Source organism: Enhydra lutris, unplaced genomic scaffold, assembly GCF_002288905.1.
Source record: "Enhydra lutris kenyoni isolate GAN:26980312 unplaced genomic scaffold, ASM228890v2 scaffoldscaffold35, whole genome shotgun sequence".
Taxonomy (NCBI): domain Eukaryota; kingdom Metazoa; phylum Chordata; class Mammalia; order Carnivora; family Mustelidae; genus Enhydra; species Enhydra lutris.
The window spans coordinates 250326-318244 of record NW_019154119.1 but is presented as its reverse complement, the minus strand read 5'-3'; the positions used below and the strand labels follow the sequence as shown (position 1 = coordinate 318244).

Below are 67919 nucleotides of genomic sequence, written 5' to 3'. Positions count from 1 at the left end.
AGAGAGAGAGGAAGGGAAGCAGGCTCCCTGCAGAGCAGAGAGCCCGATGCGGGACTCGATCCCAGGACCCTGGGATCATGACCTGAGCCGAAGGCAGTGGCTTAACCCACTGAGCCACCCAGGCGCCCTACATTTAAAAAATTTTTAAAAAGATTTTGTCAGAGAGCCAGGCAAGTACCCATTTTTAAATTTTTTAAAGATTTTATTTTATTTTATTTATATTTTAAGATTTTATTTGAGAGAGAGAGCACAGGTGCAGGAGTGAGGCAGAAGGAGAGGGAAAGGGAGAAGCAGACTCCCCAGTGAGCACAGAGCTCCACGTGGGGCTTGACCGCAGGACCCTAGTATCATGACCTGAGCCAAAATCAAGAGTCTGACACTTAACCAACTGAGTCATGCAGGTGCCTCTTAAGATTTTATTTTTAATGGTTGTTATTATTGCAACTACTATGCATATTTCTGTACGAGTGTTTGTGTAGACATAGGTTTTCATTAGATAAATATTTAGGATTGGAATTGATAGGACGCATGGTAAATATATGTTTAACTTTCTAAAAAAACTGCCAAATAGTTGTCTTTATGTGTTAGAATTCCAGTTGATCTACGTCCTCTCCAAAATTTAGTATTATCAGTCCTCTTAAACGTAGTTATTCTAATGAGTCTTCAGTGTGGTTATAAATTTATATTTCCATTCTGACTAATGATGTTGGGCACCTTAATGTGCTTATTGGCCAAACAAATATCTTCTTTCAGAAAATGTATCTTTGAATCCTTTGTCCATGTTTTAATGACAATGAGTTATAAAAATTTTCTAAGTACTTTAGAGACAAATCATTTGTCAGATATATGGATTGTGAAGATTTTCTTTCAGTCTGTGGTTTTTCTTTTCATTGACTTAATTTCTTCAAGTTTCGAAATGTTGTGAAGCTCAATTCAGCATTTATTTCTTTTATGAGTTATGCCTTTTGTATCATAGTTAAGACCTTTCTTAATCCAAGACAGCAAAGAGTCCATCTGCAATTTTAATCCTCCTTTGCCCTGTAATATAATATAGCCAGAGGTTCTGGGTATTAGGAGTGGATATCTTTGGGGAGTCATTATTCTGCCTACCATGTATGTCCATTATCAGAATGAAGAACTGCTCTTCTGTTCCTACTTTGCTGAGTGTTTTTTTCTTGTTTTTTAAAAAATTTATTTTTTATTTTATTTTAATTTTTATTTATTTTGTGAAAAATTTTCTTATTTGATTATAGTTGACACACAATATTACATTATTTTCAGGCATACAACATAGTGATTCAAGATCTCTATGTTATGCCATGCTCACCAAAGTGTAGCTACCATCTATTGCCCTATAACTCTATTACAATACATTGACTATATTCTCTATGCTGTGCCTTTCATTCCAGTGATTTATTTATTCCATAACTGGGAGACTATATCTTCCTCAACCCTTCACCCATTTTCTGAGTGTATTTTATCAAGACACATACTATTTACTGTTTGCTTCCCACACTGTGAAGTGTTTTACACTTACTATGTCATTTAACTCTTACCTATGACATGATTATCATCCTCAATTTACAGAGGAGGAACTGAGGCTTGGAAAAATGAAATAACCTCCCCAGAGTAATATAACTAATACTTAGGATTAGAATTGATGGGCCATATGGTACAGCAGAAGTAAAATTTGAACAGAAATACATTAAAACTAAAAGCCAGTGTTTTAGTAATTACCAAAATAAATTTGAGTTTGAATGTTCTTCATTTTCTGCACAAGGTCATCCACTTATCTCTTTATTCTTATTTTAAAATTTTATTTATTTGACACAGAAAGAGAGCGAGAGCACAAGCAAGGGGAGTGGGAGAGGGAGAAGCAGGCTCCCTGCTGAGCTGAGCGCCCAATGCGAGACTCCATCCCGGGACTCTGGGATCATGACCTGAGCAGAAAGCATATGCTTAACTGACTGAGCCACCCAGGCACCCCATCCACTTATCTTTTTAAACAGTTTTATTGAGACATAATTCACATACCTTACAATTCACTAATTTAAGGTGTTATAATTCAATAACTTTTAGTATATTCTCAGAATTTTATATCCAACATTACAATTCTAGAACATTTTCATTATCCCCAAAGAGAATCTGTACTCCTTAACTATTACCCCTAACCCCAATCCCCCCCACCCCTACGCAACCACTAATCTACTGTCTCTACAGACTTGCCTATTCTGAATATTTCATATAAATGGAATTACAATATGTGGTTGTCTATAAATGACTTCTTTTACTTAGCATAAGATTTTCAAGATTTATCCCTGTTGTAGCATGTATCTGCCCTTCATTACTTTTTATTGCCAAATAATATTTCAGTATATGGATATACCAAATTTTACTTGTTCTTGTGGATTAGAACTTCTTCATTTTTGGCTATTATGAATGATGCTGCCATGACCATTAGTGTAGAAGCTTTTGTGTGGACATATATTTCATTTCCCTTTGGCATGTACGTAGGAGTAAAATTGATAGATCATACAGATCATTTGAGTAAATGACATACTGTTTTCCTAAGCAGTGGCACTACTTTACATTAATGAGGATAGTGTGTGATGGTCCCAATTTCTCCACATCGTTTAAAAAAAGGATTTTTAAAATTTATTTGAGAGAGACAGAGAGTTCAGAAGCTGGTGCAGGGGAAAGCCAGAAGAAGAAGCAGGCTCCCCACTGAGCAGGGACCCCCTGATGCAGGGCTCCATCCCAGGACCCTGGGATCACGACCTCAGCTAAAGGCAGACGGTTAACTGATTGAGCCATCCAGGCATCCCATCTCCACATCCTTGTCAACACTTGTTATTATCTGTCTTTCCTACTACAACCATCTTTATTGTGTGTAAAGTGGTATCTCATTTTGTTTGCATTCATTTGTTCTTTCACTTACTCATTTATTTTTTATGTAAAAAATAAATAAGTGCTACCCTACAGCCCAGCAATTGCACTACTAGGTATTCACCCCAAAGATACAGATGTAGTGAAAAGAAGGACCATATTCACCCCAATGTTCATTCCAGCAATGTCTACAATAGCCAAACTGTGGAAAGAGCAGAGATGCCCTTCAACAGATGAATGGCTAAAGAAGATGTGGTGCATATATACAATGTAATATTACTCAGCCATCAGAAAGGATGAATACCCACCATTTGCCTTGATGTGGATGGAACTGGAGGGAATTATGCTGAGTGAAATAAGTCAAGCAGAGAAAGATAATTATCATATGGTTTCACTCATGTGGAACATAAGGAATGGCGCAGAGGACCATAGAGGAATGGAATGGGAATGGGAATGGAATGGGAAAACTGAATGGGAAGAAATCAGAGGGAGATAAATCATGAGAGACTCTGGACTCCAGGAAACAAATAGGGTTATAGAGGGGAAGGGGGTTGGAGAATGGGGTAACCAGGTGATGGTTATTAAGGAGGGCACATGTGGTGATGAGTACTGGGTGTTATACACAACTGATGAGTCGTTGAAAAGTACATCAAAAACTAATGATGTACTAGATGCTGGCTAATTGAACATGTTGAAAAAATAAATAAGTTAGTAGATAAATAGAACAATGACATATTTGTGATAAGTGCTAGGAAAGAAATAATCAGGGTACTATAATAGAGATTGACATGGTAGCCAAGGAATCTAGAAAGTTTACATTTAAGCTGGGGTCTTAAGGGTGAATTTAACCATCCCTAAAAGTACCAGGAAAGAACCTTCCGAGCAGAAGGAAACAAGCACAGAGCCTTAGAGGTAAGAAAGATCTTGGCTAATTTTTAAAAAATGAAAAAAAAAAAAAAAGCCAGAATAACAGATTGCAAGCAGGAGAGTGACATGAAAGGAGCCTGGAGAGGTAAGCAAGAGATAGTAAGGAATTTGGATTTTACCCTAAATACAGTGGGAAGCCATGGAAGATTCTACATTAAACATGGGTGACACGGTGTTTGTGTTTTAAAAGGTTGCTTTAGCCGCTCCATTGTAAAACCAGTGGAAAAGTGACTGCAGTTGTTCACGTGAGAGATAATAGGAACTTGAATATGAGTGGTGGTATCAAAGATGGAGAGAAGTGCTTTCCAGCTCTGTGTGAGAGGAAGAACAAGCAAGACTGGATGGGACTCTGGTAAGTGACAGACAAGAGTCAGTAATGGCACTGAAGTTTCTGGCTTTAATGATGAAGTGAATGAGGGTGCCATTTACCAAAATAGAACACCAACAAGTGAAAAATGAATGAGCAATGGTATGGCATACTGGTCCTTATGTAATGACCCTACAATGTGCTTAAATACATTCTGAGAGCTTTCAATTCCGTTTTTCCAGATTTACCATCCATTCCTTTAAGTGTACACAACATCTGCTTCCTTGGCTATAAATTTAATGACAGTTGCCTGGGGTCAGGGATTTATTTACCTTTACATTACAGTTTTTGTATTATATTCTTCTCTCACTAGCATTAACTAAAAATTGAAAACACTTCCTTTCATTCCCATTCAGATGTCTCTCCTACCCACTACTTAGATCCTGTCCACTTTTCAAGTACTTTGAGTATCATAAGGTAATTGAAATCAATGAAATGAAAATTGAGACAACAAAATATGCATCACTCATCACATTAGCGTGTTTGAGAAAATGACTATAGCTAGCGTTGATAATGGAAATGGAGTAGGGAAAAAAGTACTCTTACACTCAGCCAATAGAGGTACAACTTCTTGTTACCTCTATAACAGGACAAGTTAGCAATAAGTATTTAAACACTATAGAGATTTGTACCCTCTTTGACCTCAGTTATTTCTCTTTGAAAATCTTATCCTAGAGAAACATTCATGAATATGTACAAAGCTGAAAGTTTGTTTATCATGGTACTGTTTATAATTATGAAAATTTGGAAGGAAATCCAATGTCCAAAGATAGGGAATTTTTTTTAATAACTATAACATCTTCACTAAATGAAATAAAAGCCAGCATTACAAACATAGAAAAATATATGGTGACATTGAAAATATTAATGTTATAAAACAGTGTGTATGAGATAATATATTTTATATACAAAATCCTTAAAAAGGATTGTAAAAATTTACATGAAGATGTTAATGGTATTTACCTCTATAGGTAATATAATAGGGCAATTTTTCCTTTCTATTTTCTCTAATATGTATGCATTAATTTTAAGATGAAAAAAGTTATAAAGACAACCAAAAAACAAGCCATGGGTTTCCCACTGGAGTTTGAGGTAATCTCAGTGACTATCACAGTTAAAGTTTCTTAGTCTGAGTAAACTAGCCCTCTTAAACAATAGTTAAAACATGAAAGTCAAATTAGCAAATGAAACATAGCATTTGAAGGTCAACAAAACCATTATTTAAAGAACCAAAAGAGGTCATGAATTCCTGAAACAAGATTCCAGAGACAAGAATCACAGTCTGAAAATCTCCTGACCTCAGCTGCCCAAAGTCTGGATTGGAGGAATGGATGTCTACAATTTACTAAGATTATATGACAACCCAGTGACTGAGAATACAAGCAGCCCTTGCACAGCAACATCAAAACTACTCTTTTAAGTTCTGTTGTGGCCACTGCAAGTTGAATGCAAGGTGTCACATTCAGTAAACAACCAGAGCTGTGTGAAGTGACCCACTAACTTGAATAGAGCCAAAACCCAAACAAAACAAAACACCACCACCACAAAACTTAAACATCAAAGGGGGAATAATGAACTCTCAGGAGTAGCAAAACACAAAGCGGTTTCAAAGCATTGAGGTCAGAGCCCTAGAGTCAGATTACCAGGGTCCACATCCTGATTTTGCCAATTAGTATTTCTGTGATCTTTAGCAAGTGATTAATTTTTATATGCCTCATATTCCTTATTTGTAATATGGGGAAAGAATACCTATTTCATGAGTTTGTAATGAGGATTAAATGATTTAATGTAAAGCATTTACAGTAGTGGGGTGGGGGAGGCACAGTTGGTTGGGTATCTGACTCTTAGGTTTGGCTCAGGTCATGGTTTTGGGGTTGTGGGAGTGAGCCCTGTGTTGGGCTCCATGCTCAGTGTAGAGTCTGCTTGAGATTCTCTCTTCCTTTCCTGCTGCCCCTCCCCCTCCTTTTTCTGGAATAAATAAGAAAATCTTTTTTAAAAGCACTTAGAGTACTACTTGGCACATAGTAAGTGCCGTAAAACTGTTAGCTAAAAGTATCCTCGAAGGGTTGCTGTTACTGTTATATATCTAATTGGAGTTTCAGAAAGAGAGGAGAGAGAGAAGAGTAGTGGCACTATTGGAAGAGATAATAACTAAAATTTTCAGGAACTGAAGAAAGACAACAACCTTGAGGTTCAGGTTACCCAATAAATTCCAAGCAGTATACCCAAAAAGAAATCCATACCACTTACTCATTTCCATTTCCATTCTCTGCATACAGAAAGGCAAACACAAATTAAAAGCAACCAAGGAAAATAGAGAAATCATCTTCAGTCAAATGAAGCTCATTTTCCAACAGCAACTAGAAAACGAAAGAGAGTGGAATGTCTTCAATGTATTGAAAATATTTTTAAAGGTTTTTTTTATTTATTTGAGAGAGAGAATCTTGCTTCCAAAGAAAGGAAAAAAGAATGAAGAAAGGTGATCAGAGCATAAGGGGCTTGTGAGACACCATCATGTGGACCAAATACATATTATGGAAATACCACAACGGGAGAGAGAGAGAAAGGGATAGAGAAATTATTTGAAGATAAAATGACTGGGAATGTGCAGGTTTTAGAAGAGAGAGTTGAAGAACCAGAGGAGTCACCAACTGATTTGAGAAGCTAAGCACATCCAACTCCTGAAGTGAGTGTGACAGTTCATCCGGGTAACTATCACCTCTGTGGGGTCACAGCTAATTGTCTAGTGGCCTCTGTTGGTTGATAGGGTTTGCAAATAGCAAGAACACTTGAATGTAAACCATAGGACCATCAGGAGTAGCTGGAACTCCCTGCATTTGTTCATCACCACATCTAAGAAGAGGCTTGCAATGCAATGGCTACTGCTTCACTTCTACCTTACAAATCTTGTACAAACTATTCTTTTGAGAAACTCTAACCTGAAGGCATATACAAATATGAATTCTACAAATCATAGTTCCAACTTAACTGAGTGTATCCAGTACAAATGATCACATCCTTCAAATGTTTGCTCAACTGTCACTTTCCCAATTTTGCCTATTCTGACCATCCTATTTTATTTTATTTTGTAAAATATGGAACACTTCATGAATTTGCATGTCATCCTTGTGCAGGGGCCATGATACTCTTCTCTGTATCATTCCAATTTTAGTATATGTGCTGCCGAAGCAAGCACCTGACCATCCTACTTTAAATTGCAACTCATCTCACCTCCTTTTCAGGCTAACTTTTCTTAGATTGCCTTTAAATGGTGGTGTTCCAAAGAGTATCATTCTTGGTACTCTTCTCCCACTCACCACACTCTACCTGGGACATCTCATCTATATTCATAGATGCAATTACCAACTATACACTGATGATTACAACACTTTATCTTCAGTTCAGAACTCTGTGCACTGAATCTTTATTACCGAAGAGTAACTAGTCAGCTCAACCTGTGTATTCTTAAATGCACGGTGTTCAAAACTTTCCCCTCTCCCCACACGAGGTCCTCTTTTTCCTCTTCTTCTGTTTCATCACTTGACAAATAACAAACACTTCCAACCACCTAAGCAAGAAACATGAAATCACACTAGGCTCTTTCCTCTTCTTTAATCCAAACTCTTCCTATTGATCATGAAGTTCTGGGGATTCTTAAACTTAGCATATCTCATACATGTTTCCTCTTTGCCATCTCCAATGCTGCAACCATAGTCCAAGACTTATATTTCTGCAAAAGTCTCATACAACTATGTGCCCTCGATATCTGATATGTCATTCCTTTGCTGTAATTCCTTTAATGGTTCCTCTAACACTTCCAGAAAAGAAAGGGGGAAAAGCCAATCCTTTGAATAGCATGCAAGATTATTAATGATCTTTTTTAAAAAGATGTTATTTATTTATTTATTTGAAAGAGAGCAAGTGAGCACACACAAAGGTTGCAGGCAGAGGGAGAAGCAGGCTCCCCATTGAACTGGACCCTCAGTGCGGGACTCAATCCCAGGACCTTGGGATCATGACCTAGGCCAAAAGCAGATGCTTAACCAACCCAGCCACCCAGGCGTCCCTTATGATCTCTTCTTTACCTATTCATGCAATCTCATCTGTAGCCATTTCTCCCCTGAGACTTAAACTCCAAAAAAATCTAAATGACTTCTGGTTTCCCAAGTCCATTAAATGATCTCTGGAATAATAGGACCCAAGCTGACAGCACCCCCTCCCCGCCTTCTTCCCCAGAAGTTTTCACCATCCTTTAGGTACCAACTTAATTGTTATCTCCTACGCAAAAACTTTCAATATTCCCTTTTACTCATTGATGGCCATACCACGCCTTCCCATTGCTCTACTGCTAATGCATCACGCACCTCTGCAAGTCTGTCTCATGTTTTACCCCAAACCCTCTCTCTCCATATTGGAAGCCACAGTTATGTAACTTGTATATTAAATTTAAGTATATTTATTTAACCGTTTAAAAACGTAGATGGGTCCGTAAATTTGGTTAAGTTTATCAACAGACAGGGCCTTGTAGTGAAAAGAGCACTGGACTAGAAGTCCGAAGATTTGAGTACCATCCTAATTCTATTCCTTCCTTATTTGGGCCTCAGTGGTCTTCCTCATAATGTAGCTAGAGTACAGCCCCAGTTTCTGGGTGGCAATTTACAACTTATCTGCTTCTTTATTACCCAATCCAGCCCCCTTCCTTTCACACGTGACTCTCGGAGGCGCTATATAATTTACTCAAAATCCCATTACAAGTAATCAATGTAATGGGAAAGCAAAGCAATCTTGGTATCCTAGACCGGAGCTGACCTCTAGGAACGTTCCTAGTTCTAAAATTCTGTAGCCCATCCACTTAACAAAAACGTTGGAAACAAGTAAAGAAAAGCTACAAGCGAAGAGACATAAAGTAAACAATAGCAGCCAAAAAAGTAGGTGAAGCATCGAGGTTCCACGAATTAGAGGTGAACTTCCCATCCTTGGGTCAATTTCCGGAATCAACAACGGAGAGACCCAATCAGAACCTTTCTCCCGGGAGCCAATGGGAGAGCACATTACAAAGAGCCAATCCAAGGGCCGCTGTCACTGTTGTGGTGCTGTCAGGGCGCCGGCGTCGTGGTGCTTGGGCGGTCGCCACCTAAAGGACTTCGGTGGGGCAGCCTCGGGGGCAGCTTGTCTCCGGCCTCGCTGCCAGCCTGCTCTTCGCGGATCGCGGGCCTCAGCGTAGGGTGTGCGTGCGGGCGGGTGCCTGGGCCGCCTTGGGGCCTGGGCCCAGCCGCAGAGGGGCCGCGAGATGCAGCCGCCGGGCCCGCCCCCGGCGTATTCCCCTACGAACGGGGACTTCACCTTTGTCTCTTCGGCAGACGCGGAAGGTGAGGCTGAACCCCAGGAAGGCCCGTCCCCCCGGTGGACGCGGGGTCCCACGCGGCGGGCTCTCTCTCGTACTGAGGTGGTTGCGGCCGGGTGGGGACGGGCAGGAAGCTGACTGGGGACCGGAGCCCTCTGCGCCTGCCCGGCCTTCGGGAAGGGCCTGAGTGGCGGGCGGGGAACGTCCCAAATTACTTGTTTGGCTTCTGACTCGCCCAGCGCCTCAAGTGAGCCCACGCAACAGTAAGATTTTATTTCTGCAGTGACTTGCTGTTATTCAAAAAAGGGGTGGTTAGATTGGCCAGGGTAGGTGTCAGAATGAAAACAGTGTAGGGGAGCGGTGTTCCTCTTTTATTTATGGATAACTTAATGCTGGGATTAGATTCGGTACTGCGAATACAAACTTCCCTCTGGGAGTTCGTGGGTGTTTTTTTGTTTTTTTGTTTTGTTTTTGTTTTTGTTTTTTATGGACTCTGATATCTTGCGGACGTCCCAGTTTTCCTCCTGTTTTATAGTGTTTGACCTCAATATTCAGAGAAGTGGCCCCAAGAATGTTTGAAACTTCTTGTAATACAGTTAGGTTGTTCCCAAAGGCTTTTACTTAATTCCTTGTCCTGTTGCGAGGAAGCAGTTCTACTAGATTTTTCTTTTTCTACATCACAGGAAAGTTTGTTTTCCTCTTCTCTGTTCCTCACCAGACTCTTTGTAACCCGAATTTTTCTCTGCTAGTCAGTTTCAAATTTTACTTTTATTAGACTATGTAACCGGACTTACTGCCTGATAATAAAAAAGATTACTCATAAAGCTGTAGAAATTTCAGTCTAGAGAAGAAGAACCTGGAGTTTGCCAATAAATCTGGTTTCAGGGGTGCCTTCGTGGTTCAGTCGGTTAAGCATCTGCCTTTGGCTCAGGCCAGGATCTCAGGGCTCTGGGATCAAGTCCCACATGGGGCTCCTTGCTGGGCAGGGAGCCTGCTTCTGCCTCTGCCTGCTGCTCCCCCTGCTTACGTTCTCTTTCTCTCTCACTGACAAATAAATAAATTCTAAAAAAAAAAAAAGAAAGAAAGAAAGAAAGAAAAATATGGTTTCAGAGTGCATCAGTTAGTGTAGCTTGTTTTCCTTTTCTTTGTTTTGTTTTCCTCTTGATTTGTGAGTGGTGGTGTTTGAAAAGAACCAATGTTGCACTGTATGTTAACTACCTAAAATTTAAGTTAAAAAAAAAAGGCGGGCGCGGCGGGGGGGGCGGGGGGGGGCGCTTGGGTGGCTCAGTGGGTTAAAGCGTCTGCCTTCAGCTCAGGTCATGATCCCAAGGGTCTTGGAATCGAGCCCACATCAGGCTCTCTGCTCAGCAGGGAGCCTGCTTCCTCCTCTCTCTGTGCCTGCTTCTCTGCCTACTTGTGATCTCTGTCAAATAAATAAATAAAATCTTTAAAAAATAAATAAAGTTCTATTTTTTTAAAAGAAAAAACGGTATTATAATTTTGGTTATAATTTAAAATGGAAAATATAATTTTTATTTATCATAGAGAACATAGCTGATACTTCTATTTTACTTTTTTTTCTAAATTTTTAAAAAAGATTTTATTTATTTGAGAGAGAGAGCAGGTACAGGAGAAGAGGGAGAAGCAGACTTCCCACTGAGCAGGGAGCCCATTGGGGGCTGGATCCCAGGACGCTGGCATCATTACCTGGGCCAAAGGCATGTGCTTAGCCCACTGAGCCACCTAGGCTCCCTTGATACGTTTATTTTAAACTTAATATGAATATTTGGTGAAATATAGCAACCCAAAGTATTTCAGTTTGTTTAATCTAAATTTGGTAGCATAGTGATTTGGGAGGAATATCAACTTTAATTTACTAGACTTTAAAAAAAATTGTCTTATCATTGTTCAAACTCATATATTTGTGTGTATATGTGCCTTATCCACCCTAACCCCCTGAAATAACTTTTCTCAAACACACCTAAGAAAACTAACAGTGATACAACAAGCTAACCCATTGACTCTATACTAAACCAAGAAGCCTGGAATAAGTAAACTTAACCTAACGGATGGATGTAAGGTTTATTCGAACTTCTCCATTTAGCTTCTAAGGATACAGACTCCCTGTATATCCAAAGATGTATAGACAAAAATAGATATATGTATAAAAATACCCTCGGGCGCCTGGGTGGCTCAGTGGGTTAGGCCTCTGCCTTCGGCTCGGGTCATGATCTCAGGGTCCTGGGATCGAGTCCCGCGTCGGGCTCTCTGCTCCGCAGGGAGCCTGCTTCCCTCTCTCTCTCTCTCTCTCTGCCTGCTTCTCTGCCTACTTGTGATCTCTGTCTGTCAAATAAATAAATAAAATCTTTAAAAAAAAATACCCTCAAGTGTATGACATTGTGCATTAAATTTAGAGGATTTTTTAAAGATTTTATTTATTTATTTGATAGAGAACATAAACAGGGGGAGTGGAAGAGGGAGAGAGAGAAGCAGGCTCCCTACTGAACAGGGAGTCTAACGCAGGGCTCGATCCAAGGACCCTGGGATCATGACTTGAGCTGAAGGCAGCTGCTTAACCGATTGAGCCACCCAGGTGCACCTAAGTTTACAGAGTATTTTAAGCAAATGACTTCTTTGGTCTTTTCTTTTTTTTTCTTTTTTTTTTTTTAAGATTTTATTTATTTATTTGACAGACAGAGATCACAAGTAGGCAGAGAAGCAGGCAGAGAGAGGAGGAAGCAGGCTCCCCGCTGAGCAGAGAGCACGATGCGGGGCTCGATCCCAGGACCCTGAGATCATGACCTGAGCCGAAGGCAGAGGCTTTAACCCACTGAGCCACCCAGGTGCCCCTTCTTTGGTGTTTATAAGAATTCTTCTGAGCTTCATTTTTCTTGTATTTTATGATGAAAATGAGGCTTAGAGAAGTTCAGTAACCTCCATGTGAAGGATCTGAATTCAGAGCTAATCAGAATTATTTCCATGAAATTGTGGTGATTCTTATATTTTTGTAAAAGAGTCCTGGGTTTACATCCTGGCTTTGGCAGTTACTATCCATGTGATGTTGCCCAAGTTACCTAGCCTCTCAGCTTCAGTTTTCTCATATACAGACTGGGAATTAATAAACAAGTGCTGAAATATTTTGCAGATGCACAGTACTTAGTACTATATCTGGCAGATTGAAGAGCTTAGTACATGTTAGCAATGATACTGCTGCTCAGTTTTCACTATTAACTGGCTCCACACTTATTTTTTATTGTTTTCGAACTTGAAAATTTGACTCTATAAGTCTTTTCTCTGGTTCCTAAGCATGTCATGTAAATTCTCCCTTTTGCTGCTGCTTTTACTCTAACCATGAGTATTTTCAGTGTATATTTTCCTTCTAAATTCTGTCCAGGTCTCTCTCAATGATACCTGTCTATAGTATTTGTGCATACAAATCCTTTGTTCTAAAATGTCCCTTGGGAAAAAATAAAAAATAAAATGTCCCTTGGTGTCTTCTCTCCAGACCTATGCATATCCTGGTCCTCATGCTTAGAATGCCTTTCTCCTCCTTCCCTGGAGTTGAGACTTAAGACTGAACTGGAATGCTCCTTCCTTGATGAAACCTTGCTTAACTGTCCATTAGAAACAGAGAATTCCCTGATCTTTTCTATACCCCAGCACTTACCACAGAACCCAGAATGTAAACATCACAAAGTAATTGTTGAAGGAATAAATGATTTCTGCTTTTATCTCATATGACATTGATACTTGGGACTATAAAGCAGCACATTTTGGATGGTATAACTAAAAAATTACTGGATGTAGAGCCAACAGACTTCAGTTAAACTCCTGAGTCTTACAGTAGCTATGTGATATCAGGCAGGTTACATAGCTTCTATAAGCTTCTGTTTTATCACCTATGAAATGAAAAGCAGGGGCACCTGGCTAGCTTAGTTCATAGAGCATACAACTCTTGATCTTGGGGTCATGAGTTTGAGTTCCATATTGGGTGTAGAGATTACTTATTAAAAATTTTTTCTAAGCGGGATGCCTGGGTGGCTCATTTGGTTGTGTCTGACTGGATTTCAGCTCAGATCATGATCCCAGGACCCTGAGATCATGACCCACACTGGGCTCCCTGCTCAGTGGGAAGCCTGCTTCTCCCTCTCTCTCTGCTGCTCCCTTTGCTTGTGCTCTGAAAAATAAAGAAAATCTTTTTTTTTTTAAGATTTTATTTATGTATTTAACAGATAGATCACAAGTAGGCAGAGAGGCAGGCAGAGAGCCAGCTTCCCGCACTCTCTCTGCCTACCACTCTGCCCACTGGGGGTCATGATCTCAGGGTACTGGGATCATGACCTGAGTTGAAGGCAGACGCTCAACCAACTGAGCCACCTAGGTGCCCCAAAAATGAAAAAAACTTTTGAAAAATGAAAAGCACACATAATATTGTGAGGTATTTAAGATGTGTATAAAACCAAGTTCCTTAAGTACAAGTTAAAAGGACATGAGCTATGTATGAATAAGCCAGTAAATGAATAAATAAATGAATAGTGAAATCCACCCTGAATAGTCAAGTTGATAGTGAAAAACTATCCAAAAGCAGCAATGAAATGCATGTCCGTAAATGCAAGAACATAATGATATATATATGTAAAGTTTAGTATAGAAGTCTTCAAGGATCCTTTGACTTTATTTTGTATCAGATAAGTAAGTAAGTCTTTAGCTGGTTTATGTCCTGGGGACTTAGTAATAAAGAATCTGCCTCAGTCAAAATTTGCATTTTAACAAGATCCCACTGTGACCCATGCATATTAAAGCTTGAGAAGCACTGATTTAGAATGTTATGAATGGTTAGAAAGGGAGGAAGGAAATTTTTTCTAGCTGTAAGATCAGGGACAATTTAATGGAGATATTTTGCCAAACTTTGAAGGATAGATAATGTTTTACATATAGGATGGACTAAGTACCTCCATATGCAGGGGTCTGCTTATGAAGAAATCCCTGACGGCAAGAAATGGTCTAATAAGAGAGATGCAGGGGGGTGGGGTTATGGACATTGGGGAGGGTATGTGCTATGGTGAGTGCTGTGAAGTGTGTAAACCTGGCGATTCACAGACCTGTACCCCTGGGGATAAAAATATATGTTTATAAAAAAAAAAAAGGAGAGATGCATTTCATTGTACATAGTAAATGGTTTAAAAAGTATGGTTCAAAGGAGGAAGTGGTTTCTGCAGGAAGGATGAAGGAAGTCTTCAGGGATGACTTATGAGATGAGGTATATTTTGAAGGTTTTTTCCCAGTTGAACAGAGGGAAGAACATTCAGTTAGGAACTGTGCAAGCACAGTACCTGTTGGAGGCTGTCCCTTGGTCTTATAATTTCTCATCTTCACAGACCTAAAACAATGCTGATTTAGACCATGAGCTTCTCACAGTTAGAAGATGTGCTTTGCTTATTTGCATTGCCTAGCACGGAACTCAACACTTACAGGAACTCTGTGATGAATGAATGACCACATGATACTTTTTGATTAAGACAAAGGTGTTGTGCTCCTAGAAGTGAAGCCAATACTAATTCAAGAGAAATTCAACAAGTAGTTGGAAAGGTAATGAATAGAGACAACTAAGCAAGAAAGATGATCTAAGCCACCTGATAGCCATTTTCTGTCTTCATATTTTTCTACCTCTAACTATCTTTGTATCTATTTTGAAACATTTATCTTTCCTGCAAATCGTAAAGGAAAGGTTTCTTCTCTCCTTTCCTAGGATAAGCCTGTGCTAGTGCTTTTTATCTTCTGCCTTTTATGGAACCTTTCTTTCTCTTCACTGTTTTTCTCTCTAGCATTTTCTTTTTTTTTTTTTTTTTAAAGATTTTATTTATTTATTTGACAGAGAGAGATCACAAGTAGACAGAGAGGCAGGCAGAGAGAGAGAGAGAGAGAGAGAGGGAAGCAGGCTTCTTGCTGAGCAGAGAGCCCAATGTGGGACTCAATCCCAGGACCCTGAGATCATGACCTGAGCCGAAGGCAGCGGCTTAACCCACTGAGCCACCCAGGCGCCCCTCTCTAGCATTTTCTATGTCTCCTGTTTTTTTCCATCTCTACCATCACTCACAGGTACTCTCCTCGTTGACAGAATTGTAAATTAAATCTACTTCCTTTTTTCCTTATTTTCACAGCCAGGCTGTTTTTTCCTGTTTCCTCAGCATCCAACAATCCCTACCACTCTGTTGGCACTTCACTTGCTTCCTTTCATCTGCAGAAATACCTTCAACAGAGTTTCCCAGCAGGAAAAGGTCCATGAGAACATAAATTTGACATATGACAAGTAATGTGTTAAGCCAAATTCCTTAATGCAGAATTCCCAGAGCCTTTAATATGCAGTATTAGTTCTAAAACGCCAAGTGGGGATTGTAGTATGCAGGATTTTCCAAACTTAGTGAACATCAAAAGCCTTTCGTGAAGGGCATATCATAGGATCCAGATTCCAGATTTATACACAGAATGTGTATAAAGAAACACTTAAGCTATAAAGACAAGTTCATTTGCCTTTTGCTTGATTATTTATGCTCTTAATGATTTGTCCCCACCCTAACTACAGCTTTTGGAGATGAACTCTGCCTATCAGAAGCCTTCAGCTTAAGTGACTTTGTTCCTGCCATTTTTTTTCCTTGGAGTGAATTCTCTTCTCATTACTTCACTGTTTATCGGCTATCCCTCATAGCCAAATTCAGGTTTTACCTCCATATAGCCTTCCTGCCCATTTCTCTAGTAGCTTAGGCCTATTTACTCCTTTGGCACCTATGATCACTGGGCAATTTGCATTGTCATTTACCTACAGAAGAGTGTGTTTTACAGTATAAAAAGGGTTTTGTGTTACATGTTACCTCAATTAGATTTTTATTTATTTTTTTTAAAGATTCTTTTTATTTGTTTATTTGACAGAGAGAGAGAGAGAGAGAGATCACAAGTAGGCAGAGAGGCAGGCAGAGAGAGAGGGAGAAGCAGGCTCCCCGCCAAGGAGAGAGCCCGGTGTGGGGCTCGATCCCAGGACCCTGGGATCATGACCTGAGCCGAAGGCAGAGGCTTAACCCACTGAGCCACCCAGGCGCCCCTCAATTAGATTTTTAAATTGAAATATAATTTACATACCCTAAGTGTCACCCTTAGAAAGCATACAATTCAGTGGTTTTCAGTTTATTCACAAAGTTATACAACTACCATCACTGTCTAAGCCTAGATTTCATCACTCCAAAAAAAGCAACCCTATACTTGTTTTTAGTCATTCTTTGTTGCCACCCAGACACTGGCAACCATTGATTTACTTTCTGTCTCTATAGGTTTGCCTGTTCCAGACATTTCATGTAAGTGGGGTAATATGTGACTTTCTATATCAGGTGTCTTTTTTTTTAACTATTTTTTTTTAAGATTTTATTTATTTATTTGATAGAGATCTCAAGTAGGTGGAGAGGCAGGCAGAGAGAGAGAGAGAGAAGGAAGCAGGCTCCCCACCGAGCAGAGAGCCTGACGAGGGGCTCAATCCCAGGACCCTGGGATCATGACCCAAGCTGAAGGCAGAGGCTTTATCCCACTGAGCCACCCAGGTGCCCCTGTATCAGGTGTCTTTTACTTAGCATAATGTCTTCAAGTTTCATCCATGTTGCAACCTGAATTAGTAACTTTTCCTTTTTCTGGATGAAAAATGTTCCATTGTTTGGATATACAGTACTATCAGTTAGATTTTAAAGTCCTTACAGTATCTCACTTCTTTATATCACTCTCAGGTCATCAAAGAAATAAGCTAAGTAATTCAGAAGTATTAACTGTTAGAGTAATTGATCGATATTGAAAAAGATACTAAAATAAAAATGACTTAATGTTTGTGATATAGTTCCTCTTGCCAAGGGCCAGAAACTTGTCTGTAGTCTGTGTCTCACGTTCTCATATTTACTTGGTCATCAGATTATTTCATACTACCTCCAGAATAACTATATAATGAATCTATTCTTCCTTCTCCCTGCCTTGAGCCTTTACCATTTCTCATCTCTGCTGTAGCTGCCTGACTATACTCCCTGTTCAGATCTCTCCCCTCTTAGATCAGTCTTCCATCTCGCAGCTAAGATTTTGTTTCCAAAATACAAATCTAATTTTGTATATTTGCTTTTTTAAGGGCTTTAATGTCACTTACTGATTTAAGCTATAGGAAGCTATTTGCCCTTTGTTCATTCATTAATTTCAACCAGTACACATTTGTTGGTTGCCTACTATGGACCAGGCACTGTTATAAGTGGTGGGGAGATATGTTCAAAACAAAACTACAACAAAACACTTAGTTCTTGCCATCATAGAACTTACAAACATTAACCAAATAATCACACAAATACGTTATTATAAACAGTGATAAATGCTCTGAAGGAAAAGTCCAGGGTATAATGAAAGGAATCTAATCTAGTCTGGGAGATCAAGGAAAATTTCCTTAAGCAAGTACATAGGAGAACTGAAGAATGGATGGCATTTAATTATCTGAAGTTGGATAAAACAGCCTGGTATTCATAGGAGGTAAAAAGGATCCTGGTTTGTTTAATGAACTTGAGAGGCCTAGTGTGGTTAGAGCATAGTGCAGAAAATTTTTCTGGAGAAGTAGGTAGGGTGCATAGAGATTGTGGGACCTGAGCTGAAAAAGCTGCGGAAGGCCACTGAAGGATTTGAAACAGGAGGGTGAAAGAATTGCATTTTAGGAAGAGTCTTCTGGCTACAATTTAGAGAATGGATTGTAAGGAGATAAGAATGATTAGGGAGAAGGCGCTTAGTAGACTATTATTGTCAGGCAGGCAGGAGATACAGTTTGGTCTAGCTTGTGCTTGGGGTAGAAATGGAGAAAAGTGGACAGGTTCAAAAATATTTAGAGGTGAAAGTGACAGAATTTAGGAGTGGATTGGATGGAGCAGGGAGCATGTGAGTGAAGGAAGTTGTCAAGGATTATTAAGCTTCCAGTTTATAATGCTGAATGAATAATGGTACCATTCACTGAAAGAAGAAACTGGAGGAAGACCTTAGATGCTAAGAATTTAGTTTTGGAATATTGAGTTTTAGGTGCTTCTGACATAGTTAAAAGGAAATGTTAAGCTGATAGTTGATTATATAAGTCTGTAGAAGTGGACTGGACTCAATACATTGCTTTTTGAGCTCAGCCTTCTTCAGTCTTCTTGCCCCCTGTTATGGTCTGAATATTTGGGTCCCCTCCAAAGTTCATTATATTGAAATCCTAATGCCCAGTGTGATGGTGAACTTTGAGGAGGTATTTAGGTTATAAGGGTGGAGTCCTCATAAATGGGAATAATGTTCTTGTAAAAAAGATTCTACAGAGCTTCCTATCCACTACTCCTGTGTTAGGATACAAGGAAAAATCTGTAGGCCAGGAGAGGGCCCTTATCTGACCCAGCAGATCTTGGACTTCTAAGCCTTTAGACTTTAGCCTTGAAAGAAGACTTTAGCCATCTAAGCCTTTAGATCTTAGACTTTAGAGCCTCTAAAACTATGAGAAATAAATTTCTAATTTTATAAGGCAACCTGTCTATGATCTTTGGTTACAGCAGCCTGAACAGACTAAGACACTCTTATATAGAAATTACAATATCATAATAATCCAGTAGTTACTATCAGTGCTCTTTTGAGTGATAATTTTCTGTTAAGGTACCCAAACATTTAGCCTGTTCCTTGTGTGAATTTCCCCCTCCCCAAATTAGATACTATCTCTAATACAAGTTAATAGTGTAGACAAGAGAATTGTTAATTTTTCTTTTATAAAAATTTCTTACTTGATTTTTAAAAGATTATATCCACGTGGGGCTCCTATGTGGCTCAGTTAAGTGTCCGACTCTTGATCTCCGCTCAACTCTTGATCTCAGGGTAGTAAATTCAAGCCCTGGGCTGGGCTCTGCAGTGGGCATGGAGCCTACTTTAAAAAAATATCTGTTTCCATATAGATATCGCAAATATCATCTATACAATTGGCTTATGAAGTATGATATGTGGTGTATAATGGGGCAAGAATAGCTCTTCTTCCCTGTTTGAAAGTTGAAAATGACTTTTTAGGGGGCGCCTGGGTGGCTCAGTGGGTTAAAGCCTCTGCCTTCAGCTCAGGTCATGATCCCAGGGTCCTGGGATTGAGCCCTGCAATGGGCTCTCCGCTCAGCAGGGAGCCTGCTTCCTCCTCTCTCTCTACCTGCCTCTCTGACTACTTGTGATCCCTGTCTGTCAAATAAAGGAAGGAAGGAAGGAAGAGAAAGAAAGAAAGAAAGAAAAAGAAAATGACTTTTTAGGCAGCCTTTCTTGGGGTAGTTAAGCAAGATTTACTGTTTTAAAAAATTAAACTATTTCCATAAATTTTAAATTCATAAGGCATTATATAAATTTATAAAAGTGATAAAATTACACAGAACTATATACACATACATACACAAATAAGTGGATATAAAACTGGTAAAATCTGAAAAAAAGCAAACTGTATCAATGATAGTGTCCTGGTTTTGGTGGTTATATAACATGGTACCATTGAAAGAAGCTGGGTGAAGGGTATATCTAACTTTTCTGTACTAGTTTTGGAACTTCCTGTGAATCTATAATTATTTCAAAATAAAAAGTTTGGTTAAAAGATTCATAAGACAAAAGAAATTTCTGTTAAATACGTTTAAGCCAAAATGAGATTTAATTTTTCCAAAGGTAGATTCAGGAGATTTAATTGACTTTTTTTAAGTTTCTTTTTTTTGGGGGTCACTTTTTACATACAACTTGGGGCTAAAACTCATGACCTTGAGATCAGGAGTCACGTGCTGTCCAACTTGAGCCAGCTGGGCACCCTGATTTAATTGATTTTAATTAATATTGTATACAATATAAAAATGTACTAACAGTATTGAAGAGTAAAGGTACTAAAACCATAAATCAAAACAGTATGAATAAAAATATAACCTAAGACACAATCTCATATGAGGCTTTAAAAATGTTTCTTACTGTGTGAATAATAAAAATTATTCTTCCTTGGTGCCTCAGTCAGTTAAGCATCTGCCTTCTGTCCAGTTCATGATCCCAGGATTGTGGGTCTGCTTCTCCCTCTGTCCCTCCCCCCGCCTACTCCAGGTCTCTCCCCCTGCAAATGCTCTCACTCACTCTCTCTCTCTCTCTCTCTCTCTCTCAAATAAGTAAAATCTAAAAAAAAACTTTCTTATGAAATAACGTCAAAATCCAATGTAAGTCTAGCAATTACAAGATTGTTATTTACTCTCATCGGTTTCTTGATCTCTTTTCATTGCCTTATGCAAGCATTAAAATGTTTTTATCTCTAAAATGGAACAATAGAATTTATCCTTTCAGTGTGAAACATGTGCTTGTTTTATTTTGCTGCACAAATACTCAGTTCTGTTTTAGATTTAAGGACACATGGACTTCATTTTCACATGAAATGAGAATTTTTATCCTTGCCCTTGTTGCTTGTTAAATAAGAAAAAGCTTCTCCACATATGTAATGTTAACAGGTATCAACAAAATGTTAATTATTCTTTGCAAAATACTCTTCTTCCTCAGAAATATAGAACTCGTCTAGTTGCGGATCAGTAAATCTCATCCTGAGTATGATATCCTATAGCGCTGAGTTCTTCCTCCTCTTTCCAAGTGAAGTTCTCAGGCTCAGAAGATTCACAGAAAAGATCCCTCATCTAGTAATATACTTGAGTTTAAAGGGAGGGGAAAATTACTATTAAATTTTATCCTGCAGTATTTCCAGGTGGCTTTCAGTAAAACTTGAAATTCACTGATACTCTTCCTCATTCTCAGGCAAACAAGTGGAAATGTTTTTAGGATTTCCTTTTGCAGTAGATTTTTTTCAAAGATTAATTTATTTTATATCCACTTATATTGGGGTGCCTGGGTGGCTCAGTTAGTTAAGTATCTGCCTTCAGCTCAGGTCATGATCCCAGGGTCCTGGGATTGAGCCCCGCATTGGGTTCTCTGCTCAGCAGCATGTCTGCTCCTCCCTCTCCTTCTATATCTCTCACTTTCACTCTCTCTCAAATAAATAAATAAAATCTTTAAAAAAAAAAAAAAAACAAATCTACTTATATTTATTATCTTTACATTGGTTTTACTTAGCAAATGACAAGAATATTATAAATAGTATAGCAAGAAGGAATTAATTTAAAATTAATGTTTTATAATACCTGTCCTGGAGTTGACAACCAAGCTAGCTGGTTCTTAACTCTGGTTTAACTTAAGAAACCTGTGCTCCTGGAGTAGTTTGGAATCTTCTTGTTTTCTGACATTCTTGTCAACATGTTAAGCTAACTACAAGTTTTTTGACTTTCTGTTGCTTTTTCATACCCACACCTAATTATATCTTGGGAACACTAAGGGATGTGTCAGACTGCTATTACTGGCATTCCTGCATATGTCCATGATATTTTCCTACTTTATAGTAAATGGGATAAAAAAAAAACCTACAAAATGAAGCTAAAGGTGCCTTTTTGAGGTTCTGGCATCCATGCTGTGACAAACAGCTGAACATAAAATTCTTCATCACAGCATTTTTTAGTACTATAATTTATATATCCTTTTTTGGTTTAGATTAAGGACTGTTAGGTGCAGTCCTTTCTGGAGGCCAGGAAACAGTTGTTAAGGTCCTTTCCTGCCTCATAATTCTAAAACCTTTAATGTTATTGCCATACTAATGACTTCCTGATCTAAATCTTCCCTTTGTTAAATCGAGAAAAGCACTCTTTGTACCTATTGGAAATGGAATTTTAGTTACATTTCACCTCTTTTATTTATCTCTCAATTTAGATTGAAACAAGCAGAAAGTAATTTCAGAGAATATTTTAGTCCCAAGATTCTATGATAGCACTTACAGGAACTATTTTTAGACTAAATAGGGAAGGACATGAATTCAAAAGTACTTGCATTTTATTTCAAGCTCAGTCAACTCCCTTTTAAAAACTTTTTAGAATCATATACTGCTAAACCTGGAAAGTATTTTGAGTAGGAAACTGGAGACAGAGGACATTAATGATTTGCTGTATCAATAGCTAAAACTAGGACTTATCCTCAGAATACAAACTTTGTTACAATTAATTGCAGGAGTTGTCACAACCAGATTAAGATGTGACTCATAATTGAGCCACTCATTAATTGAAGTGTAAGCCAAAATTTTAATAGCAGTTCTCGAAAAGTAACCTAGAATTTGGAGTAATGTGCAAATTAAGCTCTTTATGTTGTATATGATCTTCAGGGAAGGAGAGTCTGTGTTAAAACTATTCTGGTTTGGGACGCCTGGGTGGCTCAGTTGGTTAAGCAGCTGCCTTCGGCTCAGGTCATGATCCCGGCGTCCTGGGATCGAGTCCCACATCGGGCTCCTTGTTCTGTGGGGAGCCTGCTTCTCCCTCTGCCTCTGCCTGCCACTCTGTCTGCCTGTGCTCACTCGCTCTCTCTCTGACAAATAAATAAATAAAATCTTTAAAAAAAAAAAAAAAACTATTCTGGTTTGTCTTTGCCAAGATTATTGTCTCAACTATCACTCCAGTCATGAGGCTTCTAGTTAACAGCAGCGGTGGTTGCTTAATAGTGTGTATTATCTGGTCCTACAGGTTTTTTTTTTTTTACTTAATTTCTGTACGACCTCAGTCCCTTTACTATTGCCATTTGTTTTTCAACCAGAAAATGTGGCATTTGTAGTATTTTAATGATCTGTAACCTCTAAGGCACTGTTGAGACTATGAATGGAATTTATTTTGTAATGTGGGTAACTGAATCTCTTTACTCCTTTTTAGAGTTGCCCTTAAAGCAAAACAAAAATCCCCAAACAGCTTCATTTTTGCCCAAACTAAAGATGAATGATGTCATTATATAAAGAAAAGGGCTGAAATAGCGGGGAACTCTTACTAGTCAGTTATCCAGAACCAAGCATTAATATACAAAGCACTTAGCATAGATATTTGGTGATTTAAATGAAAAGAATGTGTAAATAAATACATGAAATGTAGGGGAAAGCCATTTGCAGTTTTTCTTTAGCAAATTTTATCTAATGGTTTACATATATATATATGGATAATGCCTTTAGAATTTATACAGTCAATTTGTTCTGAAGCACATAGTGTGCATAATAATGAAGGGAATCCAAAATGATACCATGTAATATATTTTGTATATATCATCCATATAAAGTGGCTGTTATAAGTCTAAGATTCTTTTACTGGTCTAACCAATTATCTGAAATCTTTTAAACGTCTTCACTTCCCTCATCTTTCATTTTCTTGTTGTAAAATAAAAGATGGTTTTTAGGTATTTATCAGCTGTAAAATAGGATTATATGCAATAGCAGATATTCATAGAGATCTTCAAATGATAATTATTTTACTTGAATATTATATTCATGTTGGTTAAGATTCGCACATTTTTACCTTGATTTATAGTTTTGTCCTCTCTCCTCCTAAGATCTCAGTGGTTCAATAGCATCCCCAGATGTCAAATTAAACCTTGGTGGAGATTTTATTAAAGAATCTACAGCTACTACATTTCTGAGACAAAGAGGATATGGCTGGCTTTTGGAAGTTGAAGATGATGATCCTGAAGATAACAAGCCACTCTTGTATGTAAAAATCGTAATATGTGTTTCTTTGTTTTTTAGAACTAGTCTGTCGGATGATTATATTCTTTCGTGTTATTTAAATACAAGTATGGCTGATCTTAACCTTTTTGGTTAGACTATTATGCTTCTCAATTTTACTAGTATTTAGAAAAATTAAAATAATGAGAATATTTTAACCCTATTGATGGGAAAAATGGAAAGAATCGTAATCCTGTATATTTGTCTCGCTCACGTGCGGGTACCTAAACACACACACACACACACACACACACATATTCCAAACTGTTAGGGCTTACTTGGGCTTATAGCTATCTCAAGTAAACATCCAGTCTAAGTAAAAAAGCGGACTGCTTGCTGTGGAGATTAAGTGTAAGGCAAATTAAAACTTCCACAAAGATTAGCACTCCAAAATCTCTCCCATGCAGAAATTGTAGAGGTAGCACTGGCAGGACTAGAGCGAGTCTTTCACTTTCTTCATAGTACTTGAAATTTTTCAAGTGATTATCATTTGAGAAAAAAAAGTAAAGAATTTAACTGCTTGGGAAAGAAATCAAGGCATTATCAGGTTAATCTCTGTGGTAATTGTTGGTAGATTAAGTGTTAAAATGTTCTGTTTCTTTTTTTTTTTTTTTTTTTTTTTTAATTTATTTATTTGACAGACAGAGATCACAAGCAGGCAGAGAGAGAGGCAGAGAGAGAGGAGGAAGCAGGCTCCTTGCCGAGCAGAGAGCCCGATGCGGGGCTCGATCCCAGGACCCTGAGATCATGACCTGAGCCGAAGGCAGTGGCTTAACCCACTGAGCCACCCAGGCGCCCCTAAAATGTTCTGTTTCTTAATATACTGTATTTCATCAAATTTAAAACAGTGAGTTATAAGATGCAATTATTTTATGTTCATCAATAAGGAGGAAACAGTATGTAAGGCAGCATAAAGCTAAGACATCAAAAGGCTATCTTATTAGTGTAGGGATAAATGAGAAACAACCCACCCTACAAAAAGAGGCAGCAAGGATGTTTGCTTGTCTCAGTTTGGCAGTGGGTGGGGTGTTAGAAGAAAAATATCTCCTGAGAATGGAAACCCCCACCAGTTCTCATAGGATTGTAGTCTGAATTATCAGTATGGTCAAGAAGGGCTCAAGCAGAAGATTTTATTTAAAGTTACCCCAAAATAGTGGCTCCAGGAGACTGTAAAATGGAAATGCAGATCTTGGAAGAAGTTGGCTTCTCTCCAGGCTGACAAGGTGAGACCCCAGCAGTTGTGACAAGCATCCTGATTTTAGAGAGGTTAAAATGTTGAAAATGTACACCATGGAATCAGTGAAATGCTGTACTTAAAATGCAATGCTTTGTTGACCGATGGAGATGACACTGTCATATTTAAACTTTAATTTTATTGCAGCTGTCTCAGTATTCGGAAATGCATGCTTTTTAAGAATTTTTATTTTATATTATAGGGAGGAACTGGATATCGATCTAAAGGATATTTACTACAAAATCCGGTGTGTTTTGATGCCAATGCCATCACTTGGTTTTAACAGACAAGTGGTGAGGGACAATCCTGACTTTTGGGGTCCTCTGGCTGTTGTTCTTTTCTTTTCCATGATATCATTGTATGGACAATTTAGGGTAAGTATATGTTACTTTATACAAAATTGAAATATTTTAAGAGCTTTAAAATTAAAAGTAGCCAAATGTTAACTGTAATGCTACATTATGTTTAAGAAATGCTTTACTTTTTTTTTTTTCTTAAGATTTTTATTTATTTATTTGACAGAGAGAGATCACAAGTAGGCAGAGAGGCAGGCAGAGAGGGGGGGAAAGCAGGCTCCCTGCTGAGTAGAGAGCCCAATGGGGGACTCAATCCCAGGACCCTGAGATCATGACCTGAGCTGAAGGCAGAGGCTTAACCTACTGAGCCACCCAGGCACTCCAAGAAATGCTTTACTTTTACCCATTATTTCCAACTTGTTCATCTCTAGAACTCTTTTTAATTAAATAAGTGAGGAGTACTTTAATGCTTTCCAAACTTTTATATCATCATTCTTATAGAAAGTACTAACAATTGTATTGCAACTGGGTTAACAGATGAAACTACTCTCAGCTGAGCGAAAGTGACCAAAGAGACCAAAAGGGCTGCCCTTGCCCTTTATGATTTCTCCCAAGGGATGAAGAGTTTGAAACACAATACTCAACATGTTCTTACCTTTTATTTATTTTCAAAATAAATATTTTAGGGGCTCCTGGCTGGCTCGGTCAGTGGAGCACATGACTCTTGATTGTGAGTTCACACCCCACACTGGGCCTAGAGCTTACTTTAAAACATAACAGTAAATATTTTAGTAAATAATGACAAGGATTCCATCAGAATTTGTTTTTATATAATACTTTGTTCTACTCTCAGGGGCTTTATCTTTATTATCAAAACAACATACACACATTACTCCTTAATCCCTAGTTTAAGGCTTTATGGAAGTAAAAAATAACTATCACTGAATGATTAAGAAATGAATTCATTTCTTGTTGCTTCTGTAACAAATTTCCACTAGTTTTGTGGCTTAAAACAGTGAAAATTTATTTTACAGTTACAGAAGTTGGAAATTCAAAATGAGCTTGAAGGAGCTAAGATCAAAATGTCAGCAGGGCTGACTCCCCTGTAGGCTCCAGGACAGATTCTGTTGATTGCCTCTACCCACGTCTAGAGGCTGTCAGCTTTCCTTGGTTTCTGGTGGCATGACTATAATCTCTGCTACTGTGGTCACATTACCTTCTTCTCTACTGTAGTCAAAACTCCCTCTGCCTCCCTTTTTAAAGGACAGTTGTGATTACATTTAGTGCTCATTTGGATAATCCAGAATAATCTCCCAATAGCAAGATCCTTAATGTAATATAACACTAGTCTTATTAATATTTACCTTAGATCAGTAGTTTATATCAAGTATTCTGTTGGAAATACGAGTTGAAGAAGTCGAATGGGATTCTGGTCTACTACTCACCACTAATCCTTCACCTAGAACATCTCTAATTTTATCTATTTTGTATAATCTTTCATTTGAACAAAGGATTGTAAGGCTAAAAACAGATTATTGCCTCCATAGAATATCACTCAGTTTGGTTTTACTTGATGTTTTCTGTGACTAGATTGGGGTCATGAATTTTTGGTAAGGATACTATTTTGTGTCCTCAGTATACTCTTAGGGAATATGTGATAATGATATATCTTTTTTTTTTTTTTAAAGATTTTATTTATTTATTTGACAGAGAGAGATCACAAGTAGGCAGAGAAGCAGGCAGAGAGAGAGAGAGAGAAAGAAGCAGGCTCTCTGCCGAGCAGAGAGCCCAATGCGGGACTCGATCCCAGGACCCTGAGATCATGACCTGAGCCGAAGGCAGCGGCTTAACCCACTGAGCCACCCAGGCGCCCCGATATTGATATATCTTTTACTGATTTATTGATTAACCTTTAACATTGGTTGCTTGATTAGGTGATAGGGTGGTATCTGCCCAGTTCCTCCACTGTAAAGTTGTTATTTTTCCCTCTTAATTAATAAATAAGTATCTTGTGGAGATACTTTATGACTATGCAGACATTGTGTTTCTCGTCAAACTTTAGCTCACTAATTTTAGCATCTGTTGATGGATCTTGAGTTCAACAATTACACTATAGTGTTTACTGCATGGTGGTGTTCTGTTTTCCTCATTCCTTCCACATGTATTATTGGTATTCTCTATGGAATAGCTACCCGTACTTTGCCATTGCTTAAATATTGTTGTATTTATTTATGTCAGTATGGAATCATGAGTATTTATTTTATTTTCTGGATTATAACCCCGTGCTATCATTATTTATTTTATTGGTGAGATTATTCCAGCTTAAGCATTGGGAACTCCTTCAGGTTAGCCTTTGTGTCCTTTCAGCATCTTCCCATTAGTTTTTTGAGCATTTCCTTTCCTTCTAAGTCCATAGAGTGTTCTGGGCTCACCTTTTATCTTCCCTGCCCCAACCCTGACATCAGTTATTTATCAAAAGAGTCCTAGTTCCTTTTATCGGGGAATGATACTTAGAAACCAGGATCTGGGCAATAAGTATGCTTATTTTGCTGTTGGGTCTTCATTATTTCTAGACCCTGCAAGCAGACAAAACTTGGAGATAGAGGGATATATGATTATCACACTAAGTCTCAGGAGTTAAAATTATCTGAAACATCTCCCAGTTACATATATAATTAATGTAAATTTTAAAGACCTTGGGAGAAGACCTATAACTTCTTATAGGGATGAATTCTCCTTGCAAGATGTTGTAAACCAGAGGTTTGGAAGTAAATACTTTGCTCATTTTTTACAGTAATTTTTGATCAGAGATCTTGAAATACTGAGATTTTCTTAGGCAATTGATCATTGCTAAGTTTTACTTTGAATATAAAATTGTATGAACATACTGCATTCTTACTAGGTTTTGGAAAGATACCTGGGAACTCAAACTCTCTATGACCTGAAATTGGATATACCAAACTGTCTTACATAAGCAGAGAATTGACTTCGAGGGAAATTATCACCTTATTTGGTACAAAGATATTAATTGCATGAATTTTTTTTTCTCTTAAGGTGGTCTCATGGATTATAACCATTTGGATATTTGGTTCCCTAACAATTTTCTTACTGGCCAGAGTTCTTGGTGGAGAAGTAAGTAGTTGATTTTGAAAATAGCCTTTGTTTCTGATCATAAATTTTATTTTTGGTATTGTACATATTATCAGTAGCTATATTCATCATAATTCTTTCTTGTCCCCGAATTGCTTTTAAGTGACACTGCTTCCCCTAAGATGATCAGCATACTGGTATTGTGCATGCTTAATAAAGGTTACAAGAAAGGAAGAAGAAAGAAAAGATCCCATACCACTCATAAGTAATGTACAGCTTTTTAGGAAAACATAATTTATTTTCTAGTACAGCATTTCTCAAATTTTTGATCTCAGGTCCCCAAGGAGATTTCTTTGTGTGGGTTTTATTTATTAATACTTACCATATTAGAAATTAAAATAAAATTTTTGAATATGTATTTATTCATTTAAAAATAAAACCAGGGACGCCTCAATGGCTCAGTCGGTTAAGTGTCTGCCTTTGGCTCGGGTCATGATCCCAGGGTTCTGGGATTGAGTCCCTGCTGAGCAGGGAGCCTGCTTTTCTCTCTGCCTGCCTCTCCCCTTGCTTGTGCTTGCACTCTCTCTCTATGACAAATAAATAAAATCTTTAAAAAATAATGAAAATAAAAATAAAACCAAATACATTTTAACATAAATAATAAAAAATTTTTCTTTTTAATTTATTTACTTATTTATCTGAGAGAGCATGTGACAGGGAGGGGCAGAATGGGAGGGAGATGGAGAATCTTAAGCAGACTACTCTGAGTACAGAACCCAACACAGGCTTGATCTCATGACCCGAGCCAAAGCCAAGAATCCATTTTCAACTGACTGTGCCTCCCAGGTATCCATAAATAATATGGTGGCTCAGTGGGTTAAGCCTCTGCCTTCAGATTGGGTCATTCTGGGTCCTGGGACCAAGCCCCGCATCGGGCTCTCTGCTCAGCGGGGAGCCTGCTTCCCCTTCTCTTCTCTCTGCCTACTTGTGATCTCTCTCTCTCTCTTTGGCAAATAAATAAATAAAATCTTTGGAAAAAAACCAAACTGCTTTTTTTTTTTAAAGATTTTATTTATTTATTTGACAGAGAGAGATCACAAGTAGACAGAGAGGCAGGCAGAGAGAGAGAGGGAATCGGGCTCCCCACTGAGCAGAGAGCCCAACGCGGGACTTGATCCCAGGACCCTGAGATCATGACCTGAGCCGAAGGCAGCGGCTTAACCCACTGAGCCACCCAGGCGCCCCCAAACTGCTTTTTATATAAAAAAATAATAATACATTTTAAAGAAAACCAACTTTTTAAAAAACAAAAAAAGTGCTAAGAGTGGCATTGTTTTGCATTTTTGCGGGTAGCTTTAATGTCTGGCTTAGTGGAAGCTGGTTTCTAATATCTGCTTTCTGTATTCAGTCTGTTACGATACATTGTTTCGGTTAAAGTATATGAGAAAAAGAAGGCCTTAAACATATATAATTGGAAAAGGAAGGGTATTTCTTTTTAAGATTTTATTTATTTTAGAGAAAGAGTGCACAAGGGGGAGGTAGGGGGTGGGATAGAGGAAGAAGCAGACTCCCCACTGAGCAGGAACCCATGTGGGCTCAGTCCCAACACCGTAGGATCATGACCTGAGCCAAAGGTAGTTGCTTAACTGGCATCCAGAAGGAGAAGTATTTTAATAGCTTTTTCAGATGATTATGGATGTCCTTCTCTGAAACTATACCTACATTCAACAAGTAATAGGGTTGTTGTTTTTTTAACAAGTCATAGCTTCTTAAAGGTTTGTTGGAGTAAGGAATCTCAAACAGTATTAATGAACTTTTCATACTTTGTTTCATTAAAATTTCACTTTGGGTGGATCTTTTTACCCATGCACGGTCATTTGGAAGACACTGGTTCACTGAATTTTGCAAATCTTCCAAATGTTCACACATCTTACTGTACGATATCAGAAAATCACATTAATTAATATATCCACCCATCTTTAAGTTTAGATCAGGCTAAAGTTTGGATCAGCTTCCTGGTGGATGGACAGCCTGCTTCTCCCTCTTCACCACTTGTGCTCTCTCTCATGCATGTTCTCTGTCTCTCAGATAAATAAATAAAATATTAAAAAAAAAACAAAACACTTATGGATACCCAACTCTGAATAACCATAGTTTTTCTTTCATTTCTTCTTTCAAATAAAAATGGTGTTCCATGGTAAACACATCTAATTCAGCGCTTCACTCAAACAGTTATATAAGCGCTTTTCCTTGGGATAACCATTGAACCAGGATAAAACAGAAATGCTTTCTATGGGAATACCTAGGTGGCTCAGTCAGTTGAGTGTCTGCCTTCAGCTCAGGTTATGATCCTGGGGTCCTGGAATCGAGTCCTGTGTCAGGCTCCTTGGGGAGGAGCTTCTCCCTCTGCCTACTGTTCCCCCTGCTTGTGCTCTCTCTCTCTCTGACAAATAAATAAAATCTTAAACAAAAAAAAAATGGGGGCGCCTGGGTGGCTCAGGGGCTTAAAGCCTCTGCCTTCGGCTCGGGTCGTGATCCCAGGGTCCTGGGATCGAGCCCCACGTCGGGCTCTCTGCTCAGCAGGGAGCCTGCTTCCTCTTCTCTCTTTCTGCCTTTCTCTCTGCCTACTTGTGATCTCTGTCAAATTAATAAATAAAAATAAATAAGTAAAAACCTCTAAAAAGAAAAAAAAGGCTTTCTATGTACTTCCCATTTGTTATACAGAATGTTAAAGAGATATACTCAAAAGCTGAGATTTAATAGAATTAATCATTTTAACTGCTTCATTAAGAACATTCTTAAGTGAAACTAGCTTTTTTTCTTTTTCTGTGATTGTGTAGTAGTGAAGAGTACAGTAACTATTAATATAGTTTATGCCACCTTGATTCACAGTAAAGCAGCACATTTTACCCACTGTTGTTTTTCCCTGCTAGTATGAATCCAATGAGAAAAGGCAAATAATGTTTTATTATTTTTATAGTAAATAGTTTTGACCTTCCAGTCTTCTGGAAGAGTCTCTGGGACCCTCGGTAGCCCATGAACCACACCTTCTGAACTGCTGCCCCATTAAAAAAGACTTTGTGAATTACTGTAAACCTAGGAATTTTAGCAGTTTATTCTCTTTTCTTTTGTTGTTTTTTGTTTTTTGTTTTTCTAGCAGTTTGTTCTGTGGAGAGAGTAAAGCAGTGAGGATGCCAGGCACAGTTATCTTGTGGGTGCTGACTCTTTATGAACATTGATGGCTAAATGCAGAGACCTTAAGCCCTTTTCTCATATTTGATAGAAAGATCTGCCAAGTCTGTTACTTAGCTTAGTTATCTGCTTTCCAGCTTCCAAAATTATGTTGCTGTTGTCCCATCTTCTCTTCTTCTGTTTAGCCTCTTTTTTAAAATTATATCACTTATTAATACAATAAAACAAAGCACATAGTTTTATTTTATAATACAGAATATGTAATTATACACCAGGCAAAGAATAATATGAAAATACCATCATTCATAAAGTGTCACAACTGAAAATTACTATAAAAGAGGAGGAAGTAACTTTCATCAAACTTTATTTTCTCCAAAGTAATGCAGTTATCTTATACAAAATAACACTTTGATTCTTGTAAATGGCTTTTCTTTCATTACACTCATTCTCTTTATATCATGTGTCTTATCTAAACTTACAAAGTTTAGGATCAGACTTTTTTTTCCTGGTCCTTTTGAGGTATTATTTTTTTTCCCCATTTTATTCATGAGTTCATATATATTTTGGGGCTTACATTATTGTGACTCATCTAAGATATATGAGCAATGAGAATGAACTTGATCTGCATTATCTATATTTGGAGGGTGCACAAAGATTTCATCCACAATCTGGTGAGCTTTTAGTCATCACTTCTTGTGTGTGCTGAGGTGTGCCTTCAGGTTTATACATTTTTAATATATCAGTTAGGAACCAGTTCTCCTTTATACAGTGACCAACCTTCATGACCTCTATGAATTTTTCTGTTACTTTGTTTCTCCGAGGTGTGTACCATGTTTTCAAATCCCAAGATATTTTATGGTTTAGTTTCCATTGTTTATGCCTCTTAAAAAAAAGTTCATGGGTACACCTGATTGGCACAGTCTCTTGAGCGTCTTTGATTTCGCTCCATTGAGATCGAGCCCCGCATCAGGCTCGCCGCTCAGGATGGAGTCTGCTTAAGACTCTCCCTCCTTCGATCCCGTTATAGAGGGTTTCCCCCGCCTTCCCTTTTAGTATAGTTTCAGGAGGGAATGATATTAGATAAATGTGTTCAATCCATCATCTTAACCTAAAACTGTTGAATAAATTTGGAATAACATTTATCTATGAAACTTTTTCACTCTGCATATAAAAATTTAAAATAATTCTAATGGAGACTTAAGATTATATTTGTTCACGTATTATTTGTTGTATCTTTGACACAACCCCATGTAATATTTATATGAAAATAGGTATCATTAAATGTTTTGGTAATTTAGGACTGTTGATGTAAGTTAAGAAACTTAGATCTTAGGGGCAGCTGGGTGACTCAGTTAAGTGTGGACTTTGGCTCAGGTCATGACCTCAGGATCCTGGGAGTGAGCCCCCTGACAGGCTGCACATTCATCAGGAAATCAGCTTTTCCCTCTCCCCCTCCCTCTATCCTTCTCCCCCAACAACCTGCACCTGCCTCCCCCACCCAGTCACGCAGGTGCACGAGCTCTCTGTCTCTCTCAAATAAATAAAATCTTCTAAAAAAAAATCTAGATTTTAATTTGAACTCTTAATCCTACCAGTTTTACTTTCTTGAACAAAGCATTTTGTCTCTCGAAAATTCAGTTTCTTGGGGCGCCTGGGTGGCTCAGTGGGTTAAAGCCTCTGCCTTCAGCTCAGTTCATGATCCCAGGGTACTGGGATCGAGCCCCGTATCGGGCTCTCTGCTCAGCAGGGAGCCTGCTTCCTTCTCTCTCTCTGCCTGCCTCTCTGCCTACTTGTGATCTCTGTCTGTCAAATAAATAAATAAAATATTTTAAAAAATGTCTTTAAAATTCAGTTTCTTCATAGTGGGGTAGTCATACCTACTTGATAGAGTTGTTGCTGCAATTGATCTCTCTTGATCTGTCACAGAGCTTGGCACATAGTAGCCACCAAATATTTTTTCCTTCAGTCTCTCCTGCCTGCCCTCCCTTCCCTTGTAGTCTGTATCTATCACACATAGCTTCTTTAGACCTTGAATTTTTTTGTTTGAATAAGCTAGTTGCAGTCCCTTTAAATAATCCTTCTACAACTTTAAGGGAGGTAGCAAGAAAGTATATTGTAGGTATAATGAAGATAATTGGATACATAAGTCTCGAAAGGGAAAGAGGGCTGGAAATGTAGATTTGGGTGTCATCAGAAAGTTGATTATAATTGAAACTATGGTGGGTTGATGAGACTATCCAGGAACATAGCAGATAATATGATAATTTGAAATATAAAGCATATACTTCATGATTTCTTCTTGTCGTGTTTATGTAAGTATAACTAAGAATATGTGATGTTCTATAGTGATTAAAATAATTATCTTGATTTCTATGATATTTACTTAAAACATTAAAATTCACAGGTTGCATATGGCCAAGTTCTTGGAGTTATAGGATATTCACTACTTCCTCTCATTGTAATAGCCCCTATACTTCTGGTGGTTGGATCATTCGAAGTGGTATCTACACTTATAAAAGTAAGTAGTGTATATTATAAAAAAGTAATGAACTGTTTTCCAGGAACAAAAGTATACTCGTATCTGCCTAAGAAGATTGTAATCCGTAACTGTCATATATTTTTCAATGTTTTGAAACAGTGATCTCACTCATTGGTTTTACCAATTTTATTTCTTTTATTTTCCCATTTTAATCACCAGAAATTAAAATGTATGTCTAGAAGGGGAGTAAGGAACAAAGAGCAAACAAGGCTACAAGATGCTACACCCAGATAATTTTTTTAATGTTGAGTTTTTCTTTTCTATAATACAACCTCATATGACTTAGATTTTATGGGAGATATTTAAGTAAAATTTTTCTGGACATTTATTTAATGTTACTCCTATTTAAATAATAACTGCCTTATCGAATATAATAGACATGATTGTAATAAATTGGCCTTTCTATATTGCAAATATCAGGATTTCTTTATACTGTGTTAAATTTAAATTAACATATAGACCCATATTAAATATTTAATGATAACATAAAGTATTAATTTTGGGAAAGTATAAATTTTGGGAAATAAATGCTTTAGCACATGTATGTATATTATACAATGAATGTAATTTTTTTCTTTATGAAAATATGTAGAACTTAAGACTACCACTTTCAGAACTGCCGTTATGTAGCCTTCACCTTAAAGTATTTGTTTTTAAGTAGAGCCACTTAATTTTTATAACATTTGGTTTTATTTAAAGTTGATTACTAATGCATATATAGAAGAAATTATTGCTTTTAGAATTGAGTAACTACAGGCTAATACTGACATATAAGCATTAGGTATTAAAAGTATGGATTTTGGAACCAGTCAGTTCTAAATTCAAATTCTGTTTCTTCCACTTACCTGCTGCCTCCCTTGCCCGGGGGATATCTTTTCTTATCCTCCTCTGCAAATTGGGAATCTTGACAACTATTTTTTAGGGTTTGTTATGTAGATGGTAAAGGATGTATATTTGATACAGAGTAGGCACTCAAGGGGTAGCTGTTGTCATTACAAATATTATAAAAGAATATTTTGAGAACATCTTTGTATGTTAGAACTGCATGAACACTTTAGAGACCAAGTAGAATATCATTCTTTTCTCTCCATTCTAATCCTAAAATCCTTTTTTTTTTTTAAATTGGCATTATTAGCACTTAGCTTACAAGTCTTGCAGTACAGAAGCTAGTCCCATTGCTGGCCTAACTTTAGTGAACATACCACTTTACTGAATCATTCAGTTTTAACTTGGGTTAAAGACTGTTTGAATACTTCTGAGACTACTCCCAAAATTGATAAAACTGTGTGTCCTCTGGTCACTTTTAGTAATCGAGTTTAGCTGAAAGTTGGTCTTTAATATTCTTTATGCAGCTTAAGAATGTGTTATTACAAAATGGCAGTCTTTTATGTTGTTAAAAATTTAGGATACAGTTGTTTTAAACTTCAGATTTTTTTTCACCAAAAATTTTTTCCTAGTTATTTAATTAATCTTCTTTGTATAGTGAGGTATTGTATGTTTGTTTCATTCCAAAATTTGTTGAGAAATATGTTGCAAAACTCTTATTTAAATCTAGCATTAGAATACAGATTAATCTACCAGCACTATTTTTTAACATTAAATCTGTATAACTCTTACCAATCTTGAACCATTTATTTATAACAAAAAATGTTTGACATACAAATGCAATTTGATCATAATCTTATTTTTTTCCCTATACTTTTCTGAAAGTTAAAATATTTTGTAGTTTTTTTGTTTTAATTTAAAAAACACAGTAGAAAATTGGACCATCTCAAACACATTTTCAGCCTGCCAGTATTTATTTTTGACCTCTTTACCAGTGGTTTTCAAGGGCAGTTTTGCCTCCCAAGGACATTTGGCCATGTCTGGAGACATTTTAGGGTGTCACAAATGGGTTAGGAGTGGAATCTTACTGGTAATATGTAGTGGGTAGAGGCCAGGGATACTGCCAGAAATCCTCCAATGCACAGGACAGCTTCCAACAACAATTATCCAGCCCCAAAATGTCAGTAGTGTAAGGTTGAGAAATCCTATCCCGTGTCAAGTCTTTTTCTATCATAGTTTCCTTGATTTCTACCCTTGAAGTTCTTCCTCTCATTTTACTCTATAAAATTACTACATCAATAAGTACTGTATAAATGTCTAGTGGAAATAATTTAAGATTGGTTATGTGTATAATCAGAAAACCATGGTACATTTTATTTAGTTAAACTCTTGACCAAAATGTTATTTTTTTCCTGCTTTTTATTTAACTCTATATTTTTACCTATTCCTGGGAAAACGCTGTTACGCTTAATAAACATTGTGTAAAATTTTCACTTAATCTGTTTTCCTACTTCTTAGAAGAAGAAGCAGGAAAAGGTTAACTTTGTAATGATCATCATTTTCTTTCAGCAACCAAATTTCTTGAAGCAGTTGGCCAAAAGTTGCCCAAATCACAAGGGACACTGTTAAAAAGACTGATAACAAGACCCTTTCCTTAGTGATTTTGATTCAACAGAGCTAGAATGAATCCCAGGATTCTTTTTTTTTTTCTTTTTAAGGTTTTATTTTTAAGAGGTGCCTGGGTGGCTCAGTGGGTTAAACCTCTGCCTTGGGCTCAGGTCATGATCTCAGGGTCCTGGAATCCAGCCCTGCTTAGGACTCTCTGCTCAGCAGGGAGCCTGCTTCCCCCCTCTCTCTCTCTTTCTGCCTCTCTGCCTACTTGTGATCTCTCTCTCTGTCAAATAAATAAATAAAATCTTTAAAAAAAAAAAAAAAGATTTTATTTTTATGTCAGCTCCACACCCAACATGGGGCTCAAACTCACAACCCCGAGATCAAGAGTCTCATGCTCCACCAGCTGAGCCAGCCAGGTGCCCCTTGGGATTCTCTTTTTAATAGGCACCCAGGTGATTTCTATGATGAGACAAGTTTGATAACAAAAGATTTCGTTTGCATAAGACAAGGAACAGAACAAGCACAAACATTCTTAATTTAAACATTCTCAGTAAGTTGTACTGTTCATCACTCTTGGTTGTCAGGGTTGTTTTAAGAAAATACCGTTAATTTTATTTTACTCTCTGATACCAAAAAATGTTAATTGACTTGCTAATATGCTGTCTTTTGTCTTTTTTGTTTGTTTTTTTTTAAAGCTGTTTGGTGTGTTTTGGGCTGCCTACAGTGCTGCTTCATTGTTAGTGGGTGAAGAATTCAAGACCAAAAAGCCTCTCCTGATTTATCCTATCTTTTTACTATACATTTATTTTTTGTCCTTATATACTGGGGTGTGATTTAAGTCATATATGAGTAGAAAAGGCAATGTTACATTTGTGTGTAGTAGGGGAATTCTTGCTGAGGTGATTGAAGAAAACCTGTTGATGGTAAAATTTTACATGTTCTACATGAAAGGCAGTTTTGAGGTCTTTTTAAAACCATATTTTTTGTATTTAATTAAGCGTTTGCAGTTTTCTGGATTTTGGGGGGTCAGAATTCCCAATTCTGTTTGATTCTTCATATTCCAGTGAATAAAATATAAAAGCATTGTGTTTTTAAAATTGTGTCAATATTCACCTAAAAACTTGTGCCAAAAGCACCTGGAATGGTAATTATATTTCATTCAAAGGGTAAATATGGCAACATCCTGATAATCTAAAAGTGCAATTTTTTTTTCTTTAAAGGGTTTTCTCCTGCATCACAGATCCTGTAGATATATATTTATATTTATACATATATATTTATGAAATAATTCTTATTATTCACAAAATATATTTCTGAATAGCCTAAAAGTTAAGATATTTTAAATCTGATGCTTAACCATTCTTTAATTTGGCCATTAATCTTTTTATTTATAAATTTAAATTTGTTTTTTGAATTGTATATACTTTAAAAGTCTCATATGTGCTTCAGTATGTCCTTATTAAGAAGTCTAACTAAAACTAATTTTAACAGTTGCTGAAGTAGGTTTGCTTGGTTATGCTTTGAAAAAACTTTTTTGAATGACTGTCTGATTTCAGTTTCTGTTCATCTTTCTGACCAAAGGAACAGAAGTTTAATGGATATGGCATTATTATAATTGTTAATATGTAGAAAAATACTAATATTTATAGCATCAGTAAATATTTTTAAGTGGTACTCCTAAGTTATAAAAGTTGCTGGAAAGAGACCTTTAAAATCTTGTGGTCCTGAACAATGTTAAATGAAGTAGAAAAAAATAAAATGCTTCCCAGCTGTGTTTTGCTTTAGAACACCTTGTCCTGTATTACTAACAAGTATCAGGTACTCTTTAACAAATGTACAGTATTTGTTAAGCCCTAAGAAATTTAACTAGTAAAATTTTTGTTGCAAATTATTTCATAGGCTCTACATGTACTTTAGTTAATATTACTTTGTAAAGTAGATAAAATATTTATGTCCATAAAATGGCAAATGCCTGATAACTGTTAGCAAATTATTATATTATTCTTTCTGGTCTCAGCTGGAAGAGTTAACTGCTGTCCTCAATGTGCTAACATGGCCATGGCCATCCTTAGTATGTATTCCTTTAGCAGCTGAATGTGTCGGGAAATATCCAGCAACTCTCAAGCAAGTCTTAAAATTAACAAGGTACCAAGCCTGTCTCTCCTTCTTTCACCCCTTCTCCTGCTAAAAAAAAAAAAAGAAAAGAAAAGAAAAAGAAAAAAACTTATTTTAAGCTGCAGGAAAAGTGTGAAACTATCTTTGAGGTAGAGTAATGTGAAAATTACATATACTAATTTTTTTAAACAAGCTTAGGGCAACAAATAGAAGCACCCAGAGGGATAGAATTTCTAGAGCCTAAAATAATATGAAGTTATGAGGAAGGGTCAATAACTGCAGATGCAACAACTATAAAATAAACATTTGTCACATATAAGGAATTTCTAAAGTCAGTACTTTCTTACAATGAATTATTATATTTGATGTACATGGTGTTGACTCTGGAATCTTCCCTAAGAAGCTGGGGGTTTGGTACCAGGGGTAGTATTTTACTAAGCAATAAGTCAAGGCATTTTGGGAACCATTCTATCAAAAAATGGTTTAATTTTTTTAAGCTATCATTTCTTTAAGATGTGAATAAAAGGTTACATATGTGGGTCATGTTTATTCCCTAATGACGTAAGATAAGGTATTTGTGTTCTAAAAAGGTATTTAAAAATAATAGCATTTAATCGTGACAACTACCCTGCTCAGGGTCTATGTAGATACAGTTCATAATGTTACAAGCTCAGCCAACATCTTCATGTGCTAATAAGCAAAGTCGTTAAAACAGATTGTCAGTTTGGAAATGATTTGTAAATTTGTACAAGGTACAGTACTGCTAACAGTGATAAGCTGACCATGACAATGTCCTTTCCTTGAGTTTTTATATCATAATATTTTCTAAGTTATGTTGATTTTAAATCATGATTCCAATCTAATTATTAGTTTATTAGTATTTTAAGACAGAACTAGCCAGATCGTCTCTTCTAGTTGTGTGTGTTTATGTGTGTGTCTGTCTGTTTTTAAGTGTTATCAGTTGTAGTAATCATGATGAATGTTAATCCTCAAAAGGAGAATTATGAGAAATATTTACTTCTGTTTCAAAGTGATTGTAAAATAATTGAAATTTTGATTAAAAATTAAAATCTATAATTTTCATTGTATTAAACAAGTTAGGAAGGTTTATAAAGCTTTATGAACCATTATTAAACTTGCTTATTTTTAAGGTCTATTATGAGACAGTTTTATATATAACAATGTATGTTTCCAAAAATTCCCCAATATTAAAATGCTAATATAAAGTTTTAAATTAGTGAAAATTTGCATTGACTTAAAATAATGAAGTAGATATTTTTATTGTTTAAAATTTAGTCAAATTTATTTTTTAAAATTCCAGTGTAATTAAACATTGAATAAAACAAAGCTTCTACAAACTAATAAAAACAGTATTTTTCATATTCAGCAAAACTAGTTGAATATTTTAAATGATTGTTATTTACTTGTCTTTTACATTTTTATGTATATTTTAGCCAGTTTTAGGCTCTAGGGAATTGTGACGCATTTTGAAGTTATAATATCTTCCATACAATTTTTTTTTAAGATTTTTATTTTTAAGTAGTCTCTACACACAACATGGGGTTCACAACCCCAAGATCAGGAGTTGCATGCTCTACCTACTTAGCTAACGAGGCGCCCCTCGTACAATTCTTTTTTTATTTTTCTTTGTTTGTAGTTGAAGAAGTTGAGTTTGTTGTGTTGTTCTTTGCAACAAAGGAAAACAACACAAATCAGAGGCTTGTATTAATACATTTCTTTCTGGTTGCATGGCATGGCAGACTGAAATAAGGCTTAATAGAGCTAAAAATCACCCTAAGCAGTTCTCTGCTCTGGTAACGTAAAATAATAGTGCTTTATCATCCTTTCATAAATAGTTTCTTTAATTTCCCTTGAGAAACTGAATCACAGTTTCTGTATTATTTCTCATTTGTATGATTTCCTGGCAGTAGTTTGTATGTTTGAGAATCTGTTGCCACTTCTTTCTTTTTTTTTTTTTTTTTTTTTTTTTTTTTCTGTTGCCACTTCTTAAATAAATCCAAAAATAAGATTTTGACATCAGTAAAGTTTAGACATTCTTACATCTTTGAACTTCAAATCATGATATTTTCTGAGGAAAGTTCCACTTGTGAATATATTTTCTTTGCAACAGGCTGGTATAAACTTTAGACACTACCCATGTCTCTGTGGAGTGTAGTGATCTGAAAGAATTCCCTGTACACGGTATATTATTAAACCTGAAGCTTAAGGTTAGGTTTCTCATTTGAAATTCTTTTGATATGCTGAGGTTGCAGCATGGTTGGAGGTTAATTAAAGGAAAGAGTGTCAGGATGATTAAGGTGGCATTAGTAAGGGGCTCCTGGGTGGCTCTGTGGTAAGCATCTGACTCTTAATTTCGGCTCAGGTCATGATCTTGAACCTGCATCAGGCTCCAAGATCAGCTGTGAGTCTGCTTGAGGTTCCCTCTCTCTTCCTCTACCCCTTTCCCCTGCGTACATGCACACTCTCTCTCCAAAAAAAAAAAAAAATTTTTTTTCAAGATTTTATTTGACAAAGAGAAAGAGAGATCATAAGTAGGCAGAGATTCAGGCAGAGAGGGGAGAAACAGGCTTTACACTGAGCAGAGAGCCTAATGCAGGGCTGGATCCTAAGACCCTGAGATCATGACCTGAGCCGAAGACAGAGGCACCACCCACTGAGCCACCCACACCCCCCCCAAAAAAATTTTTAATGACACTAGTAAAATAATTCCCAGTCTTACACTGTGTGTTGGTAGTAACCCTGGTTTTAACTTTATTTATTTTCAGTTTCAGTTATTTTCAGTTTCAGTATCCACAAGTTTTTACTTTGACGATATTAATAGTTTGCAAGGGCTTGAAAAAAATTTCTTCAACATCCCTTCTAGACCATTCAGTGCTATACAAATGCTGTCACTGAGATTTTCTTATAAGTTAGGTATTGATAGGAAAAATACTTTTTGTACAATTTTTGCATTTAACTTGTAATTAGAGCATATGAAGGTTATTAATATATTGAGGAAGTAAACTTTGCTACCTGTAATAGTTTTGTTAAATTAACACTTGGAATATAAGTAAATTAGATGTATCAAGAACAGAAACCTTGGATTTTCTACAATAGTTGCCACTGAGCAATTTTTATTAAAAACCGAACAAGCAGAAAAAGCTTACCAATGTATTTATAGAGGATTAATTACACAGAATGACTGGTTATGGGAGAAATTTGTCATCTGGTGATAAAGAAAAAAAAATAATAGAAAAGTAGATTGCTGCTGTTCACATTATGTTGAAAGTAAATGATTGAAATTCCCTCTTTTTGCTTGATTTTGTGATGACCCTGCTCACTTTTGTGAAATTAATCAGTTGCTATGTGAAATATCACTTAAATAGTATGCACCATTTGATAAACGCTCCATGTTTTGTAAGCTTTATGCAGAATTATTCTCTATGATGATGGGCCTAGTTGCTAAGTCCCTCATATTCAATCTTCTTTGGCCCATGGGACTTAGGACAATCATTTGCATAATAAAAATTTATTTTCAAAGGATGGTATCGGTGGTGGCCCCAAGAACAAAACATTCAGAAGAAACAACATTTGAATTGGGTACCCTGACTGTGAAGAGAAGGTAGATATGCATCAAGTATTTATTGAGTTCTCTGACCTATTTGGTGCTGTGCTAAGTGCAAGGATACTGTGATGCAGAAACCACCTATGCACACCCTGACTTTAAGGGGGCAGTATTGGAGAGATCCCCAGTTAGTTTCACAGTTGTAAAACAATTGCAGCAAGTGGAGAAATAAGAAGCACAGGTCTGGGGTAGCAAGAGAATCTATCATTGAAGAAAAGCCATGATGCTCAAGCTAAAATCTTAGGGATAAGTAAAAGTTAACTAGGCAGGGGCATCTGGGTGGCTCAGTCATTAAGCATCTGCCTTTGGCTCAGGTCATGATCCCAGAGTCCTGGGATCAAGCCCCACATCAGGCTCCCTGCCCACCGAGAAGCCTGCTTCTCCCTCTCCTACTCTTCCTGCTTATATTCCGTCTCTTGCTGTCTCTCTCTCTCTCTCTCTCTCTCTCTCTCAAATAAATAAATAAATAAATAAAATCTTCAAAAAAAAAAAAGAAGTCAACTAGGCAGAGATAGTAGGGAAGACTATTTAGACAGAATAGTAGGTATGTAGAAGGAAATGGAAACTCATTTGGCTGAAGTTCAGTAGTTCATGAAATTGAACAGGTTAACTTGGCAGTAATCCGTATCTGACATTCTACGCCATGTTTTCCTTGTCATGGCTTTTGTTTAGAACTACAGTATCAGAAACATGTTTTTAATATTAAAAGCTAAGATACACAATTCTATTCTTGATATATACCCAACAGAAATGCATATACATATGCCACAAGAGACATGTACATAGTAACGTGATTCATAATAGCCAAAAATTGGAAACATATGTCCATCAACATAGGGTGGATCTACAGGTGTAACACAATGAAATGTTACACGATGAAAATGAATGACTAAAACCACATGTAACGTGGAGAGTTTCACAATCATGGGTGAACAAAGGAGAAGCCAAAGAACTTATCCTGTATTACTCCATTTATATGAAGTTCAAACACAGGCAAAATTAACCAATAGCATTTAGAGATACATACTGAGGTGCAAAGTCTTTTTTAAACAGTTTTGATGAGGAATATTGCATACCACAAAGTTCATCCATCGTAAGTATACAGTTTGATAATTTTTAGTAAGATTGTATAGTTGTACAACCACTACCACAATCCAATTGGCCAAGTCATTTTTATAAAAAATAAAGTGACCACTATAAAAGGTTAATAGTGGTTACCCTTAATGGGGAAGGAGAAGGTTTGTATTTGGAGTCATGAGAAGGACTCCATTCATGCGTGTTTGGTTTTTAATATCATTAAGCTGTTATGTTTCATGTCTTTTCTGTGTGTGTGTTACAATGCAGTCTTATATTTTTTAAATTGTTTTAGACAGGAGACACATTTTAACAGGTAAATTATCACTTCCCATTTTTATTATTATTGTTATTCTCCACAGTAATGTAAGCTTCACTGGGAGAGGACATTTTCTGACATGTTCATCAGTTTATCCCGAGTACTTTTTGAATGCATGCATAAACCTGATCGTTGAATCCTGAATTCAAATCCACATCCAGTGAATTTCAAAGCCTTAATCATTAGTCTTTAAGAGTGTTAGAGTTAGGCAAAACCTTAGAGATCATCTAATGAGTATAATCATTTCTCATTATACAGATGAGGAAATTAGTGTCTGAAATAACACTGTTGACCGACCAATTAAGAGTTTGTCTCCAAACCCCAAACCTAGTGTTTTCATTACAGCATGGCATAACAGTGTTGCCACTTAGCAACATAGGTATAGTTGCCTTTTACCAAAGTCCATCATAAAAACAATGGAAACATCTTTGCTTTCCTTTTTAATCCTTTAATCCTTTCTTTTCCACTTTTTAAAGTCCACTGTTAGTTTTAGGCTTTCAAGTACTACACATTAATATTAAATAATTAAGGCTCAAAGGGTTGTCATCCTTTGAATTGTCCTGGTATTCAGTAAACATTAGCTTATATGTTAGCTATTAATAATAGTGAAGTCATTTAGATTAATGAAACAGGAGCATTTCCAGAAATATACCCAATTATATGTGGAAAATTAGTATATGATAATGGCAGCATGTCAAATTGATAGAAAAAGATGCATTATCAGGGTGCCTGGCTAGCCCAGTCAGAAGAGCATGCAACTCTTGATCTCAGGGTTGTGAATTTGTTTTGTTTGTGTTTTTTTAAAAAATATTTTTATTTATTTACTTGAGAGAGGCAAAGACAGAGTGAGAGAGAGAATGCAAGCAGGGGGAGAAGCAGAGAGAGAGGGACAAGCACACTCCATGCTGAGCGGGGAGTCTGACTTGGGGCTCCATCCCAGGACCCTGAGATCATGACCTGAACCAAAACCAAGAGTTGGATGCTTAGCCAACTGAGCCACCCAGGCACCCTTGGGGTTGTGAGTTTGAGCCCCATGTTGAATGTAGAAATTATTAGAGAGAGGGATATGAATTATTAAATAAGTGGCAGTACTGCATCATATAAGAACATATGTGGTTACAAGAAGCAACCCTATGATCAATGGCTTCATTAACTAGGAGTTTATATTTCTCACATAATAAGAAATCCAAGGATATATAATCCCGGACTAATATGGCAACTTATGTCATCAATAACTCAGGCTCGTTTTATCTTCTTGCTGAGCCATTTTGGGTGGGTGGCTTTCATTTTCATTGTATCAAGGTAGGTGCTTCATATTAGGTATTACATCTAGATTCCTAGCAGAAAGAAAGGTGAAAGAGGCCAAAATGATCATGTCAGTCAAAGTTGCCCTTATTTAGAAATGGCACTCCATGACTTCCCCTTATATCTTGATACAGAGCTGCATCCCTTGGACACCCTTGCTGCAAGAGTCTGGGATGCTATTTTAAGCTGGGCACATTACTGCTCTAAACAAAGTCACAGTTCTGTTAGTAAAGGGAAAATGGATGCCAGGTAGGTAAATAGCAGTGTCTTAGAAAGACATGGCAGGCCACTTGGAAAAATACAAAGCTGGATCTGCACCTCACTTTTTATGCCAAATTACAGATCTATCAAATATTTTAAAAACAAAAGCCAGGAAAAAAAACAGGATTTAATTTTTCATAGAATTCTTTGAGAAATTAGGGTTTTCAAAGCATGATGGCATAAAACACAAAAACCAAAAAGGAAGAGATTAAGAAAGTTGGCTACATGGCATTTAAAATGATTCTATAAATAAGGATAGTGGCTCGGTTAAGCGTTTGCCTTAGGCTTAGGTCATGATAAAGCATTTGCCTTAGGCTTAGGTCATGATCCCTGGGTCTTGGGATCAAGGTGTGTCCGGGCTTCCTGTTCAGTCAGAAACTGAGCACTCCCTGCTTGTATGTTCTCTCTCTCAAGTAAATAAAATCTTAAAAAAAAAAAAAAAAAAGGATAAATTACAAGTTGAGGAGAAATGTTTAGAAGACTTACATAGACAAATGACTAATTTCCTTAATAAAAAAATATTAACTAGTAATTTAAAATGTTCAAAGGACATATAAGGGCAATTATGTATTATGTAATATGTAATGGTAAAAGAATATAATTAAAATGAGCAGGGGATATAAATGAGCAATCCAAGAGGGGAGAAATGATTTAAAAATAAGACCAATGCATATGTACAAATGCACAAATTTATTTGTGATTAAATGCAGTTTAAACAGTGGCAACATTGGCCCCTCTGATTGCCTAAGCTTAAAAAGATTGGTAATATCCAGTGTTAGTTCAGATTATGCGCAGATCTGATTTAACTGTGGCTGTCTAATGGCTGTCTAAATTGCTGAACTATTGAAATGCATGCTACCATTGGTAAGTAGTATTACTGTTACTACATTAGCACTGAAGTTAATTAGGTAAATCCTGGTAGAGATTTATTAGTTCTATTGTGACATTCATTGGTAATGGACCTTTTGTTGTAATGGCATAGGAGAAACATTTGCAACATTGTTTAGCGTGGTCTTTGTCTTGGTAAATAATGTTGCTACATTTTGCTTTACCTGTGAAACTTTACATGCCCCAACAATTGCTACTTCTAAATAGTTTGTTTTTAATTTGTTTTTACTTTTAATGTATAGTAATTCTTAGGCGAAAAGTAAATACATTTAGCATTTGAAAATAGGAGAATTTATGGGGTGCCTGGGTGGCTCAGTGGGTTGAGGCCTCTGCCTTCGGCTCAGGTCATGATCCCAGGGACCTGGGATCGAGCCCCACATCCAGCTCTCTGCTCAGCAGGGAGCCTGCTTCCTCCTCCTCTCTCTCTCTCTCTCTCTCTCTCGCTCTCTGTCTCTGTCTGCCTCTCTGCCTACTTGTTATCTCTATCTGTCAAATAAATAAAATCTTTTAAAAGAATAGAATTTATAACAAAATATTAATAATGAATACCCCAAAACTCTTTGGCACTGTCTATCAATGTGGAACATGTGCATATCCTGTGGCCCAGCAATTCCATATGCACACCAACGCATGAATTCAGCACTGTGTGATGGAACTTGGTACAATGATGGAAGTAGTCTGTATTCTGTGTTATCTACACAGCAGGTATGTGGGTTTTGAGTACTTGGAATGTGACTAAATCAACTGAGAAAGTTACTATTTTTTGAGTAAGCTCTCTGCCCAACATGAGCACTTGAACTCACGACCTTTAGATCAAGAGTCCCATGCTCTACCTACTGAATCAGGCAGGAGCCCCTCATTTTCAACTTAATTTTATTTAAACTTAAGGAGTCACCTGTGGTTATTAGGTACTGTATTGGTCAGAGTGAGTATAACAGCACCATTAATAATACACAAAACTGGAAACAACACAAATAGACAAATTATGGCACTCTCACACAATAGAATATAATTAGATTGAAAGATCTATAACTACATGTAAAATTACAGATGAGTTCAAAAACCGAATGCTTAGCCAAAGAAGCCAAACACAAAATAATACATACTTTATGGTTCTATTTATGTAAAGTACAAAAACAGGATGTTGGTTACTCTTCGGTGGGGAGGAAGTAACTGAAAGAGGGTTCAGGATTTAGGCATCTAGGATGCTGTTCTATATCTTAATCTGGGTGGTAATTATGTGGATGTGTTCAGTTTGTGAAAATTTATCAAGCTGTACACGTGTAACATGCATACTTGTTTTTAAAGATTTTATTTATTTATTTGACAGACAGTGAAAGAGGGAACATAAGCAGGGGGAATGGGAGAGGGAGTAGCAGGCTTCCCACTAAGCAGGGAGCCCGATGCAGGGCTCAATCCCAGGACCCTGGGATCATGACCTGAGCCGAAGGCAGACACCTGATGACTGAGCCACCCAGGCACCCCACATGCATACTTCCTATAAGGATACTGTGTTTGAACCTTGTAAATTGGAGGGGGGGGGGAACACCCAGAAAGAAGTGTCAGCAAAATGCTGGTAAGCTTCTTAACATTCCTTTTAAATGTCATAAATGTTCATGTTCTAAAACTGTGGAAAAATATGATAATGAACTTTAGCTTAGAACATTTCTTGAAACATCCTGAAATGTCTTTTGATACTGTGTAAGAATTAATATAAAATAAAACAAGTGATTTTCATTTCGGAAATGAAAACACGACTTTTTGCAGGTGATGTGAAGGATGAATGCAAACAGTGATCAGAAATGTGCTGAAGTTTGGAAGTGCTAACTCATACTTCATCGTGTTTGCTTAAAGCTCATAGTTCAAAGATTTGCGGTCATCAATGAGAAGATTAAAAAGATCATTTATCATTTTCAACAATAAGGAATTTGAAATAGTGTTTTATATAATTTTCACCTGAGAGTTCCAATTGATCAAAGGAAAAATATTTTAAAAGTATCATTCACATTGTTAATACCAACTACTGTGTGTTAATGTTAAGTACAAAGAAGAATTTTTAGGCATGAAATGTTTAATAAAACTTATTAATACAGACTTTGTAATTTAGATTTATGGTCTCACTTATAAAACATATCTGACAAAAAAGAATGTAAATTTCAATCATTACCTCAAAGCTTCAATTGTTACACATAAAAATGTCTCAGTAATTTACTTAAGAGGCAAAATATCACAATTTTTAAAATAGTTTAATGGATTTCATTGCTGCTGTGGAGCTGAAAGTAACATCTGGGGGAAAATACCAAACTTTATTGTAGGCGTTCCAAGGAAAATGATTCCAATAAGAACTATATTGCATTTTGAACAGACAGTATTATGAAATGCTAGAGAAGAAATCTGAAATTATAGCCAAAGTTTAGAAGAACTTCCAGGTGTTTTAAATTGACAAAAGTCAGTACACTTGAGTATGTCTAAATAATGCAGTAAAGATATAAATAAATGAATCACTTTATTCTCCCAATAAACTGTATATTTACTATCATAAATTTACAAACAAAGGTAAAATTTTCTGAGAAAGTTAATATCAGAAGAGCTCAGAATTATGATAATAATGGTAATTAGATTTATATTTTGGCTTCAATGGCAGGCTATAGTTTCAGAACTACAAAGATGATTTGAAAATCATACCAAGCCTTGCTTGGTTTCTTCATTCGAAATCTGGAAATCAGAGCAAATATTTAGAATATGAAAATTTTTTTTTAAGATTTTATTTATTTATTTGACAGATCACAAATAGGCAGAGAGGCAGGCAGAGAGAGAGGAGGAAGCAGGCTCCCTGCTGAGCAGAGAGCCGGATGCAGCTCGATCCCAGGATCTTGGGATCATGACCCAAGCTGAAGGCAGAGGCTTTAACCCACTGAGCCACCCAGGCGCCCCATGGAATATGAAAATATTTTTAGAAATTTGGCATTACTGGGTAGCTGAGTGGTTCAGTCGTTGAGCATCTGCCTTCAGCTCAGGTCATGATCCCAGGGTCCTGGGATTGAGTCGGGGACCCTGCTTGGTGGGAAGCCTGCTTCTCCCTCTCCCACTCCCCCTGCTTATGTTCCCTCTCGCTATGTCTCTCTCTGTCAAATAAATAAAAATAAAATCTTAAAGAAAAAAAAATTTGGCCTTACTAAAAGATATTTGATCAAATATTATTTGGGGATTTTCTATGAGAGTGTTTTGGATGAGATTAATATTCAAGTAAGTAGACTGAGTAAAACAGATTGCCCTCCATAAGGTGAGTGGACGTCAACCGGAAGGCCTGAATACAACAAAAAAGCTGACCCTCCTTCCCACCCCCCAAGAGAGAAATTCCTCCTGGCTGACTGCCTTCAAGCTGGGACATCTTTTCTTTTCCTGTCTCTGGACTCAACTCTTCCTGGGTTTCAAGCCTGCCAGCGTTTGGACTGGAACTACACCATTGGCTCTCCTGCATCTCCAGCCTGCCTACTTACCCTGCGTATCTTTGGACTTGTCAGCCTCTAATCGTGTGAGCTAATTCCTTATAATAAAACTCTTTGCATATGTATTACACATATATATATTTATACATTTATATATTTACTATTGGTTCTATTTCTCTGGAGAACCCCAATATACTTTCTTTCCTGTTCATAGTCTTAAAACATGGACTTTTTAAAATAACTTTTGTACAATCTTATTCTAAGTATACTTTAATGTTCATTGATTTTCAGAAACCTATATTAGAGAAAATAGTTATATAACATTTACCTTTTTAAAGCATAGGGAATGCATATCTTTCTGTAAGTGTGTTATCATACTGGTGAACAGCTTGTCACAGAATATGGTTACCTGAAAGCTCCACTCACTCCTGAGTATTTTTTGGCTAGTCACTGTTCCTCAAACCTGGATGTGGTCTTACTGACACCCAGTGGGATTTCTCGCTCTCTGGTCATCTGACCCTCGGAAGTCTGGCAGTGCAGTCAGCTACAGGGTTTATTTTTTGGAAGCTGAATCACAGCGATGCCCAGCTGATTGGTTCATCTAACACGTTGGTTATACAAGTTCTCTTATCATGAACCTAAATTTTCTTGTTTTACTATTGGTCTGGCCTTGTGCTTTGGAGGTTATTTTCTTCCCTTGAGAAACTGGGAAAAAGAGACTCCTAGCTGTTTCCTTCCTGTTACCTTCTAAATCTGCACTATCTTCTCTGTGTTTGGACCTTTCCCTAATAATCTCTAGCCTTTGCTTATTCAGTGTGGTAGCTCTGTAATACTAATTTAACGTGTATTCAATTAAGGTGCAAGAAACATCATATTTCTCTCTTTTTCTAAATTAAATCTAACCTTGAGCTTCCTCAGGCCTGGCTAAAGGACTTCCAGTACAGGTGGAATATGGGATTTTCTAACCCCTTCACTGGATCTTATGAGAACCCCTGACCTTTCTGGCTGCCAAGGATCTTTCTTCTGTGGTTTTTGAGTTTTCCATTGTTCCCATTGCTTCTTTTAGAGAATGCTATTGTTGGGGGATGGTCGTTCATCAGGCCCTGTTGCTCTGTAAAGTTCATCAAAATGCCCTCACTGCCATCTCCCCACTGACCACAGGCTGGCACAGCACAGAAACTTCCACTTTGCTCTCAGGGCCCCTGCACTTATGCCAGCCTTGGCCACTCTGGACACAGACACATTAAAGAGACACATCCAAACCTCTTTTTTTTCTTCTTCTTCTTCTTTTTTCGGAAGTGGGAAGGGGCACAGGGAGAAGGAGAGATCATCTTAAGCAGGTTCCACACCCAGGGTGGTGCTCAATGTGGGGCTCAATCTCATAACCCTGAGATCATGACCTGAGCCAGAATCAAGAGTCAGATACTTAATCAAGGTGTCCTGACACATCCAGCCTTCTTAAGTAAACTCCCCCAAACCCAATCCCTTTCCCAGTCCCGGGGACTCCTTTTACTCTAATCAGGCTACTCCTTTTTCCATCCCAAGCACCAATATCTTCCACATCCCTGTCCCATCGTCATCACCAGGTTAATTCCTTTTCAACAAAGTACTGGAAGAATTTTTTTCCATGACAGCCCCTGAAATACAAAGGAGCTGCATCATACCCCACTCTCTACAAATAACCAGTGGGGAAGAACCCCAATTCTGGAACATAAAGTCTTGGTTGGAAAATAGGTGATACCTCTCTATCAAAATGAGGAAATACATTTCTATCATGAGGAGTTACAGTCAGGAAAATAAGACAAAGGTGATATTTCTTTTAAATATACTATGAGACATGTCAGACTTAAAAAAACGATGTGCACATTAATGTAATCAGCACCTGTGTTAAAAAATACGGGCTCCTGGGTGGTTCTGCCTTCAGCTCAGGTCATGATCGCGAGGTTCTGGGATTGAACCCCATGTCAGGATCCCTGCTCAACGGGGAGCCTGCTTCTCCCTCTCCCTCTGCTGCTCCCCCTGTTTGTGCTTTCTCTCATGCTCTCTCCCACTATGTCAAATAAATAAAAAATCTTTTAAAAAAGTAAAAACTAGGGGCGCCTGGGTGGCTCAGTGGGTTAAAGCCTCTGCCTTCAGCTCAGGTCATGATCCCAGGATCCTGGGATCGAGCCCCGCATCCAGCTCTCTGCTCAGCGGGGAGCCTGCTTCCTCCTCTCTCCGCCTGCCTCTCTGCCTACTTGTGATCTCTGTCTGTCAAATAAATAAATAAAATCTTTAAAAAAAAAAAAAGTAAAAACTAAAGTTTAAGAAATAAAGCATACTAACAGTTTGTATTCCTTAATCATGTTTTCCTTACTTTTCCTCCCAACAGAAATGAAGCCTCTTCCTAAATTTTGTGGTTCTCATTTCCATGCATTTCGTTACAATTTTACTACATATGTATGTATCCTTGAACAGTATATGTATGATTGTTGTGTGTTTTAAGTTTGTATGTCAGTAGTATCTTCTGGTGTGTATTCCTCTGCATCCAGCTTCATCTGTGGGGAGACAGCTGCAGATTCACATTTTCGCCGCTGTAGAGAATTTCCTTGAATGAATAAACCACATCCTACTCACCCTTTCTCCAGTAGATGGGGTAGATTGTAACCAAGTATGTATTACCAGGTATTATATTCGATGTAGCTATGAACATTCTTTTCCATAGTGCCTTGTTGACTGAAGGAACATTTCTCTAAAGGAAACTTTACCTAGGAGTAGAATTGCTGGGTCCTAGGGCATGAACATCTTCTAATTCAATATCAGCTGCAAATTGGTCTCCATAGTTGAGACACCCATACACCAGCTTACCTTTTGCTTCACATCTTTACCAATGCTTAACATGCCCAGAATTCTTAGCTTTTGCCAATGTAATGGTATTTCATTGTGGTTTTAATGTCCCTGATTACCAATGAAGTGGAGCATTTTTGATATGCTTGTTAGCTGTTCAGGTTTCCTTTTCTGTAAAGGGCTCTTGTGCTTGATCATACTTTCTGTCATCATCATCATTATTATTATTTTACAATATTGGGTTGTCTTTTTTTGATACTTATTTATAGGAGTTCTTTATGTGTTCAAGAAGTGAGTTCCTTGGGGCGCCTGGGTGGCTCAGTCAGTTAAGCATCTGCCTTTGGCTCAAGTCATGATCTCAGAGTCCTGGGATCAAACCAGGCATCGGGCTCTCTGCTCGGCGGGGAGTCTGCTTCTCCCTCTCCCTCTGCCCCCTCCCCCAGCTTGTGTGCCTGCTCTTTTCTTCTCTCAAATAAATAAATAAAATGTTTAAAAAAAATAATTCCTTGTCGTTTGCTTGCATTTGCAAATATATTCTTCCAATCTGCAGCTTGTCTTTTTATTTTGCTTATGGTATATTTGAATGTATAGAATTTTAAAACTTTAGTATAGTTAAATGTCAGTTTTCTTTCATGTGTGCTTTAATCTTGTTCTAAAAGACAACTCTTTTGGGGGAGCCTGGGTTGCTTAGTCGGTTGGGTGTCTGCCTTTGGCTCGAGTCATGATCTCAGGGTCCTGGGATCTAGCCCCACATCAAGCTCCCTGTTCAGTGGAGAGTCTGCTTCTCTCTTTCTCTCTGACCCTCCTCTCCGCTTCTGTGCACTTGTTCTCTCTCTCTCTTTCTGTGTTAAATAAGTAAATAAAATCTTTTAAATAAAAAATAAAATTTTTCATATCACTCCCAAAGTTTTGGGTATATGTCTAATGTATGTTCAACATCGTTCCTTTTGCTGTTATAGTATCTTGCAAGGATAAATTCACACTGGTATCATGATATAAGTCTATCTTTCTGGTCAGAATTCAACTTGGCTTACAAGTCATTCTTAATATTTTTGCTTCCTTTAGAGAAACATAATCATGAGCAAGGCAAATGTTCTCTGGATAAATATTCAAAACTTTCCCATATCCCACCGTATAGTATTTCCTGATTCATTTTTAAAGTAATAAACTTCTCTTGACTTTATCTAAACATCCATGATCCTCTTCATGCTCCACTTTAAAAAATACACGAATCTTCTTACTTTTCCTGCATACCTTGAAGTGTGAATAAGCAGCAGGAGATGGAGCCTCAGTTTAGCCTGAGATGAAGTCTGAGCACATTTACAGGATTGCTGGGCAAGCTCACCAGAAGCCCATTTCCATGAGGGCCTAAAAATGCTTAAAGGACTGAACTCATCCTTGGGGAAGAGAGAACCAGGCATAGTAAATTTAGCACAACTGCATGCTTTTTCTGAGGGAAGAGAAAAAATTCTGTACCAAGTCTGAAACTTGGATTTGATTCACAGGTCAACACTACCTTCCCTACTCCCTTCTTCCCCTGATGGAAAACAGATATGACATTAAAGTCAGCCCATAAGCATTTTAGATTATATAGTATAAACTTTCTTCTCAACTCTGAGAATACGTTTATCCTCAAATATTTATGCTAAAATATTTGACCACCAGACCACCCAGTTTCCAATCTCACCCTTATCACTTACCTGGGAGACATTCAGCAAGTTACTTAACTTCTGTGCCTCGGTTTCTTGAACTGTAAAATGAATATAATAAAAGTAGTAGCTACTCTATAGGATTATAATGATAATTAAATGTTGATGTATGTGTATGTATGCATGTGTGTATATAAATATGTCTATTTCCCATTTGTTCATATAGCCCAGTAGCCTTGAGTATACAAAGTATCAGGATGTTGGCTCCTAAATTCCATTCTCCATTAAAAAGAACCAAGACTCCTTGAAGAAATGGTTGATTCCAGGTCTGAGGCAGGAAAAATACAAGATGAGCCTGGAACATCTTTTTGTGCTATGTCAAAGTTGCAGGAACCTGTTTGAAGGAGCTCTCATCGACCAAATCTGGAATAGTTTGAACATCAAAAACAAACAAACAAACAGGGGTGCCTGGGTGGCTCAGTGGGTTAAAGCCTCTGCCTTCGGCTCAGGTCATGATCCCGGAGTCCTGGGATCGAGCCCCACATCGGGCTATCTGCTCAGCAGGGAGCCTGCTTCCCTTCCTCTCTCTCTGCCTGCCTCTCTGCCTACTTGTGATCTCTCTCTCTGTCAAATAAAACAAACAAACAAACAAACAAAAAGGGATATAACCTATTGAGTAAAGAACAGGGGCATGGGGTGCCTGGGTGGCTTAGTCCGTTAAGCATCCTACTCTTGATTTCAGCTCAGGCCATGCAATCGAACGCACCCCATGTCATGTTGGGCTCCACACCTAGTGGCAGTCTGCTTCTCCACTTTTCCTTCTGCCCCTCCCCACACTTGTGCACACTCTGTCTCTCTAAAATATCTTTAAAAAAAAGATTCTTTCCTTCTGCCTCTCCCCCCTTGTTCTTTCTCTCTCTCTCTCTTAAAAAAAAGAACAGGGCCACAATGGTAAAGATAGAGATAGATAAAGAGAAAGTTCATTTAAAAATTTTTTTTAAATTTATGTATTTGAAAGAGAGAGAGAGAGAGATCACAAGTAGGCAGAGAGGCAGGCAGAGGGGGAGGGGGAAGCAGACTCCTCGCTGAGCAGAGAGCCCGATGCAGGGCTCGATTCCAGGACCCTGAGACCATGACCCAAGCCGAAGGCAGAGGCTTAACCCACTGAGCCACCCAGGTGCCCTGAAAGTTCATTTTTTAAAGTAGAAAGTCATGTGGAATAAATGAGGGAATAAGAAAAGCATCATTTGGCAACCATAATAGTAATAATTATGGACGCTAAAACTAGTGGATGAAAGTTTGAGGAATAATAATATTTACGTAGTCTCAGACAATCTTTCCACAAGATACCTATTAAGTAAAAAGAGTAAACTAATAACTTGACAGTTGGAGAAATCTGGTTGATACCACCTTAACCAATATTAAAGATAATGTTACTAATAGTGGGGCAAACCAATAGTATATGCCTTTTGAAGCACTGATGAGAACTCAGCATAGGAAAAAAAAAATAAGAAAAAAAAAACCAACAGCAACAACAAAAATCTCAACATCACTTCTGTGTATTCTTGCCAAATCACTTAGTCTGAATCTACTCATGGGGAGCTATCAGACAAGTCCAAACTGAGGGACTGGCCACAACACAACTGACCTGTGCTCTTCAAAAATATCAGTGTCATTTACCACAGAGAAAGGCTGAGAAACTGCCAGATGAATGGGTGCTAAGGAAGCATGACAATTGAATGCACGCATAGTCTCGGATGTTCTTCTGATTCAGAAGACATTTTTAGAACAAATGTTGAAACCTGAATGTTTAGATAGATTAGATAACAGTATTACATCAATTACAGTCTCTATGACTTTAGGAAAAACTCACTATTGAGGTATTTAAAGATAAAATAATAGAATGTAACTTACTCTTAAATGGCTCAAGAAAAAAAATTACATATTATAGACACATATGAAGGGAATAGGGAGAAGCAAAGGTAAAATGTTAACAATTGGTGAATCTGGGTAAAAGGTATTAAGGAGCTCTTTGTCTTATTTTTGCAACTTTTCTCTCTGAAATTGATTTATTACCTTGATTATAGTAATGGTTTCATGGGTGTATGCATATGTGCAAACTCATCAAACTCTATACATTAAATATGTGCAGTTTTTTTGTGTCAATTATACATCAGTAAAGTGGAAAAATTTTTTAATGTATGTAAAAGAGCTTAGAATAGTGTCTGTCACATTAGTATATGTGGCTTTGCTGCCATTATAAGGATAGATTAGAAACCTACCAGGCGTGAGGATACAAGAATGTGAGGGTAAAGATCATGAACATAAGTGACATTCTCCTTAGATGGTCACAAGTCCCAGGAATCCCAGGACTTGTGATAGTTTATTTTAGAGTCCAACATAGCCTGTATTTTTTTTCACTTGGAAAGAATGGAAAAAATATGATCTTGAAGTGGAAAGTAAAAAAATAGCTTTTTATTTGAAAAGAATGGAAAGATTTTTGTAGGCAGATCATAAGCACACCATCTGGTTAACTCAAGAGAAATCCTAGAACTTAGATTCCACATTTTTTATCAGCCATGTATGGTTTAAGATAGACCCCTGTAAGCTAAAAATATCATTTCTGTCCTATTCATATGTTAATTGAAAACACCATCAATCGCAGAGCTAATAATTTCATTTATCCTCTCTAAGAATCAGAGCCCATCATGGTTTGTATCTCTCAAGTTCAGATGTGCAAGACAAATTCGTCATGTAAGAAGTAGACAAAGTTGGCACCGTAGTGTCTAAAATTAAATAAGTTCTAATTTTCAAATACAGTCACACTCAATGATCCTCAACCAGGTACAATTTTGCCTTTAGCGGATATTTTGCAAAGTCTGGAGACATGTTTGGGTGTCACTAGTGGGTGGAAGGAAGGTGAGAAGGGGAGGGAATATTACTGGCATCTAGTGTTAGAAATCAGAGATTTGGGGCACCTGGGTGGTTCAGTGGGTTAAAGCCTCTGCCTTCGGCTCAGGTCATGGTCCCAGGGTCCTGGAATTGAGCCCCGCAAGGGGCTCTTGGCTCAACGGGGAGCCTGCTTCCTCCTCTCTCTCTGCCTGCCTCTCTGCCTACTTGTGATCTCTCTCTCTGTGTCAAATAAATAAATAAAATCTTTAAAAAAAGAGAGAGAAAGAAATCAGAGATTCTACTAAATACCCTACAATACATAGGACAGCCTCCTACAACAAAGACTTATCTGGTCCAAAATGTCAATAGTGCCAAAGATGAGAAATCCTACACAAAGTGAATACATTTTCTAAAATGTCAAGCAGTTAAAGTGCTAGTAGGGATAATGTTTCTAGTCCTATCTTGGTATAGAATTTTATCAGCTAGTTTGTGCTTAGTACATAATAAATATTCAATATATATTTGTTTAATCAATCAAAAATTTGCACTGCTCTTATTCTATGAATATTATTTATGGTTTTCCTCTCATTTATGTATGCACTAAAACTGGACCAGAACTTCATTACTAGCTACCTAGTAAGTATCCCACCCTTGTTTCAAAATATAGCAAGGGAGAGATTTTTATATAAGATTATAGATAGGGTGGGAAGCTGGGCCAGCCTGGTGGTGGGTATTGTGGAGGGCATGTATTGCATGGAGCACTGGGTGTGGTGCATAAACAATGAATTCTAGTACACTGAAAAGTTATTAAAAAAAATAAAAAAAATTTTTTAAAATTCAGACCAAAAAAAAAAAAAGATTATAGATAAACTAGGTTACAGGAAAGTGGAGAACAAGCAATATCCAATGGAGATTGAGTATGAAAGAAAATTTTTGTGGCTTCTTGTATAATGAAAGAATTTTCAACGACATTTTAGACATGTCTTAGGAAATCTCATTAAAAACAAAAAATTCAAATGATATTCAATACATGGACAAGAATCCAGCCCTGTGGGGCACCTGGGTGGCTCAGCTGGTTAAGTGGTTAATGGTCTGCCTTGAGCTCAGGTCATGATCTCAAGGTCCTGGGATGGAGCCCTGCATCGGGCTCCCCACTCAGTGGGGAGTCTGCTTCTCCCTCTCCCTATGTCTCTCCTCTTCTGCTCTCTCTCCCAAATAAATAAATAAAATCTTAAAAAAAAAAAAAAAGAATCCAGCCTTGTAAGTGTTCACATGCTGTGCAAAATTTTAAAGCTGTTCAGGACAAAACAACTTGTCCCAACAAATGAGAGAGGATGATTTCTCCCCGTCCTCCTTTGCTTATTTTGCACTTGAGCAAAACGAAGTAGTAGGAAGTTACTTATCCCTGCTCTACTCCCCAGGAGCATAAGCTTGAAGGTGCCCCCAAAATGGAGAAGCTACAAAGTGCTGAGAGTTCCCTTACACCAACACTTGGTTTTATATCTCACTAGGAAAGGAAATGTCCACAAAGCCTTCATCAATCTGTAGGAAAACCTCAGGTCATCTGATAGTTTTGAAAAAGTCAGGTTTGGGGCACCCGGGTGGCTCAGTTGTTAAGTGTCCGCCTTCTGCTCAGGTCATGATCTCAGGGTCCTGGGATGAAGCCCTGCATTGGGCGCTCTGCTCAGCAGGAGTTTGCTTCTCCCTCTACCTCTGCTGCTCCCCCTGCTTATGCTTTCTCTCTCTCAAATAAATAAACAAAATCTTAATATCATGTTTAATGTGTCATATGCAATGATTACCTCACATGTCTAGAAACCTTTGAAGTAAGGAAACAGGTGATAATTACTTAAGGAATACAAGCATTAATATTCTTTTCTTTAAATAGTTATTTGAAAGAGAGAGACAGAAATAGAGCCCGAATGGGGAGGAGAGAGAAAAGCAGGTTCCTGGCTGAGCAGGGGGCCCTATGCAGGCTCAGTCCAGGACCCAGGGATCATGACCTGAGCTGAAGGCAGATGCTTAACCGACTGAGCCACCCAGTCAGTTGCCCCCAAGTACTAATATTCTTTAGAAACTTATCAAATTACTTATTTAACTGTATTTATTTATGATGAAGTTTAATCGTTTATTTTCTAAAATGTTCTAGATCTATTACCAGTTATCCTCACATCTGATATGTTAAGAACAAAAATTATTATGCCTATTTGCAATTCAATCCACTTTTATTTTTATTAACAGTTTTAGGCATTAAATTAATATTTAGTAAAAAAAAAAAAAAAAATTAACCAGTCCAGAGGACTCAAAATAAAAAGCCACAGCCCCTACTGCTCCTTCCCCACTCATTCCAGTACTGCTTCTCTGCGGCAACTCATTTTTGTTTTCACATAGTCATCTTTATAACTAAATAATATTGCTATGTTAATATTTCCTTTTTTTAAAAGATTTTATTTATTTGACAGAGAGCACAAGCAGTGGGAGCAAAGGCAGAGAGAGAGGGAGAAGCAGGCTTCCTGCTGAGCAAGGACCCCGATGTGGGGCTCGATCCCAGGACCCTGAAACCATGACCCAAGCCAAAGGCAGATGCTTAACTGACTGAGCCACCCCGGTGCCCCTCCTATGTTAATATTTCTTGATGTATCAATTGTAGACCTTTACTCCTACCTTTGAAAGGTAAAGATTTAACTACTTAAGCTATTCTCTCTCCCCTCCAGTTTTAGTATATTATTTTTAGTTCTTATGTTGAAAGTTTTTATAACTTAAGATAAGCTACTGTTCCTTGTTCCATCAGCTTTTTTTTTTTTTTAACATAGCTCTTGTCTCCCCTGTAGGTAAGATGAAGCCGTTACCACACCCTCCTTTCCTTCTCTCCTTCCAACCAACCTCTGTCAGCTTCACTTTTGCTTTCTATCTTTTAATTTTATGACATCAAGGTTAATGGCAACTACATTCTCTTCTGTAACTATAAACAATATTCAGTGTTTTGTCCCTAATCAGCTCTAGACTTTGAATGGCAGTAAGCAACATTTGCTCTGTTATCACAATGTAAACATTACTCAGTGTGGAAACAAGTACTACACCAGGACAACATTTCCTTTCACGAGTCCACTTTTTGACCCCTTCCTCTGCCACTTAGGAGAAAATGAATTCCATCATGATCAAAATCAAGTCACATTTTAGTCTACTTCATATCTGGACCATGGCTTTCTTGAGATTTTTGTTTTCCTTGTTTTTCCTACAAATCTCAATTGCCTTTCTTTTTCCCTACTGAAGAGAAGACATATGTGCCTCTTTTATCCATCCATAGCATGAAATACTTCCATTCTTTGAATACAGGGAGCCCACTGACTTATGTCTTCTGGAGATAGATGCCTTCCAAATCTGCCACATCTTGACATTGTTCCTCACCGGAGTCCTGGAGAGTTACTGTGTTCTTGTATCCCATGTCTTCTTTTTGGATTTTTGCCCTTGTTTTCCTAGCACAGATTAACACATTTCACAAAGATTAATACATTTTCACAAGGATTTCTTCTCTTCTAACTTAAAACATGTCCTTGGGGCACCTGGGTGGCTCAGTGGCTTCTGCCTTCAACTCAGGTCATGATCTCAGGGTCCTGGGATCAAGCCCCGCATTGGGCTCTCTGCTCAGCAGGGGGCCTGCTCCCCCCGCCCCCCCGCCCACCCAAGGCCTGCTGCTCTGCCTACCTGAGCTTTCTCGCTCTCTGTGTCAAATAAATAAATAAAATCTTAAAAAAAAAAAGTCCTTGATTTTCCTTTCTGAAAAAAACTTAATATGCACCCTTTTGAATTTCTTCTGTTTTAAATGTTCTCCCCTTATGAATTTATCTTGCAACCCCCTTCTTAGATTCCTTACAAGAGGGGCGCCTGGGTGGCTCAGCGGGTTAAAGCCTCTGCCTTCGGCTCAGGTCATGATCCCAGGGTCCTGGGATCGAGCCCCGCATATCGAGCCCCGCATATCGAGCCCCGCATATCGAGCCCCGCATATCGAGCCCCGCATCGGGCTCTCTGCTCAGCAGGGAGCCTGCTTCCCTTCCTCTCTCTGCCTGCCTCTCTGCCTGCCTGTGATCTCTGTCTGTCAAGTAAATAAATAAAATCTTTAAAAAAAAAAAAAAAAGATTCCTTACACGAAAAGCACCAATATACTTTAAAAAGGTGGATTATGAATTACGTAACTTGGAACAACTATTGGTTCTCTATATGGCGGAATAATGACCCAAATAAGATGGAAAAACCTAGTATGTGTTTTTAATTAATTTTTTAAAAGATTTTATTTATTTATTTGACAGATAGAGTGCACAAGCAGGCAGAGCAGCAGGCAGAGGGAGAGGGAGAAGCAGGATCCCCACTGAGCAGGGAGTCTGATGTGTGGTACGATCCCAGGACCTTGGGATCATGACCCAAGCTGAAGGCAGCCACTTAACCGAGTGAGCCACCCAGGCACTCCAATGTGTTTTGCAGCATAAAAGTTGCCAGCTTTTGTAAAGGTTGAATGTGAATTTGACCAATTTTGTCAAATTGTCTTGATTTTAACAGTATGGAAATACTGTTATTAGGAAAATAACACAGATTAACTCAATTTAAGGGTGTACAATTTAATTATTATAGCTTTTAAAGAGAAGACCTAAATTTTAACCAGAAATTTTATTTTTTAATAATGGACATGAGATAAACTTTTATTTAGCCTAAAGAATTTAAGCATATTTTAACATTTAAAATGTTTTTTTAAATATTATTTCTTATAAACATAGTGTAGAATAGGATTGAGTCAAAAGCCTGGGACTAACGGCTGGTTAAAATCAAGGCTTTTAAAAGGTGTCCATAATCTCAGAGTCTTTCCTGCAATAAGGAGTTAGTGACGTTAATCAAACCTAAAAAATCTGTCAGAAGGATGCAATAGATATAAAACTCCTGGACATCAATAGAAACTGAAATCTAAAACCCAGAGTTGGATAATAATAGTCCCCAGAGCTGAACAGTCAAGATTCACGGAGTAAACGGAAAGCAAACATCCCAGCTGCAAAGAAATAATAGAGCTAAAAAGGATTACCTAATCAGCAAAGACACTAAAGGCTTGTATGCAGAGCTGCTCTTCCAAAATGTTTGACAACCAACTGGGAACAGTCAAAGACCAATCAGAATTGAGGCTGACCATGGCTGTGGAACCAGTGCCTAGAAGACCCTGCTGGGCAGACTATTAACTCTTGAGAGGATGTATTGGAGAGAGGGCCTGGAGGGCCTCCAGGTGGGAGGGGAAGTGTCAGGGTAGTAGCTGTGTCAGTATTTTAACCACCTGGATAGCCATGCTGGTCGTCATGGCTCCCTGCGGTGGTTTCCAGTCCGGAGCACTTGCAGTGAGCAGAGATCCAGATAATTTTCTAATCATCTACGCAGGAACTCAGCTTCCAAGGGATTAAGCAAAAGTCTAGTTCTTCAGAAACGAAGTGACAACTGTAGAAACTCAGCTCCAGAGGGGAGCTTATGCCCAAGGCTGAAGGACTTGGAACAAAGGTTAGAATAAGCAGCAAAGCCAGAGGACTACTGAATTTGGGTTCTGTGTATCTTACTAGCCTGGCGTCAGGTTGGAATCACAGTGAAGGGCAGGCCAGGACCATGGAGTGAAAAGGGAGTAGTAATGAGAATAACCTGGATTAGAACGTGAGGGTCCACGCACAACATTTCCGTGTACTCTAAAATCTTACTGATTGTACCAGCTAGGGTTCAGTGCAGGAAACAGAAACCACTAGAGGTATCTTTTTTTTTTTTTTAAGATATTTATTTATTTATTTGTGAGAGAATGACAGAAATAGTGACAGAGCATGAGTGGGGAAGAGAGGGAGAAGGAGGCTCCCCACTGACAAGGAGCCAGATGTGGGGTTGGATCCCAGGACCTTGGGATCCTGACCTGAGCCTAAGGCAGATGCTAACAGATTGAGCCACCCAGGACCCTCCACTGGAGATATCTTAAACATGAAGAGATATATTATATAGATTGAGGTGCTTGGAAAATCTTCGAAAGGGCTGAGGGAGCGTGTTCTAGGCTGGGACGTCAGGAATGCCTTCTATAGCAATATAGAACTGACTCGCCAGGGGACTGCCTTCTGAGGCTACTACTCGGAATGACTGAGTTCAGGACCACAACACCATGGAAGCAGGCTTCGTAGATGCCTGATTCAGGAATCCAACATGGCTCCTGTTACCACAGTAACTGTACTCCAATCCCGAGAAAGCTGTGGGAAGAAACTGGAGGTGCTGCTGTAAGACAATAAAATCTCACATTTCCATGACCTCACCTGCCGCAGAGAGGTAATCGAAGAAGAGCAAGAAAAGAGCTCTCACCTGATTTTTGCCCTTCCAAATTTCGCTTGAATGTGTCTAGCTGAGAGAGGCCATCTCACACCCAGAGTTGGACCTGCGAAGGAGCCAGGGTGGCAGGTTTTGGTGTTCTAGCCTCTCCTGTACAGGAAGGCACCCTAGAGAAGGGCAGAATGTAGGTGGAGTGAGCCAGTCCATATCATCCACTGAAATGACACACGCATTTTAAAGTACAAAGAAAAAAGGTGAAGGGGTGCTTCAAGGTATCAGCTAAAGGCAAGAACTGTGCAGGGGCACCAAATTCAAGGTGAAACATTTTCCTGTGGTGTTTACAATCACTATGGCCTTGATTTGCTTTTAACAGTTTGTACCTAATTGGTCAATCTTCTCCCTTCAGGACACTTACTCGACGATTTTATTTTGCAAATGGGTAATGCATCCATATGGTTCAAAATTTGAAAGTTTCACAAAGCTTTGTAGTAACTGTCCCCCAGCTACTCAGTTATTCTCCTTTGAAGTAAACAATCATAACTTTTTATTTTTAATTATTCTAGTACAATCTGTTCTGGATTTTTTAAGTTTATTTTTTATATGTTTTTTATTTTAATTTTTTTTTTTTTAATAGGCTCCATGTCCAGTGTAGGACTTAAACACAGGAACCTGGGATCAAGAGTCAAGTAATCTACTGACTGAGCCAGCCAGGCTACCCCCCAACAATCTCATCTCTTTTATATTTTTCCAGAGCTGTTTTATTCATGTATATGTATATATGTGTATCATAGTCTCTCTCCCCCCTTTTACACAACGATGACCTTTATGTACGTTGCTGTGCCTTGTATTTTTTTTTAAATCATTTCCCAGTAGATCTTGGACACTGTGCCATATCACTACAAAAAGTCCCTTTCCATGGGATCAAAGGCAGACACCTAACTGACTGAGCCACCCAGTCACCCCAAGTCTACTTAATTATAAAGGACAAGTTGATCATAGTGAATTGGAGGATTAAGGGGAAAGCAGTCAAGTTACCTACCCTATGACCCCATAATTGCACTATTAGGTATTTACCCAAAGGATACAAATATACAGATTTGAGGGGCACCTGGGTGGCTGGCTGGTGGGTTAAGCTTCTGACTTCGGCTTGGGTCATGGTCTCAGGGTCCTGGGATCAAGTCCTCCTATTGGGCTTTGTGCTTAGTGGGGAGTCTGCTTGTCCCTCTCCCCCTCCCCCCACTCATACTCTCTATCTCTCTAATAAGTAAATTAAAAATCCTTAACAAAATGTAATTCAGGGCTCCTGGGTGGCTCAGTCAGTTAAGCGGCTGCTTTTGGTGCAGGTCATAATCTCAGTGTCCTGGGATCAAGTCCCACATCAGGCTCCCTGCTCAACAGGGAGTCTGCTTCTCCCTCTCCCTCTGCCTGCTGCTCCCCCTGCTTATACACACTCTCTCTCTCAAATAAATAAATAAAATCTAAGAAAAAAATGCAATTCAAAGGGGTACATGCACCCCAATGCTTATAGCAGGGTTATTAACAATACCCAAACTATGGAGAAAGCCCAAATATTCATCGATTGATGAATGGGTTAAAAAAAGATGTGGTATATATACCATAGGATGTACTCAGCCATCAAAAAGAATGAAATCTTGGGGCGCCTGGGTGGCTTAGTGGGTTAAAGCCTCTGCCTTCGGCTCGGGTCGTGATCCCAGGGTCCTGGGATCGAGCCCCGCATCGGGCTCTCTGCTCAGCGGGGAGCCTGCTTCCTCCTCTCTCTCAGCCTGCCTCTCTGCCTACTTGTAATCTCTGTCTGTCAAATAAATAAATAAAACAAAATCTTTAAAAAAAAAAAAGAATGAAATCTTGCCATTTGCAATGACATAGATGGAGCTAGAGTGTATTATGCTAAGTGAAATAAGTCAGTCAGAAAAGGACAAATACCATATGATCTCATTCATATTTGGAATTTAAGAAAGAAAACAGATGAACATATGGGAAGGGATAAAAGAAAAGGAGAGAGGAAAACAAACCACAGGAGGTTTTTAATGATGGAGAACAAACTAAGGGTTGCTGGAGGCATGTGGGTAGGGGATGGGTTAGATGGGTGATGGGTATTAAAGAGGGCACTTGCTGTGATGAGCTGGTGTTGTATGTATGTGATGAATCACTGAATTCTATACAGAAGGCATTATTGCACTGTATGTTCACTAAAATTTAAATAAAAATAAAATTAAGTAAATTTAATTAAATAAAATTCCCCTTCACAGGACAATTTACCAATATCTATAAAAGCAAGTACTACTGGGGGTGTCTGGGTGGGGGTCGTTTGGGCATCTGACTCTTGGTTTCAGCTCAGGTCATGATCTTGGGGTCATGACATTGAGCCACATGTCAGGTTCTGTGCTCAGCGTGGAGTCTGCTTGAGTGTCTTTCCCTCTCCCTTTCCCTCCTCCTCTGCCCCTCCCTCCACTCACTCTCTCTCTCTCTCAAATAAATAAGTAAAATATTTTAAAAAAATGCATGTACACTTCACACAACAATTCTACTGGAATCACCAAAATATCTAGGAAGAGGGTCTGTTTAAAAAAGTATGGTGTGTAGAGCCAATGACATACTGTTAGTTGTATAAAAGAACAAGGAAGCTGTTCATAAACCGATACAGAAAAACCTACTAGAGACATCATTAAGCAAAAGAAGCAAAGTGCAGATAACTATATAGAATATGTTAATTGTGGGTACCTGGGTGGCTCAGTTCGTTAAGCGACTGCCTTCAGCTCAGGTCATGATTCTGGAGTCCCAGGAGTCCCGCATCGGGCTCCCAGCTCCACGGGGAGTTTGCTTCTCCCTCTGACCTTCTCTTCGCTCATACTCTCTCTCACTGTCTCTCTCTCTCTCAAAAAAATAAAATAAAATAAAATAAAAAATAAAAAATATATATGTTAATTGTGTAATAATAAAGAGAAGGACAATATATACTATGTAATATATATTATATTTTATTGTAAATGAATGTTTACAATTCCTAGAATGACACAAAACTAGTAATGGTGGTTATCAGGTCCATCCACTCTGATCCTGCCTTCCCATACGGCAACAGTTCTAACTCATAAGTCTGTTATGGGACAAGGAGTTTCCCCTAGCGGACGTTAGGGACTCCTGCAATTGAGAAAGAGTGCTGGGGGTCAGAGTGAGGGACACCAGGAAAAGGCAGGATTACAACTCAGGTCTGCTGACCTGAGCATTACTCTCACTACACCACATTCCCTCTGGGCACTAATATCAAATTAATGAAGTTATACCCTTTTGGGGGAAGTTTAGTATGAATAGTGGCTGAAAATACAGGTTATGAAGTCCAGTGGGAATTCAAAGTTCAAACCCTGACTCCCCGGCTTAACTAGTATATGATCTGCCTTATCCCTGTCACTCCTTGGGACTTTAGTGGCATCATCCATAAAACAGTAATGACAACATTTGCGCTTTAGGATTGTTGTAAGGTATAGTTAAACTAATTTTCTTCCCTTAGTGTTCTCAAACTGTATACTGCCCAAATATTGACTTAGGTATTAAAAAACACTGCAGCTGCTACCTTACAGGAAAGACTGTTCTTCAGAAGGGCAGTTCACTATCAAGATCAGGGAACAAGGGTGCCTGGGTGGCTCAGTGGGTTGGGCCTCTGCCTTCGGCTCGGGTCATGGTCTCAGGGACCTGGGATGGAGCCCCGCATCAGGCTCTCTGCTCAGCAGGGAGCCTGCTTCCTTTCCTCTCTGCCTACCTCTCTGCCTACTTGTGATCTCTCTCTCTCTGTCAGATGAATAAATAAAATATTTAAAAAAAAAAAAGATCAGGGACGCCTGGGTGGCTCAGTGGGTTGAAGCCTCCGGCGTGGGAGGGAAAAAAAATGAGTGGAAAGATACCCAAAGAGATAAGGGGTGAAGGTGATATAAAGGGGACCCTCCACTTAAAGGAGATCACAGCCACGGAAAAATGTTAGGCATCCAGGACAGAGCCTGCTAGCCTAGAGAAGGGTCCCGAGGGGAATAGCACATCTCTTCCTGACACGTCAGATGGCTGTACTCTCCCCATATTATTTTTTATTCAGGAAAACTGGAGTGGATCTCTTAGAGACATGGATCTGCTTTAAACCACCAGTGAGGCTGTGGGCATTTGAGGGGGGCTGTGCAGGGTCAAAGTATGGGTTCCGGGGCAAGTGGTCTGTAGCTATGTTGATGTGCTCTTTCCT

General features: G+C 38.0%; 1 protein-coding gene across 2 annotated transcripts; it reads left to right on the top strand.

Moving 5' to 3' along the window:
- The first annotated feature begins 9289 nt into the window (after positions 1–9289).
- Positions 9290–49288, top strand: LOC111154119 (Yip1 domain family member 4). 2 transcript variants are annotated; one of them, XM_022513523.1, is made up of 6 exons: positions 9290–9549; positions 23988–24141; positions 25596–25767; positions 28744–28821; positions 34376–34489; positions 48304–49288. In XM_022513523.1, the coding sequence occupies exons 1-6, from the start codon at positions 9471–9473 to the stop codon at positions 48310–48312; spliced, it is 606 nt and encodes a 201-aa protein (XP_022369231.1). In that variant the 5' UTR covers positions 9290–9470; the 3' UTR covers positions 48313–49288. The 2 variants fall into 2 exon arrangements, with proteins under 2 accessions (XP_022369231.1, XP_022369230.1); XM_022513522.1 differs by lacking the exon at positions 48304–49288 and adding an exon at positions 37645–38721.
- Positions 49289–67919: the final 18631 nt, after the last annotated feature.

Bases quoted from the DNA above. Each gene is read 5' to 3' on its own strand.
- LOC111154119 (XM_022513522.1), top strand. From the start codon at position 9,471: ATGCAGCCGCCGGGCCCGCCCCCGGCGTATTCCCCTACGAACGGGGAC. The intron at 25,768-28,743 runs GTAAGTATATGT...TTTTCTCTTAAG, and splicing joins CATTGTATGGACAATTTAGG to GTGGTCTCATGGATTATAAC. The intron at 34,490-37,644 runs GTAAGTAGTGTA...TTTTTTTTAAAG, and splicing joins TGGTATCTACACTTATAAAA to CTGTTTGGTGTGTTTTGGGC.